Source organism: Pan troglodytes, chromosome X (assembly GCF_028858775.2).
Source record: "Pan troglodytes isolate AG18354 chromosome X, NHGRI_mPanTro3-v2.0_pri, whole genome shotgun sequence".
NCBI lineage: Eukaryota > Metazoa > Chordata > Mammalia > Primates > Hominidae > Pan > Pan troglodytes.
Genome location: NC_072421.2, coordinates 88,910,182 through 88,982,270, shown reverse-complemented (window position 1 = coordinate 88,982,270; position 72,089 = coordinate 88,910,182).

Sequence of the window (72,089 nt, the reverse complement as noted above, 5' to 3'; positions counted from 1 at the left end):
GTTGATTTATAAGCACTTAGGTTGCCTATAAATGTTGACTATTGTGAACAGTGCTGTAAAAACAAAAGAGTAGAAATATCTCTTTAATATACTAATTTTCTTTATTTTGGGTATATACATAGAATTGGGATTGCTAGATCCTATGGTAGCTATATTTTTAATTTTTTGAGGAATCTTCAAACCGTTTTATATAGTGGTTGTACTAATTTACATTCCCACCAACAATGTATGAGGGTTCCCTTTTCTCCACATCCTCACCAGGATACTTGTTATTGTGTGTCTTTTGGATAAAACCCACTTTAACTGGGGTAAAATGATATCTCATTGTAGTTTGTGATTTACATTTTTCTGATGATCAACGATGTTGAGCACCTTTTCATATACCTGTTTGTCATTGATATGTCTCCTTTTGAAGTATGTCTATTCAGATCGTCTATTTATTTTTTAATTAGATTATCAGATTTTTTTCTTATAGAGTCATTTCACCTACTTATATATTCTGGTTATAAGTCCCTTGTCATATGAGTAGTTTGCAAATATTTTCTCTTTCTATGGGTTGTCTCTTCACTTTGTTTATTGTTTCATTTGCTGTGCAGAAGCTCTTTAACTTGAGGTGATCTCATTTGTCTATTTTTGCTTTGGTTGCCTGTGCCTGTGGGTTATTGTTCCAGAAATCTTTGCCCAGTCTAATGTCCAGGAGAATTTCCCTAATATTTTATTTTAGTTGTTTTATAATTTGAGGTCTTAAGTTTATGTCTCAAATTCATTTAGATTTTATTTTTTGTATATGGTGAGAGATAGGGTTCTAGTTTCATTCTTCTGCATATGGATATCCAGTTTTCCTAGGACCACTTTTTGAAGAGACTGTCCTTTTCCCAATGAATGTTCTTGAAACTTTTGTTGAAAATGAGTTTACTGTAGATGGATGGATTTATTACTGGGTTCTCTGTTCTGTTCCACTGGTCTTTGTGTCTGTTATTATGCCAGATCCATGCCATTTGGTTTACTAAAGTTCTGTAGTATAATTTGAAGTCAGGTAATGTGATTCCTCCAGTTGTTCTTTTTGTTTAGGATAGTTTTGTCTATCCAGGGTCTTTTGTGGTTCCACATGAATTTTAGGATAGTTTTTCTATTTTTGTGAAGAATGTCATTAATATTTTTATAGAAATTGCATTGAATCTATAGATTGCTTTGGGTAGTAGGAAAATTTTAGCAATATTGATTCTTCCAGTCCATAAGCATGGAATATCCTTTTTTTGATATCCTTTTCAATTTCTTTCATCAATAATTTATAGTTTTCTTTGTAGAGATCTTTCACTTATTTGGTTAATTCCTAATTATTTTATTTATTTCTAGCCACTAGAAATGGGATTAATTTTGATTTTTTTTCAGATTGTGTGCTGTTGGCATATACAAATGCTACCAGATTTTCTATGTTGATATTTTATATTGCAACTTTACTGAATGTTATCAGTTCTAATAGTTTTTTTGGTGGAATCTTTAGTTTTTTTCCAAATTTAAGATCGTATCACCTGCAAACAAAGAAAATTTGGCTTCTTCCTTTCCAGTTTGGGCATCCTTTATTTCTTTCTCTTTTCTGATTGCTTTAGCTAGGACTTTCACTAATATATTGAGTAACAAAAGTGAAAGTGGGCATCCTTGTTGTGTTCTAGATCTTAGAGGAAAGGCTTTCAGTTTTTCCCCACTGAGTATGATACTAGCTGTAGGTCTGTCATATATGGCTTTTATTACATAAAGCCATGTTCTTTCTATCTCAAGTTTTTAAATGTTTTTATTATGAAGGGATGTTGAATTTTATCAAATGCATTTTCAGCATCAATTGAAATGATCATATGGTTTTTGTCCTTCCTTCTGTCCTTCTGTTGATAATGATGCACAATGTATCATATTAACTGATTAGTGTACTTTGAACCATCCTTGCGTCCCTGGGTTTAAGTTCCACTTGGTCATGTTGAATGATCTTTTTAATGTGTTATTGAATTTGGTTTGTCAGTTTTTTTGCTGAGAATTTTTTATTAATATTTATTGGAAATATTGGCCTGTAGTTTTCTTTTGTTCATGTGTCTTTGTCTGGTTTTGTAATCAGAGTAGTACTGGCCTTGCAGAATTAGTTTGGAAGTATTTTGTGCTAATATATTTTATGGAATATTTTCAGTTGGATTGGCACTACTTCTTTAAATGTTTGGCCAAATTCAGTAGTGAAGTCATTGAGTCCTCGGCCTTTTTTTTTTTTTTTTTTAGAAGACTTTTTATTATGGCTTCAACCTTATTACTTGTTATTAGTGTCTTCCTTATGTTTTGGATTTCTCCATGGTTCAGCGTTGGTAGACTGTATGTGTCTAGGAACTTGTACCTATCTTCTAAATTTTCTAGTTTGTTGGCATATAGTTGCTCATAGTAGCCTCTAGTGATCCTTTGAATATCTGTGGTATCAGTTTTCTTTTTTCTTCTCTAATTTTATTTGTATTTTCTCTCTGTGTTTCTTAGCCTGGTTAAAGGTTTGTCAATTATGTTTATCTTTTCAAAGAAAACCCCAACTTTTTGTTTCATTGGTCTTTTTTATTTTTTTTTTTCATTTCAATTGCATTTATTTCCACTCCAATCTGTATTATTTCTTTTCTTCTGCTCATTTTCAGTTTGGTTTGCTTTTGCTTCTCTAGGTATTTAAGATGCATTGTTAGGATGAATATTTGAAGTTTTTGTTTATTTTTTGATGTAGACACTGATAGTTGTGAACTTCCTACTTAGTACTGCTTTTGCTCTATACTATAGCTTTTGGATGTTATGTTTCTATTATCATTTGTTTCAAGAAATTTTGCAATTTTCTTCTTAATATCTTCATTGACCCTATCATCCAGAAGCATATTATCTAATTTCTGTGTGTTCATATAGTTTTAAAAATTCCCCTTATTATTGATTTCTAGTGTTATTACATTGTGCTCTGAGAAGATCTTTGATATTATTTCCATTTTCTGAATGTTTTAAGACTTCTTATGTGGCCTAACATATGGTCTAACCTTGAGCGTGGTCTGTTTGCTAAGAAAAAGAATGTGTATTCTGCAGCCATTGTTTGAAATGCTCTGTAAATATCTATTAGTGCCATTTGGTCTATAGTGTGAATTAGTCTGATGTTCCTTCGTTTGTTTTCTGTCTGGAAGATCTGTCCAACGCTGCAAATGTGGTGTTGAAGTCTCTAGCTATTATTATATTGGGGGCTATCTCTCTCTTTAGCTCTAATAATATTTGCTTTATATGTCAGGGTGCTCCAATGTTGGGTGCCAATATATTTAAAATTGTATCCTCATCCTGAATTAATGCCTTTATCATTATATAGCAGCCTTCTTTGTCTCTTTATTTAGTCTTAGTCTTGAAATATATTTTGTCTAATATAAATATAACTACTTCTGCTCCTTTTTAGTTTCCATTCACATGGAATATCTTTTTCCATACATTTATTTTGAGTCTATGCATGCATTTACAGGTGAAGTGTGTTTTTTGTTGGCAGCAGGTCTTTTTTTTTTTTTTTTTTTTGGCTATTCGGCCACTCAGTGTCTTTTGATTGGGAAGTTTAGTTCACTTACATTCCATGTTATTGATAAACAAGGACTTACTTTTACTATTTTGTTATTTGTTTTCTGGTGATTTTGTGGTCTTCACTTTCTTTTCTTTCCTTCCTGTCTCTTTTTAGTGAAGGTGATTTTCTCTGGTGATATGATTTAATTATTTGATTTTTATTTGTTGTGAATCCATTGTATGTTTTCGATTTGAAGGTATCATGAGACTTGCAAACACTATCTTATAACCCATTATTTTAAGTTGATAACAACCTAACACTGCATAAACAAAGAAACAAACAAGCAAAAATAAAACTAATAAACACCCTATGTCTTAATTTCATCCCCCCTTTTAACTTTTTGTTGTTTCCAATTATATTTTATTTTACTGTCTATGTCTTGAAATGTTATTGAAGTTATTATTTTTTATTGCTTCATCATTTAGCCTTTCTATTTAAGATAAGAGTGTTTTGCCCACCACAGCTACAGTGGTATAATATTCTGTGTTTTTCTGTGTACTTACTGTTACCAGTAAATTTTATACCTTCAGGTGATTAGTTATTGCTCATTAATGTTCTTTTCTTTCTGATTGAAGTACTTCCTTTGGTGTTTCTTGTAGAACGAGTCTGGTGTTGATGATATCCCTCAACTTTTGTTTGTCTGGGGGATATCTTTATATTTTATTAATGATACTTTTTAATAGATTTATTATTTATTTATTTCTGAGTCTTTATTTCTCCTTCATGTTTGAAGGACATTTTCACTGAATAGACTATTCTATGCTAAAGGTTTTTTTTGTTTGTTTGTTTTGTTTTCTTTAGCACTTTAAATACGTCGTACTACTCTCCCCTGGTCTGTAAGATTTCCACCGAAAAGTCTGCTGCCAGACATATGACAGCTACGTTGTGCTATTTATTTTTATTCTCTTTGTGACTTTAGGGCATTTCTTTATCTTTGTCCTTTGAGAGTTTTATTAAATGCCTTGAGGTAGTCTTCTGTGGGTTAAATCTGGTTGGTGTTCTATAATCATCTTGTACTTGGATGTTGATATCTTTCTCTAGGTTTGGAATGTTCTCTGCTATTATCTATTTGAATAAACTTTATACCCCCAAGCTCCTCTTGAAGGTCAGTAACTCATAGATTTTCCTTTTTGAAGCTGTTTTCTAGATCTTGTAGGTGTGCTTAATAGTTTTTTATAATTTTTTTTGTCTCCTGTATTAGGTCCTTCTTGCATTGTTATAAAGAAATATCTGAGACTGGGTAATTCATAAAGAAAAGAGGCTTAATTGGCTCATGGTTTTGCAGACTCTACAGAAAGCACAGTTCTAGCATTTGCTCAGCTTCTGAGGAGGCCTCAGGACTCTTACACTCTCAGTAGGAAGGTAAAGCAGGAGCAGGCACTTTATATGGCAAAATCAGGAGCAAGAGAGAGAGAGAGTGAGGTGGGAAGTGCCACACATGTTTCTATGACCATATCTCATGAGAACTCCTTACACAAAGACAGCACTAAGTCATAAGGGATTAGCCCCCATGATCCAAACACCTCTCACCAGCCCCTACCTCCAGCACTGGGAATTATAATTTAACATGAGATTTGGGTGGGAACAAATATCCAAACTATATTATTAGACCCCTGACTCCTCCCAAATCTCATTTCCTTCTCATATTGGAAAATACAAGCATGCCTTCCCAACTCTCCTCCAATGTCTTAACTCATTCCAACATTAACTCAAAAGTTCAAAGTCCCATTTGAGACAAGCCAAATCCCTTCCACGTTTTAGCCTATTTTTTTTAAAAAAAAAGTTAGTGACTTTCAAGATATGATGGGAATATACACATTGAGTAAACTTTGTCATTCCTAAAGGGAGAAATCAGCCAAAAGATAGGGGATACAGGCCCTATGCAAGTTCAAAGTCCAGCAGACAAGTTACCTTAAAGCGCTAAATTAATCTCTTTTGACTCCATGTCCCACATCCAAGGCTTGTTGCTTGCACCCTCTGAAGCAGCAACCTGAGCTGTACCCTGGCACTACTGAGCCACAGCTGGAGCCAGAGTATCTAGTATATGGGAAGCAATGTCTCAAGGCTGCACAAGGCCATGGAATCCTTGGTCAGGCCCCTAAAACCATTCTATCCTTCTAGGCCTCTGGGCCTGTGATGAAAGGGGCTCTCAAAAAGGTCTTTGAAGTGCCTTTGAGGTCTTTTTCTCATTGTCTTGGATATTAACACTTGGCTCTCTTTTAGTTGTGCAAATATTGCTAGTAAGTGGTTCCTCCACAGCCCACTTGAGTTTCTTTCCCAAGGAAGAATTCTCTTTCTATGCCACATGGCCAGCCTGCAAGTTTTTCAAACTTTTATGCTCTGCTTCCCTTTTAAATATATATTTCAACTTTAAATTATTTCTTTGCTCCTGCATTTGAGTTAGGTTGTTAGAAGCAGCCAATGGGGCATCTTGAATAGTCTGCTGCTTAGAAATTTCTTCCACCATACACCCTGGGTCATCAATCTCAAGTTCAAACTTCTACAGAACCCTAGGGTATGGACACAATTCAGCCAAGTTATTTGTTATGGCATGATACTCATGACCTTTTCTCCAGTTCTCAGCAAGTTCCTCATTTCCATCTGAGACCTCCTTAGCCAGGATTTTGCTGTGCATGTCATTAACAGCATCTTTGTCAAAAGCATTTATCCAGTCTCTAAGAAATTACAAAAATTCCCTCACCTTCTTCTTCTGAGCCTTTGAGAGTTTTCCAGTCTCTGCCCATTACCTAATTCCAAAGCTGCTTCCACATTTTCAGGTATCTTTGTAGCAACGCCTCACTCCTTAGAATGAACTTTCTGTATTAGGCCATTCTTGTTTTTCTATAAAGAAATACCTGAGACTGGATAATTTTTTTTAAAAGAGGTTTAATTGGCTCATGGTTCTGAAGGCTTTAAAGGAAGAATGGTGCTGGCATCTGTTTGACTCCTAGGTAGGACACAGAAGGTTTATAATCATTACTGAAAGTTACACAGGAGCAGTCACTTTACATTGTGAAATCAGGAATGAGAGAGAGAGTGGGGAGTGGGGAGGTGGCACACACTTTTAAATGAGAAGATCTCTTGAAAAGTCACCATCACAAAAACAGCACCAAGCCATGAGGGTTTCATGCCCATTATCCGAATACCTCCCACTGGGCCCCATCTCCAGCATTGGGAAATACAATTCAACATGAGTTTTGGAGTGCGACAAATATACAAACTATAACATCCCCTCTGACTGTGTATCTTTCAAATAGCCTACCAATAAGCTCACTAATTCTTTCTTCTGCTTGATTAATTCTGCTATTAAGACCCTGATGCATTCTTCAGTATGTCAATTGCATTATTTTTTTCTTTTTGGAGACAGAGTCTTGCTCTGTTGGCCAGGCTGGAGTGCAGTGGCATGATCTCAGCTCTGCCTCCCGGGCTCAAGCAATTCTCCTGCCTCAGCCTCCCAAGTAGCTGGGATTACAGGGGTGTGCCACCACGCCTGGCTAATTTTTGTATTTTTAGTAGAGACGAGGTTTCACCATGTTGGCCAGGCTGGTCTTGAACTCCTGACCTCAGGTAATCCACCCGCCTCAGCCTCCCAAAGTGCTGGGATTACAGGCGTGAGCCACCGTGCCCGGCCGTCAATTGCATTTTTGAACTCCAGAATTTCTGCTTGATTTTTTAAAAAATTATTTTAATCTCTTTGTTAAATTTACCTAAAATAATTTTGAATTCCTTCTCTGTGTTATCTTGAAATTCTTTGAGTTTCCTCAAAACAGCTATTTTGAATTACCTGTCTGAAAGATCACATATATCTATTTTTTTTTCAGTATTGGTCCTTGGTGTCTTACTTAGTTTACTTGGTGAGGTCGTGTTTTCCTGAATGGTCTTGATACTTGTGGATGTTCGTCTGTGTCTAGGTATTGAAGAGTTAGGTATTTATTGCAGTCTCTTCTCAGTCTGGGCTTGTTTGTACCCATTCTTCTTGGAAAGGCTTTCCAAATATTCAAAAGTACTTGGGTGTTGTGATCTAAGCTGTATCTGCACTAGGGGGAATCCTAAGCTTAGTAACACTGTGGTTCTTGCAGACTAGAGGTACCACCCTAATAGTCTTGGACAAGATCTGAGATAATTCTCTGGATTACCAGGCAGAGATTCTTGTTCTCTTACTTTCTCCCAAACAAATGGAATCTATCTTTGTTCTGAACTGCCTTGGAGCTGGGGATGGAATGACACAAGCACTCCTGTGTCCACCACAACTAGAACTGTGCTGGGTTAGACCTGGAACTGGCACAGCACTGAGTCTCATCCAAGGCCTATTGTAACCACTCTCTGACTACTGCCTGTGCTCAAGGTCCTGGGGCTCTACAATTATCATGTTTTGAAGCCAACCAGGATGGTGTCTTTCCCTTCTGGATGGCAAGTTCCCTCAGGCCCAGGGCAGATCCAGAGCTTCCATCAGGGAGTCTGAGACTGGAGACAAAAACCTTAGAAGTCTACCTTCTGTTCTGTTGTACTGTAGTCGTGCTGGCACTCAAACCACCAGATTCAATACTTTCAACTCTTCTTTTTCCAAAGGCAAAGGAGTCTCATCTTTGGCCACCACCCTATAGCCTAGGTGTGTAGTAGGCTACACCATTTGGGTTTATATAAGTACACTCTGTAGTATTTTTACAACAAAATCACCTAACAAGGCATTTTTTAGAATGTATTTTTATCATTAAATGATGCATGACTCTGTGTGTGTGTGGGGGGGGGCGTGTAGAGAAAGAGATAAAGAGAGGAAGATAGATTTATTAAAAGGAAATGATTTACATCATTATGCAAGCTGACAAGACCTATGATCTGCTGTTGGCATGCTGGAGACCCAGGAGAGTCAATGGTATAGTTCCAGTATGAAGGCTAACAGGCCCCAGACTCCAGACCCCAGAAGTTTCAACATTTCAGTGTGAGTCTAAAAGCAGGAAAAAAAATGATGTTTCAGGATAAAGACACTCAGGCAGGAATAATTATTTCTTTTCAGAGGAAAGTCACCTGTTTTATTCTATCCAGGCTTTCAACGGATAGAATGAAGCCCCTCAACATTAGGAAGGACAATCTTCTCTACTCAATCTGACAATTAAAATGTTAATCTTATCCCAAAACATTCTCACAGAAACACCCAGAATGTTAGGCCAAATACCTGAGCACCTGCTGTTCATGTTAAGTTGACACATAAAATTAACCATCACAAGTCCACACCTTGTCAACTTGGCATCCATATGCACCTCCTTAAACCAAACCTAATCTCTAAATGGTAACAGGATCATAATTACAGCTAACATGATGTAGTCATCTTGTGTACAACTGAAACTGAACTAACCACTTCCACAAAAAAAGGTAAAATACTGGAGTGATGGTCCTGCTTCTCCTTGATATCTCATAACCTAAATAGTATGATGCAAAATGAACAATGCTTTAAAACTATTTTATAAAGTCCATACATTATATGTTACATGATAGGGGGAAATGAGAGCAAAATATTATTTACTTAATATATATTAGACATATATATATTAATATATAATGTATAATTTTTATATATAAACATTTTTATGACAAAATAAAAAGGAAATTCTCATGAAAATTAGAGTCCTTATTTCTTTAACTGGTCACTTGTAATGCCGATATTCATCCCTATCTTCTTCCACTACCCGTTTTGTACTCCCTTTGCCTTAAGCAAGCACCTCAGCTCATCCTGGTTCTTAACCTGGTGGTCCAAACCTTCATTCCTGAAGAGTTTGAGTTCTTAATAATCCTGTCTGGATTGAGTTGTTGTGGTTTTACATTGAACTTAATTACAGGGCATGGTACTATTGAGATGTTCTGGGGGATCTCCTGTATTATTCTCTTCCTCACCTCCATTGTAAAGTAGTCTTTACAGTGACTATATACTCTTCCTCACGTCCATTGTAAAGTAGTCTAATTTCCCCCTTAGTAGTCAGGATCCAACCCCTAAGCAGCACAGTAACTCCCATATTTGCCTGTTGATTCAGAGGCCTGAGGAGCCCAAGGAGGCTGGTTGGCTGTCTTAGCTTAAGTTCAACAGAATCATTGTTATGTTTTCAGTGGAAGCATTCTCCTCTCTGGAACTAAGCCCTCTATGCCAGCAGAGCATAAAGTTAGGGGAACAGGAATTAAAAAAAAATTTGTACTGGGTCACTTAGGAGTAATAGTAAGTGGTGCCACACCTATTTTCTCTTTTTTTTTATTATAACTTTTAGTTTCAGGAGTACATGTGCAGTTTTGTTACATAGGTGTACTGTGTGTCATGGGGGTTTGGTGTACAAATTATTTTGGCACTCAGATAAGAAAAGTAACCAGTAGATATTTTTTTCTTATCCTCTCCCTTGTCCTACCTTCTTCCTCAAGTAGGCCCTGGTGTCTGTTGTTCCCCTCTCTGGGTTCATATGTTTTTGTTGTTTAGCTCCCATTATTAAGTTAGAACATGTAGTATTTCACTATCTCTTCCTGCACTAGTATGCTAATATTAATGACCTCCAACTCCATCTATGTGGCTGCAAATAATATGATCTTGTTCATTTTCATGGCCGTATAGTATTCCATGTTGTATATGTATCATTTTTTTTATTCAGTCTACCACTGATGCACATTTAAGTTGATTCCATGTCTTTGCTGTCACGAATAGTGCTGCAATGAACATTTGCATGCTTATGTCTTTATGCTAGAGTCATTTGTATTATTTTTGGTATATACTCAATAAGGAGATGACTGGGTCAAATGGTAATTTTGTTTCAAGTTTTTTGAGGAGTTACCACACTGCTTCGCACAATGACTGAGCTAACTTACACTCCCACCAGCAGTGTAAAGGTGTTTCATTTTCTCTGCAACCTTGCTAGTATTTATAATTTTTTGACTTTTTAATAACAGCCATTCTGACTGGTGTGAGATGGTAACTCATTGTGGTTTTCATTTATATTTCTCTAATGATTAGGGATGTTGAGAGTTTTTTTCATAAGCTTTTTGGCCACATGTATGTCTTTTTTTGTAAAGTGTCTGTTCATGTCCTTTGCCCGCTTCTTAATGGCTTTCTTTTTTGCTTATAAATTTGTTTATGTTCCTTAAAGATGCTAAATATTAGACCTTTGCTGGACCCATAGTTTGCAAATATTTTCTTCCATTCTGTAGGTTTTCTGATTACACCGTTGATAGTTTATTTTGCTTTGCAGAAGCACTTTAGTTTAATTATGTCCCACTAGTCAATTTTTGTTTTTGTTGCAATTGCTTTTGGAGTCTTTGTCCTTAAATCTGTGCCATGTTCTATGTCCAGAATGTTATTTCCTAGGTTATTTTTCCAGGGTTTTTGTGGTTTTAGGTTTTACACTTGTCTTTAATGTACCTTCAGTTGATTTTTGTACATGGTGTAAGGAAAGGGTCCAGTTTTAATCCTCTGCAGATGGCTAGCCAGGTATCTCAACACCATTTATTGAAGAGGTAGTCCTTTCTCACTTGTTCCTTTTTGTCATCCTTGTAATAGATCAGATGGTTTTAGGTGTGAAGCATAATTTCTGGGCTCTCTGTTCTGTTCCGTTGGTCTGTGTGTTTGTTTTTGCACCAGTACCATGCTGTTCTGGTTATTGTGGCCTTGTGATACAGTTAGAAGTCAGGTAATGTGATGCCTCCAGCTTTGTTCTTTTTTATTAGGATTGCCTTGGATATTCAATATTTTTTTTGAGTTCCACATGAATTTTAAAATAGATTTTCTAATTCTGTGAAGAATGCCATTGCTAGTTTGATAGGCATAGCACTGAATCTATGAATTGCTTTATGCGACATGGCTATTTTAATGATATTGATTCTTCTTGTCCATGAGCTTGGAATGTTTTTCCATTTGTCTGTGTCATCTCTGATTTATTTGAGTAGTGTTTTGTAATTCTCATTGTAGAGATCTTTCACTACCTTGGATAGCTGTATTCCTAGTTATTTTATTCTTTGTGTGGCAATTTTGAATGGAATTGCATTCTTGATTTGGCTCTCAGCTTAGATGTTCTTGGTGTATAGGAACGCCACTGAGTTTTGTACTTTGATTTTGTATCCTGAAGATTTGCTTGTTATTTATCAGATTAAGGAGCTTTGGGGCAGACTGTGGGGTTTTCTAGATATAATATCATGTCATCTGCAAACAAGGATAATTTGACTTCTTCTCTTCCTATGTTGATGTCTTTTATTAACTTATTTTCCCTGATTGCCCTAGACAGAACTTCCAGTACTATATTGACTAGTACTTGTTTTGTTTTGGTTTTCATGGGGAATGCTTTCAGCTTTTGCCCATTCAGTATGATCTTGACTCTGGGTTTGTCATAGATTGTTCTTACTGTTTTGAAGTATGTCCTTTCAATTCCTAGTTTATTGAGGTTTTTTGAATGAATAGTCTTTATAGTTTTTTGAAGAATATTTAGATATAGAATTGTATCAACCTATATCTTTTCTAGACAGAGAATTATGTCATCTGCAGAGATGAATGGTTTGACTTCTTCCTTTCTATTTGGATGCCCTTTATGTCTTTCTCTTGCCTGATTGCCCTGGCTAGCACTTCCGATTCTAAGCCGAATAGGAATGGTGAGGGAGGGCATCCTTGTCTTGTTCTGGTTTTCAAGGAGAATGCGTCCAGCTTTTAGCTATTCAGTGTAATGTTTCTGTGGCTTTGTCATAGGTGGCTCTTATTACTTAGAGATATGTTACTTTAATTCGTAGTTTGTTGAGAGTTGTTGATGTGAAAGGATGATGAATTGTATTGAAAGCTTTTTATGCATCTATTGAGATGATCATGTGGTTTTTTCCTTAGTTCAGTGTATGTGATGAATCACATTTATTGATTTTCAAAAGTTGAAACATTGCATTGCAAAAATACAGCCCACTTGTTCTTGTAGAGTAGCTTTTTTATATGCTGCTGGATTCAGTTTGTTAGTATTTTGTTGAGGATGTTTGCATCTTTGTTCATCAAGGATATTAACCTGAAATTATCTCTTTTCTTTGTCTCTGCCAGGTTTTGGTACCAGGATGATGCTGGCCTTATTGAATAAGTTGTGGAAGAGTCCCTCCTTATCAATTTTTCTGGAATAGTTTTACTAGGAATGGTTTTAGCTCTTCTTTATATATCTGATAGAATTCAGCTGTGAATCCATCTGGTCCTGGGCTTTTTTTGGTCGGTAGTCTTTTTATTACTGATTCAATTTTGGAACTCATTATTTGTCTGTTCAGGGATTCAATTTCTTCCTGATTTAGTCTTGGTAGATTTTATGTGTCTGAGAATTTATCCATGTCTTCTAGATTTTCTAGTTTGTATGCACAGATGCATAGATATATTCATAGTTGTCTCTGAGGGTTTTTTGTTGTTGTCGTTGTTTTACTGCAGAGTCAGTGGTAACATTTCCTTTGTCATTTCTAATTGTATTTATGTAGATCCTCTCTCTTTTTTATTCGGGTATTTAGTGGTCTATCTTTCTGTTTATTTTATTTTTTCAGAAAATACTCTCCTGGATTTTCTGACCTTTTCTATTGTTTTTCACATCTCAATTTTCTTCATATTAGCTCTGATTTGGTTATTTCTTTTCTTCTGCTATCTTTGGGGTTGGTTGCCTTGTTACTCTCATTCCTCTAGTTGTAGTGTTAGGTTGTTAATTTGAGATCTTTCTAACTTTTTGATGTGGACATTTAGTGTTACAAACTTCCTACTTAATGCTGCCTTAGCTATATTCCAGACATTTTGGTATCTGGTATTTTTGTTTTCATTCATTTCAAAGAAGTTCTTGATTTCTGCCTTAACTTAATTATTTACCCAAAAGTTATTCAAGAACACAGTGTTTAGTTTCCATTTAATTGTATGCTTTTGAGTGATTTTCTTGGTGCTTATTTCTATTTCTATTGCTTTGTCATCCAAGACTGTGGATTGTATGATTTCAGGTTTTTGAATTTGCTGAGGATTTATTTTATATTTGATTGTGTGGTCAATTTTAGATTATGTCATGTGGTGATGAGAAGAATGTGTATTCTATTGTTTTGGGGTGGAGATGTCTATTAGGTCCACTTGTTCAAGTGTTGAGTGCAGGTTCTTATTGTTTTTGTTAATTTTGTTTTCTGTCTTGAGGATTTGTCTAATATTGTCTGTCACGTGTTAAAGTCACTCACTGTTATTGTGTGGGAATCTAAATCTCTTTGTACATCTCTAAGAACTTGCTTGATGAATCTGGTTGCTCCTGTGTTGGGTGTATATATTTAGGATAGTTTGGTCTTCTTGTTGAATTGAACCGTTTATCATTATGTAATGCTCTTCTTTTTTCTTTTTGTTTTTTGTTGATTTAAAATTTGTTTTGTCTGAAATTCATACAGCAACCCCTGCTTTTTGTGTTTTCCATTTGCTTTAAATTTTTTTCCTTTCCTTTATTTTGAGCCTATGGGTGCCAGTGCATGTGTGATGGGTCTCTTAAAGACAACATACCCTTAGGTCCTGCTTCTTAATCCAGTTCTCCACTCTTTGCTGTTTAATTGGGCATTTAATTCATTGGTATTAAAAGTTAGTATTAATGTGTGCAGATTTGATCCTGCCATCATGTTGTTATGCAGACATGTTTCTGTGGTTGCTTTATAGTGTCACTGGTCCATGTAATTAAGTGTGTTTTTGTAGTGGATGGTAGTGGTATTTCCTTTCCATATTTAGTGCTGCTTTTAGGACCTCTTGCAATTCAGGTCTGGTAGTAACAAATCTTTTCACCATTTGCTGAAAAGGATCTTATTTCGATCTTATTTCTCCTTCACTTCTGTTGCTTAGTTTGGTTGGAAATGACATTCTTGGTTGGAAATTCTTTTCTTTAAGAATGCTGAATATAGGCCTAGAGTCTCTCTTGGCTTACAGAGTTACTACTGAATGGTCCATTGTTAGCCTGGTTAGGTTCCCTTTGTAGGTAATGTGTCCCTTCTCTCTAGTTGCCTTTAACATTTTTTCTTTCATTCCAACCTGAGAGAATCTGATGATTATGATTCTTGGAGATGGTATTCTTGTCTAGTATCTCACAGTGGTTCTCTACATTTCCTAAATTTGAATGTTGGCCTCTCTAGTGAGGTTGGAGAATAGTTCATGGATGATATCCTCAAATGTTTTCCAAATTGCTTGGTTTCACCTCATCTCTTTCAAGGAAACTAGTGAGTTGTAAATTTGGTCTCCTTGCATAATCCCATATTTCTTGGAGTTTTTCTTCATTCTTTATTTTTCTTTATTTATATCTTACTGAGTAACTTCAGAGAGCCAGTCTTGGAGCACTGACCTTCTTACCTTAGCCTGGTCTATTCAGCTGTTAATACTTGTGATTGCATTATGAAATTCTTGTTTTAAATTTATTTTTATTTTTATTTTGTGTGGGTACATTGATAGTAGGTGTATATATTTATGAGGTACATGAGATGTTTTGATATAAGCATGCAATGTGAAATAAGCACATCATGAAGAATAAGGTATCCATCATGTCAAGCATTTATCCATTGCATTGCAAACAAATCCCATTACACTCCTTATTAAAAAAAATACAGTTATTATTGATTATAGTCACCCTGCTGTGCTATCAAATAGTAGGCCTTACTCATTCTTTCAAACTTTATTTTTGTACCCATTAGCCATCTCCACCTCTCCTCAACCCTCCACTACCCTTCCCAGCATCTGGTAACCATCCCTCTATTCTCTATGTCCCTGAGTTCAATTGCTTTGATTTTTAGATTCCATAAATAAGTAAAAACATGTGATGTTTGTCTTTATGTGCTGGGCTTATTTCACTTAAGATAGTTATCTCCAGTTCCTCCCATGTTATTGCAAATGACTGCATCTCATTATTTTTTATGGCTGATTAGTACTCGATTGTATATATTACTACTTTTTTTAATCCATTCATCTGCTAATGGACTGTTAGGTTGCTTCCAAATTTTACCTGTTGTAAACAGTGCTGCAACAAATGTAGGAGTGCAGATATCTCTTTGATATACTTATTTCCTTTCTTTTGGTTATATATCCTGCAGCGGGATTGGTGGATCATATGATAGCTCCATTTATAGGTATTATTATAGGTATATTATGAAATTCTTGTAGTATGTTTTTCAGCTTTATCAGATCAGTTTAGTTTCTTTTTTTATAATGGCTATTTTGTCTATCGTATCATTTATCATTTTATTGTAATCGTAGATTCCTTGGATAGGGTGTCAACTTTCTCCTGAATCTCAGTGATTTTTGTTCCTATCCATATTCTGTATTCTAGTTCTTTTTTTTTTTTTTTTTTTTCAGCCATTTCAGCCCATTTAAGAACCCTTGCTAGGGAACTAGTGCACTAATTTAGTGGAAAGAAACCACTGTGGCTTTTTCAGTTGCCAGATTTCTTTTTCTGGTTCTTTGTCATCTATGTAGGCTGTTGTTCTTTTACCTTTGGTGTAATTTGAGTACAGCCAGTAGACTTATTTTCTGGATGTTTTCAGAGGGTGAAGGCTTTGTGTGGGGTCTTTAATTTTAGCTGAATTTTTGTCCTTGTTTCACAGGGCCTATATTAGGAAAGTGCTTTTGGTGCTGAAGTTTTGATCTGTGATCCAATAGTTGGTGCTTATGTGTAATGGCAAGTAGGTAGCTTCTTGCTCATCCACGGGGCTCCTCTGTGTTTCCTCATGATTTCAGTCATTCTCCCTCTCAGTGCTTTGAAAGTGTGGAATCTTCTCCCTCTTGAGTGCTGGCTGCAGATGTTGGCTTGGCACTCCAAGGCAGCACACCACAGGTCTGGAAGCAAGCTCAGGATTTATATTTCCTCTTCAGCATGGAGGCAGCAGGGGAAGGGAACTTAGCGATGGTTATGGCAGTGGGCCTTTCACTTGTCTCTGGAAGCTTCACATGACAAAGATGCAGGGCTGCTATCAATCAGTGCAATCAGCCTGGAATGGGGCAGCTGTTCTGTGAGCCCAAACCAGGGAGCCCTGACTGGTAATGAGCAGGGGTTTGGGTGGGTCACTGGGGAGACAGACTGGCCTCTTAAGACAACTGCAGCTTTCTGGAGGTGCTGTTAACCTATCCAGAGTCCTCGACCCTTCTCTATTCCGAGGGCAGCAAGGACAGTACACCTGCAGTGGCAGTGGGAAAGGGGCTTTCAGTTGCCTCTGGGGGCTACACCTCAGAGAAACTTGGAGTTGCTGCTACTGCAAATGTTCAGCCAAGGGTTGTGGTGGCCACACTGCTGGCCTGAGCTGATGGCTCTGCTTGTTGAGGAGCAGGGGTTCAGTGGCTTACAGGGAGGTGAAACTGAGTTCCTCTTTATATGGTGACTGGGTGTGTGGTGTGTGGGTGAGGTCTTCAGGATCTTTATTTCCTCACCTGACCAAGGGCAGCAGGGGCAGAATCACTGCTGTTGCAGTGGCAGAGGGGCTGTCAGTTACCTGTGGGAGCCCCTTCCCAGGGAAACTCAAAGCCACTACCAGTGGTTGTGCTCAGCCGTGGGTTAGATGGCTGATCTGTATTCCTGAGCCAGGGGCGCTGTCTGTTGATGAGTGGGAGATGGGGGCTCACAGAGAAGAGGGACTGGATTTGTTTCTGTGTGGTGGCTGTGGTGTGCTGGATGTGTCAAGTTAGTGACTAGTCCCTTTGTTCCTTCCACAGCCCTACGGCATCAGGGTGGCACTACTGCAGTTGCAATGGTGAAATGGTTGTGGGTAGTCTCTGAGATTTCCTCCTCACAGAACTGCAGAGCCACCTCCAAAGTAAGTGTTCAGGTAGGGGCAGGGTAGTCGTGTTCTTTATTATGTTAAACATACCTACCTTGCCTTTGGCAGTTTGGTGCTGCCACTTGCCTCCTGCCACACTGCTATCCAATTACTTCCACTGCATCTAAGTTTCCCAATTCAGTTACTGCATTATCCTCTGTAAGATCTGGCCTACAGAGAAGAGTGATCAAAATTCTTCAGGGATCCTGGGACTTCCTGTAATCGATTTATTTTTTCTCAGTTTTGGTGAAAGGTACATCTCCTGGACCGTCCCAGTGTGAATAATTAAGTCTTAGTATTAGAGTAGACAAATCTACTCTAATATTCCAGACTCTCTAAGCCTTTAAATACTTTTCTCTACATTGAGCCGAAGCAGGTGGACAATTTCCAATTCACTCACTTTGAGCCTCCTTTGGGTTCATATTTTGGGCAACCAACCAAACAAACGCAAATCATATCACAATGGAATTAAACTAGAAAAAGTAACTGAAAGATAGCTAGAAAATTTTTTAGAATTATAAATTAAACAATAAACTTCTAAATAGCAGATTGGTCAAAGAAGAAGTCTCAAGAGAAATTTTAAAAATATTTTGAACTGAATGAAAATGAAAACACAACTTATTAAAATATGTGAGATTCAGTGATAGCAATGATTAACACAAAACTTATAGCATTGAATTCGTATATTAGAAAAAAAGAAAAACCTAAAATGAATGGTATAAGCTTCCTTTTCAGGATACTGTAGAAAGAAAAACAACATAAACTGAAAGCAAAGAGAAGAAAAAAGTAAAATTTAGAGTAGAATTCAATGAAATTGAAATAAGAAAACAATAAAGAAAAATAATAAAATCAAAAGCTGGTTCTTTCAGAAGGTCAATAAAATTGATAAACCTCTAGCTAGGCTAATCAAGAAAAAATAGAGGAAATACAAATTGGTATTAACCTCTGAAATGATAAACGCTCCATCATTACTGACTCCAATGAACATTAAAAGGGCAATAAATGAATATTATTAATAACTGCACACTTAAAAATTTGATGATTTAGATTTAATTTTAAAAATTCCTTGAAAGTTACAATCTATACAGCTAGCACAAAAGGAAAAAGATAATCTATATATTCCTTTATTAAAGAAATTACATCACTAATTAATAACTCTCTAAAACAGAAAGCACCAGACCAGATGAGTTTACTGTAGAATTCTACCAACCATTTAAGGATGAAATTGTGCCAATTCCCTATAATCTTGTCCAGAAGATGGAAACTGAGGGAACACTTTCTAACTCATTGTGAGTTCAGAATAAAACCAGATAAAAGCATTACAAGAGAGAAAAACTACAGATCAGTGTCTCTCATGAACATAGATAGAGAAATCCTCAACATAATGTCGGGTAATCAAATTCAGCAATGAATAAAAATGTATACACTATGTCTATGTGGGATTTATTCTAGATATTTATGCTAGTTCAACATTTAAATATCAGTTATTTGTAGTCTTTCACATAAACATGCTAAAAATACATGATAATATCAATAGATGCAAAAAAAAGCATATGATAAAATCTAAAACCCATGAATGATAAAAACTCTTCAGAAATGAGGAATAAAGAGGAACTTCCCATATTAATAAAGGACATCTACACAAAGCCTACAGTGAACGTCACACTTTGTGATGATACTGTGAACAAAGCAAGTCTGTCTCCTGTCAGCATTCCTATTCACAATTATACTGGAAGTCCTAGCTAATGCAGTATATCAAAAAAAGAAAATACAAGGTATACAAATTGGGAAGAAAAATAAATCTGTATTTGTTTACAAATGACATTATTTTTAATATAGAAAGTTTCAAATAATTAGCAAAAGACTCTTGGAATTAGTAAAAGATTATTACAAGGATGCAGCACAGAAAGTTAATATACAAAATGCAATTGCTTTCTTATATTCCAGCAATAAATAATTTGAATGTAAAATTAAAAACAATAAAATTTACATCAGCACCTAAATATGAAGTAATTGGGGAAAATTTAATAAAATATGTACAAGATCTTTATGAGGATAACTAAAAAACTTATGAAAAAATATAAGAAAGATCTAAATGCATGGAGACCTTTTATTAACATTTGTAAATAAGAAGGCTCAATATTGTTAAGAATCTAGTTCTTCCTAACTTGATCTATAGATTCAATGCATTCCCAATCAAAATCCCAGCAAGTGTCTATGGAATGAGAAAATAATTAGAATAGCCAGCCCAATAATGAAGAAGAACAAAGTTGAAGGATTGACCGTACTTAACTTGATGACAAACTGTAAAGCTTCGATAATTAAAACAATGTCATATTGGAAAAATAGTAGATGAAGAGATTTAAAGGAACAGTATAAGGAACTAAGGAAGCAGACACACAAATCTAGTCCACTGATAATTCAACAAAGGGGCAAAGGCAATTCAGTGGTAGAAATATAGTATTTAACAGAAACATCTTGAAAAATTGGGCATCCACATGCCAAAAAATGAATCTAGACACCGATTTTATATCTTTTACAAAAGTTAATTCAAAAAAGATTATAAATCTGAATGTAAAATGCAAAACTATAAAACTTGTAGTAGATTGCAAGACAAAACATAGGTGACCTTAAATTTGTTGATGACTTTTTAGATAAAATACCAAAAGCATAGTTTTTGAAAGAAAAAATTGATAATTTGGACTTCATTAAAATTAAAAGCCTTTTTATCTGCTAAAGAAGTTGTTGAGAGATTACAGAGATAATCCCCAGATTTGGAGAAAATGTCTGCAAAACACATAACTGGTAAATGACTTGTATCCAAAATATATGAAGAACTTTTAGAAACTCAACATCAACAACAACAACAACAAAAAACAACCCAACTGAAAAATAGGCAAAAGAGCTAATCAGACCCTCACCAAAAATACACAGATGACAAATAAGCATATGAATGCTCAACATCACTTGTCATTAAAAAAATTGTAAATTAAAGCAATGAGATACCACCACATGGCTTTTAGAATGGCTAAAATCCAAAAACTTGACAATAACAAATGCTTACAAGGATGTGGACCAACAGAAAGTCTTGTTCATTGCCGAGGGGAATGCAAAATGCTGCAGTCACTTTAGAAGATAGTTTGGCAGTTTCATACAAAGGTAAATAATCCAGCAACTTCATTCCTATGTACTGACCCAATTTATTTGAAAGCTTATGTGCATACAAATACCTGAACACAAGAATTTATAGCAGCTTTATTTATAATTGCCAAAAACTGGGAGAAACCTAGATGCCTTTGAAAAGGTGAATGAATAAATAAACCTTGGTACATTGATACAATGGGATATTATCCAATAAATGAAAACGCTATTAAGCCTAAAAGACAAAGCAGAAACTTATATGGATGTTACAAATTTTGGCATTCTCCAACCAGTCTCCTCAATTTTGGAGGCAGTGGCTTGCTGTGATCCTGCCTCTCTGATGGATCTAAGATTTGTTGATTTTTCAGTTTGTCCATCTTTTTACATATTGTTAGAATGGAGTAATGACTTCCACATTTTTTTACGTCACACCCAAACCCAGAATTCCAACACTCATTTCCAATAAATAAAACATATTAGCAAAATGTAGTATGAGGAAAACCACCCAATTTGATAACAGAAATCCACACAAAACCTACACCTTAATTACTCCACCAGATATTTGGAATGGAAAAGAGATGGACACTATCTCCACCTCTATTCAATGTTGTACTGGAAAACTTAACTAGTAAAATATGGCAGGAAATGACAATGCAATAAGTACTAGAAATGAAGAAAGAAAATCTTTGTCTTTGCAAATGCATAGAAAGTATGTAACAAGCTACTACGAGAATATTACAATTAATTAAGGAAATATATATTGTATACAAAGTAAATAGAAAAGATGAATTTATTTACATAAAGCAAATAAAATAAAGTTTAAAAATCATAGCAATTACATCATTAAAAATATCAAATACTCTTATAAGTAAATCTAATGAAGTATATAACCTCCAAAATAAAAAAAACTGCAAAACATTTTTGTATGCAAATTGTGTCTCACTAAAGCTGTTAAAAAATAAATGCAGTGTAGCCAAGATTGTGGCCATAGATTTATGCTAGAATGTACACATTCAACTAAGAACAGAGGAAATTCCTTTTCCTTGCAACTATTTATCTGATGTCTTAGCTCAGAAGGCTACAACAGAATACCATAGACTGGGTGGCTTAAAACACAAACATTTATTTCTCACAGTTTTAATGTATGGGAAGTCCAAAATCAAGGCACTGGCAGATCTGGTGTGTGATGAGAGCATTCTTCCTGGCTTGCAGATAGTGGTCTCCTCATTGAGTTCTCACGTGGCCTAGAGAGAAATAATCTCTCTTGTCTTTCTTCTTATAAGGAAACTACACACATTCATTAGTGCTCCCTCCTCATGATCTAATTATTTCCAAAATGCCATCACATTGGAGGTTAGGATTTTGTTATGGGATGAATGTTTCTGTCTTCCCACCACCATCCCAAATTTATATTTTGAAATCCTAGTTTTTGATGTAATGGTATTAAGAGAGGAGGCATTTGGGAGATAATTATTTCATGAAGGTGGAGGCTTCAGAAATGGATTAGTGCATTTATAAAAGAACTACAGATCTAATCAGCCATCTTTACAGGAGCCAGGCACTAGCTATTCTTTGAGACCAGGGAGGAATTATTTCTTCAAGGTGATTCAGAGATCATTAGGGCTGGCACTCTCACTATAGGCCCAGAGTACATGGTGAGAGGGGGCATGGGAACAGCAGAGCTAGTTGCTCTCTGTTTCAAGTGGGCCAGCATGCCTCTTCCCAGTGCCTCAAGTATGGGACCCATCAGAGAACTGTAGTGTGGGCTGTATCCAGCGAGCTGTGGGGATGGGGACACTCAGAGCCTCTGTCTTCAAGTTGGGCATGGCCAATAAGAGACATTATCAATAGCTCAAAAAATTGGTAGAGTGCAATGTCAGGGTAGCAATTGCTTTGGATCCTTCCTTATCAGATTATATGTTGTCAGGAGCCCTGTAACATTATATAAGGGGCCACATCTTTTATTGGATGGCCCCATCCAACAACCAGAGTTTGAGTTGTCACCAAGTCTCTGTATCTAATCCCTCCTGTTACCCCTTCAAAATTAAAAGTGGTAATGTCTCTTTGCTGTTGTTAATATCAGTGCACTTTATCATACTGCATTGTTTTCACATTTTGGTAAATGGTAATTTTTATTAAACACTCTTTAACTACACTGATTTAGTGTTCCATCTGTTTTCTGTCAAGAATTACACGAATTTAGGGATTCATCTGCCTTTTATTCCCAAGACTGACTGATTCAGAGCTACACTGCATTTATTGTGTATTCCTAAACAAATAATATTTGTCCACATACAATAATAGAGAGGTGGCTTGAGATAAAAAATATTTGCAAATATTTAATATTCTTTGAGCATGATGAAATGCCAACATCATTAAAACAATAAATAAACCTTCTTTTACATAAAATAAAATGATTTAGCTCTTATTTCCTATTGAAACTGTCATTTTATAACAAATACACTTATGAGTATAGACAACATTGAAATGGATATTTGCTTTTCAATATAGATTGTTATGTTCATACATTGAAATACAATAAACCACTGTATGTTACCTCCTGTATATCTATAGTAAACAAGGAGAATAATAATATTTTGGGGTTCATTAGGGCATGCGTTCCTAAACTAGATTTCTTCATAACTGAAGTGTCTTAGTGAATGGAAAATAATTAATAATGATCCTTCTTCCCTAATTAAAAATAAATTGTGCTCTAAAACATTTCAAAATGTATCTGAGGAAATTAATACTATGATCTCTGACTTTAGAAATAAAAGAGAAATAAAATAAAAATAATTACTCTTTACCACTTGATAAATTATGTTTTTTAATTTTTGTTATCGCATCTTTATGAATATTTTACTCTCTGACAAAATTGCATAAGCATTTGATTATTTTTGTAGGTTTCTATATACTACCAATAGTCAAGATCAAAGAAGATGGTGAAAAGCAAGCAAAACTTGGAATAATCTTAACAAAATTAAGCTTGAATTTCTTGAATCGTTGCATTAATAAGCATTTGCATTTGTACAAAGCCAATTGAAAGTAATTTCCCCTAACTGTTGTAGTTGTTATTTAAAATATAGTTTAATTTTCTTTAGATAAACTTCTTGCTCACAAAGAGGATTTCTGAAAACATGGGTAGCATAGTGTTAAAATTATGAATAATCTGAGATTTTATTCTATTTGCAAGATGGCAAGTTAATCTGCCATGGTTTCATTGATGCTGGCAGAAGGCATGAGACTCTTCAAACAGAAACAAAGTATAGTTTACTGCTTGCAATAATGCAGTAGTCAAAATACTAGCAATTTTGCAAGTTTCCTGGGCCCCAGTTTACACAGGGCACTGAGAGGAGGGTAAGGTGATACCTGCATAAGCAATAGGTTCTATTACTGGAGAGGAACCTCAAGCACAGGGAATCCAAACCTTTATAATAGTAAGATCACCTGATCTTTTCCCTGGAGAAAGGATTTTTTTTTAACTTTTATTTTAGTTGCAGGTATACATGTGCAGGTTTGTTATACAGGTAAATTGCATGTTACGGGGCTTGGTCTATAGGTTATTTCATCACCTAGGTCATAAGCATATTACATGATAAGTCGTTTTTTTGTTTGTTTGTTTGTGTTTTTTTTTTGAGATGGAGTCTCGCACTGTTGCCCGTGCTGGAGTGCAGTGGTGCGATCTCGGCTCGCTGCAACCTCTGCCGCCCGGGTTCAAGCGATTCTCCTGCCTCAGCCTCCTGAGTAGCTGGGATTACAGGCACCCGCCACCACACCCAGCTAATTTTTTGTATTTTTAGTAGAGACAGCGTTTCACTATGTTGGCCAGGCTGGTCTCAAATTTCTGATCTTGTGATCCACCTGCTTCGGCCTCCCAAAGTGCTGAGATTACAGGTGTGAGCCACCGCGCCCAGCAGATAAGTCGTTTTTTGATCCTCTCCCTGCTCCCTCCCTCCACCCTCAAGTAGGCCCTGGTGTCTTTTGCTCACTTGTGTACATGTGTTCTCAGTGTTTAGCTCCTACTTATAAGTGAGAACATGCAGTATTTATTTTTCTGTTCCTGCGTTAGTTCATGTAGGATAATAGGAGAGAGGCCTTTTTATTATACTTAAAGAAACAAATGTGCCCTTGATTTCAGAAGATCTCAGGCTCATGTTTCCAGTAGCATGTTTTATGCCCCATTTGTCATGGAGCTAAGTCTGGATATGTAACTGGTTAAACCAGCTTTAAAACACGAACCCATGCACTCCTAAACAATGTAAACAAGTTGTTTCTGGCTATTGCCAAATGAGTTTCAAACTTTAAATGCCACATTACAAATTAATACCTTGCTTATATGGGCCCTATCTTAATAGAGAGCCATTCCAAGCTTCCTGTTATCCACTCTCTATGTGATATTGTACATGGGGCTCTAGCAATGAAATAAGAGTAAGAAAACAAGATGTAGGGGGAAGAGCTAGAATAAAAAATATAAAACTATCCTTGTCAGGAGCATTTATAGTGTGTAATGGGTACAAACATACAGTTAGATAGGGGCAATAAGATCTAGTGTGAGGGAGCACAATAGAGGAACATTAGTTAACAATAATTTATCATATATTTTAAAATAACTAAAAGAGTGGAACTGGAATGTACCTAACACAAAGAAGTGATAAATGCTTATGGTGATGGATATACCAATTACCATTATTTGACATTACACGTTGTATGCTTATATCAAAATACAGTATGTATCTCATAAATATGTACAACTATTATGTATCCATAATAATTAAAAATAAAAAATAAAGAATAAATCTAAAATAACATACAACAAATAATTAAGATTAATGTGTAAATTTAGCAAGGTACCCTATATTAGATCAATAGTTAAAAATGAATTGTATTTCTATATACAAACAAAAACAAAATTGAAAAATTAAGAATAATGATTTATAACCGCAAAACCCATAACATATAAAGAAAACCACAAAACACATGCAACCCTTTTATTCTGAAAATGACAAACATTAATGAGATAAATTAAAGAATACATATATAAATGGAAAGATTTACTATACTCATGGATTTAAGACAAAATATTTTCATTATGTCAACTCTCCCAAAATTGATCTGTAGATTAAATGGGAAGTATATTCAAAATCCTACATGATTATGTTACTAAAATTGAAGAGATAATTTCAAAATTGAAATGAAATTACTGAGGCCAAGATTAGACAAGGCAATCTCAAACAAGAAATAACAAAGTTGGAAAACTTATACTACAAGGTATCAAAATTTATTATAAAGCTACAGAAAATGCTGATTTTTTTTTTAAAAAATGTATATTTGCTGGCAGTTCATGGAAAAATTAAGCAGAAAATATAGAGAATTCCCATATCCCTTCTGATACCCATCCCCAAGACAGACTTCCTCATTATCAACATCTTACATCAGAGTGGTATATTTGTTACAATCAATAAACCTACACTGACACATCATTATCATCCAAAGTCCATAGTTGCTTATATTAGGGTTCAGCCCTAGTATTGTATATTTTATTGGTTTTTTGAAAGGAAAATAAATCTCCCCAAAATCACTAAGCCAAAGGGAAAAGTCAAGCTGTTAACTGCGTTAGGCAAACCTGCCTCCCATTCTATTCCTAAATAAGATGGCGTAAAGATTAAAAAAATCTACATACCTTCCTCGCAATTTGCCCATAGGAAATTCCTTGTGAACAACAGACACACAGAACTCAGTGTCATCCTTCTGCTCACATGAAACAACCACGTATCTGATTGTTTCCATTGCCCTATTGCTTCACTAAGCCAGACTAATGCATAAGTGACTATTCCTATAAATTGCACATTCAGTGAAAGGCTAATCAGAAACTCAAAAGAATGAAACCGTTTTTCTCTCATCCACCTATAACCTGGAAGCACCCTCCCCTTTTTGAGTTGTCTTGCCTTTCCAGACCAAATCAATGTACGTATTACATATACGGATTGACGTCTCATGTCTCCCTAAAATGTATAAAGCCAAGCTGTGCCTCTATCGCCTTGGGAACATGGCATCAGGACCTCCTGAGGCTGTGCCATGTGGGTATTCTTAACCTTGGCAAAATAAACTTTCTAAATCGAGACCTGTCTCAGATATTTGGGGTTCACTTTTAGTAACCATGAGTGGACGTTGAGTGGAGGTGGCCTTGACCTTTGACAAATCTATCAGGGCTTGCTACCAGCTTGAGCTATCTTTATGGCTCAAACCCAATAGGACAATTTTCTGAGGCCTGGGAGCTCCTCTCCCTCCAGATAATCCCTGATCTTCCAAAATTTGGTTGAGATCAAAAACTTTTTTGCTGTACAACTCTTTTTTCTGGAGTTTTACTTGCTTCCAACTAGGAAGGCAAGTTTTCCTGCTTCCATGACAATGGAAGGCAGTTAACACCTTTCTGTAGTTTGAGCTCACTTCCAACAGGGAAGGAAGGTGAGTTTGAGTTTTTTCCTGCTTCTAGAATGGTAGAAAGCAGTCTTCAGCCTGAGACCCACTCCTAGTTAAGTAGTTGAATTGTAGCTTCATATTGGCTAAAGTTACAATTCTTAGTCATCTTATTACAGTAGATAGCTACTCAGGTATGAAAAGGGCAGAGGAGAACTACCCACACACACACCAGGAGTGTTGGGAGACCATCAGGTTGACAGTCAGGTGGTTTTTAACTGTTTCTCTGAAGTAATAATTGGTCACAGCCAGTGCCAGGGAAAGGCAGTCTCCTAGTAGATAGAACACACCTGAAACTGATCAGAAACTTCCCAATAAGATCTCAGGAGTGCAGAGAAGTAATCTAAGATCTCAGAAGTATGGCAATGTATAAAACCCGAAGTCAAGAGGTCAGGCTGAGCACTTGGTTTCTCAAGTCAGCCGCTTGAAAGTTATACTATTCTTTTTTTCTTTCCTTTCCTTCCTTTAATAAACTTCTACTCCTGCTCTGAAACTTGCCTAGGTCTCTTCTGCCTTATGCCCCTCATTCATATTCTTTCTTCTGAGGAGGCAAGAATTGAGGTTGCAGCCGATCTATACAGATTCACCGCTGATAACATGGATTTCTTCCACCGGTAACAGTGTAGCTTAGTTTCTCCTTACCATTAGAGTGCTTGGTAATCATATTGTGGGGTTTTTTGTTGTTGGTTTTTCAGGTCTTTCTCCCATCAGATTTGACCAACTCTACCTGAATTGGTCAAATTGGAATGATAACTCAAAATTATGGGAAACAAGGCCTTTCTGAATTGGCTAAAATTCCTTCAGCTGCAAAAAGGAAAAAAGAAAACAAAAACAAAATAAGAAAACCATGTGTTTGGCTTCTGTGTTTGCTTCCCGTCTTTAAAAAAATGATCTTTCATTTACTTTTCTTCCACCCTATTCCTCCTTCACCATCTTCGGTACCAAGAAAAATCTAGAGAAGGTTTCTAATGACTAAAACCCCTTGAAGAGCTCAGAGCAAATAATGACACTCACTCCGTTTTGGGGGTTCTGTTTTCTTTATCTTTTTTTTTCTTTTATTATTATACTTTAAGTTTTAGGGTACATGTGCACATTGTGCAGGTTAGTTAAATATGTATACATGTGCCACGCTGGTGCGCTGCATCCACTAACTCGTCATCTAGCATTAGGTATATCTCCCAATGCTATCCCTCCCCCCTCCCCCCACCCCACAACAGTCCCCAGAGTGTGATGTTCCCCTTCCTGTGTCCATGTGATCTCACTGTTCAATTCTCACCTGTGAGTGAGAATATGCGGTGTTTGGTTTATTGTTCTTGCGATAGTTTACTGAGAATGATGATTTCCAATTTCATCCATGTCCCTACAAAGGACATGAACTCATCATTTTTTTATGGCTGCATAGTATTCCATGGTGTATATGTGCCACATTTTCTTAATCCAGTCTATCATTGTTGGACATTTGGGTTGGTTCCAAGTCTTTGCTATTGTGAATAGTGCTGCAGTAAACATACGTGTGCGTGTGTCTTTATAGCAGCATGATTTATAGTCCTTTGGGTATATACCCAGTAATGGGATGGCTGGGTCAAATGGTATTTCTAGTTCTAGATCCCTGAGGAATCGCCACACTGACTTCCACAATGGTTGAACTAGTTTACAGTCCCACCAACAGTGTAAAAGTGTTCCTATTTCTCCACATCCTCTCCAGCACCTGTTGTTTCCTGACTTTTTAATGATTGCCATTCTAACTGGTGTGAGATGGTATCTCATTGTGGTTTTGATTTGCATTTCTCTGATGGCCAGTGATGATGAGCATTTTTTCATGTGTTTTTTGGCTGCATAAATGTCTTCTTTTGAGAAGTGTCTTTTCATGTCCTTTGCCCACTTTTTGATGGGGTTGTTTGTTTTTTTCTTGTAAATTTGTTTGAGTTCATTGTAGATTCTGGATATTAGCCCTTTGTCAGATGAGTAGGTTGCAAACATTTTCTCCCATTTTGTAGGTTGCCTGTTCACTCTGATGGTAGTTTCTTTTGCTGTGCAGAAGCTTTTTAGTTTAATTAGATCCCATTTGTCAATTTTGGCTTTTGTTGCCATTGCTTTTGGTGTTTTAGACATGAAGTCCTTGCCCATGCCTATGTCCTGAATGGTATTGCCTAGGTTTTCTTCTAGGGTTTTTATGGTTTTAGGTCTAACATTTAAGTCTTTAATCCATCTTGAATTGATTTTTGTATAAGGTGTAAGGAAGGATCAACAAAATAGATAGACCACTAGCAAGACTAATAAAGAAAAAAAGAGAGAAGAATCAAATAGATGCAATAAAAAATGATAAAGGGGATATCACCACCAATCCCACAGAAATACAAACTACCATCAGAGAATACTACAAACACCTCTACGCAAATAAACTAGAAAATCTAGAACAAATGGATAAATTCCTCGACACATACGCTCTCCCAAGACTAAACCAGGAAGAAGTTGAATCTCTGAATAGACCAATAACAGGATCTGAAATTGTGGCAATAATCAATAGCTTACCAACCAAAAAGAGTCCAGGACCAGATGGATTCACAGCCGAATTCTACCAGAGGTACAAGGAGGAACTGGTACCATTCCTTCTGAAACTATTCCAATCAATAGAAAAAGGGAATCCTCCCTAACTCATTTTATGAGACCAGCATCATTCTGATACCAAAGCCTGGCAGAGACACAACCAAAAAAGAGAATTTTAGACCAATATCCTTGATGAACATTGATGCAAAAATACTCAATAAAATACTGGCAAAACGAATCCAGCAGCACATCAAAAAGCTTATCCACCATGATCAAGTGGGCTTCATCCCTGGGATGCAAGGCTGGTTCAATATACGCAAATCAATAAACATAATCCAGCATATAAACAGAGCCAAAGACAAAAATCACATGATTATCTGAATAGATGCAGAAAAGGCCTTTGACAAAATTCAACAGCCCTTCATGCTAAAAACTCTCAATAAATTAGGTATTGATGGGACGTATTTCAAAATAATAAGAGCTATGTATGACAAACCCACAGCCAATATCATACTAAATGGGCAAAACCTGGAAGCATTCCCTTTGAAAACTGGCACAAGACAGGGATGCCCTCTCTCACCACTCTTATTCAACATAGTGTTGGAAGTTCTGGCCAGGGCAATTAGGCAGGAGAAGGAAATAAAGGGTATTCAATTAGGAAAAGAGGAAGTCAAATTGTCCCTGTTTGCAGATGACATGATTGTATATCTAGAAAACCCCATTGTCTCAGCCCAAAATCTCCTTAAGCTGATAAGCAACTTCGGCAAAGTCTCAGGATACAAAATCAATGTACAAAAATCACAAGCATTCTTATACACCAACAACAGACAAACAGAGAGCCAAATCATGAGTGAACTCCCATTCACAATTGCTTCAAAGAGAATAAAATACCTAGGAATCCAACTTACAAGGGATGTGAAGGACCTCTTCAAGAACTACAAACCACTGCTCAATGAAATAAAAGAGGATACAAACAAATGGAAGAACATTCCATGCTCATGGGTAGGAAGAATCAATATCGTGAAAATGGCCATACTGCCCAAGGTAATTTATAGATTCAATGCCATCCCCATCAAGCTACCAATGCCTTTCTTCACAGAATTGGAAAAAACTACTTTAAAGTTCATATGGAACCAAAAAAGAGCCCACATCGCCAAGTCAATCCTAAGCCAAAAGAACAAAGCTGGAGGCATCACACTACCTGACTTCAAACTATACTACAAGGCTACAGTAACCGAAACAGCACGGTACTGGTACCAAAACAGAGATATAGATCAATGGAACAGAACAGAGCCCTCAGAAATAACGCCGCATATCTACAACTATCTGATCTTTGACAAACCTGAGAAAAACATGCAATGGGGAAAGGATTCCCTATTTAATAAATGGTGCTGGGAAAACTGGCTAGCCATATGTAGAAAGCTGAAACTGGATCTGTTTTCTTTATCTAAATTGACTACCCATAGGGACCAGCCGAAGGTCTTTTCTTTTGCCTTTGAGTAATTGTCCTAATAAAGAGATTTTACACTTCAGCAAAATAATTCCTATGTCATTATTAATAAGTTTGGGTTTGCTTAGAAAAAAAGATTTAAAAACTTAAAGGTTATTACATCTGTGTAACTTTGTGTATATGGTTTCAAAATTCTCATACCATTGATAAAGGGGTTTGCATCCTGAGTCTAAAAAGCACCCAAAGTCCTACTAAATCTTAAACACTGACAGCAGTTAAAACTTCATCTTAATACCTGGTAGAAAATGCCAATCAAGATAGACTGAATTCGTGAGACACAGGGCCAGAAATTAAAACTATTCAACTCAAGGCCCTGGAACTATTGCAGAAGTGGTGGGCACGTGAGATTCTAAGGGCCAGTTTTGAGAGATAAAGTATGTTTGGTTTCTCTACAAATTAATCATTAACCTCAAACGCACACTGACCCAAGACCAGTATATGGGCCCCATGTGTCAGATTAACACGGTTTTCTTATAGCATTAACCCACTCCTTAATGAAAGGTTATAAAGGTTACAAAAAGGCTTTTGGAAACTATATCTTATGGTCAAGATGATTAAAATTTTATAGATTGTTTATAAAATTTTGAAAAACAAATTTAAATGGCCTCATACTATCTTTATTAGGGCTTATTGTTGGGGAAATTAACTGTCTCTCAAAGAATAAAGGTTTTTGCCTTTTTTAAAAAAAAATCTTTGAGTTATCACTTTGGCTGAATTAATGACTTATTTTACAATGACCTGTGATCCTATTTTGTGACATCTTATGTTTTAAATTTTTATATTTGACAAACTTTCCAAAGTCAAATTCTAACTTTGGTCCTCATCATTTTTTTTATATTAGTTCCCTGAAGTTCAAAAGGGACATATTCAGCTTATTTGATATAATAAAATCATACAGGAAGTATTGTCAAATATGAAAAGTGTTTAACCTTCTTTGGATTGTATTTATATAAATGTGTTATTACTATGTGTTCCAGAATTATATGGAATTCCTGTGATTCTGATATGTCTTAGTGTATGTTATCAGTAGAAATTATGGTTATTATGTAAAATTGTTTTATGCCACAGAAGTAACCAACCTTCCTTGTCAATTGTGTCTTTAACTGTGACTGTTCTAAGTCTTATCATCCACAGTTGTTTTACTTTTATCCCTTTGAAAAGGTGGTTTTATAATCAGCATAGGACTCTGACAGGTGCTCTTGAATGCAGGTTTCTGATAACTTTGGAGATCTGCAGTTTCTGATAACACGAGAATAGAAGAAGAACTTCCAAGTCTCCCATGGAGATCTGTAATGTTCATGAATATCAGGCATAACAGGAGTTAACTGCATGGACTAAACTAATAGAAGACTGAAATAAATCCTTTTATGATGTTTTGCTTAAAATGTTGCTGATCTTTTGTCAGAGCCAAGAAAACTTTTCTTTTGAGCTATTTATAGCTTTTAACAATTGAGTAAAATACACTCCTATTAATAAAATATGGAGCATATTTACCTCTATCTGATTTCTCCAACATTTGGAAACTAGTGTGTGTTCTTAACTTATGGCAACAAAGTTATTTGCATAAGTGCAGTAAGAATCTGTTTTATAACAGGGCACAATTGGAGACACTGGTTATTTTATCAAGGTTTTGACTGGAATGGCATGCTTTCAGATACAGACTCCTTTAAGGAATCAAAGTTGACTTATAGAGCCAATAAAAGCCCATTGGGAAAACTGGCCCCATACCTTGTCTACACAGTTCCTGTACAGGTTCCTGACCGGTGGTAAGTAAAGAATGCCACTTTCTGACAGGCCCAGGAGCCCCAAGTTTTCTTGGGATACAAAGGTGAGCAATTTACCCAAATGTCTAATGACATATATTCACCATTATGATCTACAGAATTCTGTCAGTGCCCTAAAAACCCTCTGAGCTTCATTATTATCCCTCCCTCCCCGTAACTCTGGCAAACCACTGATCTTTTTACTGTCTTCACAGTTTTGCCTTTTTCAAAATGTCATTCGTCTGGAATAATGCAGTGTATAGACTTCACAATTGACTAGTTTTACTTAGCAATATTAATTTGTTTTCTCCCTGTTTTTTCATGGAGATAACTCATTTCTTTTTAGTACTGAATAATACTGCATTGTCTGAACATACCATAGTTTACCTATCCATTCACCTACTGAAAGACACCTTAGTTGCTTCCAAGTTTTGGCAATTATGAACAAACTGCTATAAACATTCATGTGCAGGTTCTTCTGTGGACATAAGTTTTCAACTCACTTGAGTCAATACCAAGGAGTCTGGTTGCTGGATGACATGGCAAGAGTATGTTTCGTTTTGAAAGAAACTGCCAAACAGTCGTCCAAAGTGGCTGCAATATTCTGCATTCCCATCAGTGATGAATGAGAGTTCTTGTTGCTCAACATCCCAGACAACATTTGGTGTTGGTGTTCTGGATTTTGGTTATTCTACAGGTGTATAGTGGTATATTATCGTAATTTTAACATGTCATTCCTTAATGACATATAATGTTGAACATCTTGGCATATGCTAATTTGACATCTGTATGTCGATTTTAGTGAGATCTCTGTTCAGATATTTTGCCCATCTTTTAAATCAAGTTGTTCTCTTTAAATAGTTGTTTTAAGTATTATTTGCATATTTTGGATGACATCTCCTTATCAGATATTTTTTTTGCAAATATTTTCTCTCAGTCTGATTTGTTTTCTCATTCTCCTGGTGATATATTTTTCAGAGCAGAAGTTTTAAATTTTTATGAAGTTCAACTTACCAGTTTTTTCATAGATTATGCCTTCATATCTAAAAATATTTGCAAATGCAAGGACATCTGGATTTTCTTCTATGCTATCTTCTGGGAATTTTATAATTTTATGTTTTAAATTTAGGTCTGTGATTGATTTTGAGTTAATTTTTATGAAGGGTGTAGTGTCTATGTGTTCATTTTTTTTTTGGATGTGGATATCCAGTTGATCCAACATGATTTATTGAAAACACTATCTTTTCTCTATTGCATTGCTTTTTCTCCTTTGTCAAAGATCAGTTGACAATTTCTGTGGGTTTCTTTCTGGGCTCTATTCTGTTTTATTAATCTGTCTCTTTTTTAACAATACCACACTGACTTAATTTGCATGTGGATGTTCAATAATTCCAGCACCATGTGTTTAAAACATTATCTTTGGTCTATTTTATTATTTTTCCTTCTTTGTCAAATATTAGTTGACTGTATTCAGGTTTATTAGTGGGCTAACTATTCTGCTCCATTGACTTGTTCATTTATTCTTTTGCCAATACCACGTTGTCTTGATTATTGTTGCTTTATAGTAAAGCTTGAAGTCAGTTAGTGTCACTACTCCAAATTTGTTCTTCTTCAGTATTTTATTGGCTATTCTATATCATTTGCCTCTACACACAAACCTTAGAATCAATTTATCAATATCTATAAAATAAGTGAAATAACTTCCTAATAATTTGTCTGAGATTGCATTGAATCTGTAGACAAAGTTGGCAAGAAGTGACAACTTGACAATATTGAGTCTTTCTATTCATGGACTGTCTCTCCATTTATTCAGTTTATGTTTTGTCTTCATTCATCAGAATGTCATCGTTTTCCTCATCCAGATGTTGGACATATGTTGTTAGGTTCATTTCTGGGGGATCTAATGTAAATGGTATTTTTGTTTTAATTTCAAATTCAAATTTTTCATTGCTGGTACATAGGACAAAATGCTTTGGTTTGGTGCAAGGTTTAAAAAGTAGACAGTTGGAACAGAATAGAATTCAGAAATTGACTCACTTGATTTATGATGAAGGTGATACTGAAGGGCCTTGGTAAAAGATGTTCCTTTTAATTAAATAGGGCTCAATCAGTTGAAATAAAAGGAATCTTGATCTTGGGGGACTTCACACCACACACAAGTATCAATTCCTGATGGATTGTTGATCTAAATTCAAAAGTATAACAGTAAAGTTTTTATATGAAATAATATTGGAATATCCTCATGAACTAGAGACTGGCAAATATATATTCAATGAGGCACATAAAGTTCTAACCATAAAGGAATAAAGATTTACTGGATTATGTTAAATTGAGAACTTGTTTATCAAAATTATTATTGTGAAAATAAGGGAAGGCATAGACAAAAGAAGATGTTTGCAATTAATATATTTGACAAATGCCCTATATCCACAACATATAAAGTGCTACAATTCATTTAATTTTAAATGAATACTCAATGAAATTAATGCTCAAATAAGAAAAGATACTCAAATAATAAAAGAGCAAAATACTCAAGAGGACAGGACAAAAGAGAATTTCTTATGATTAATAAACATATGAAACCATATTAACTGCATTAGTCCTTAGGGAAATGTAAAATAGAACTTCACACTCACTGGAACTCCCAAGATGGAAAAAAAAGACAATACCAATTGTTAGTGTTGATGGACATCAACTAGAACCATCACACATTGTTAATGGAGTATAAATTTATGTACTCAATTTGGAAGGCTATTTGGTAGTATCTAATAAAGCTAAATATATGCATATTCTACGAACCTGCAATTCTATTTATAGATATATACTAAAAAATGCATACTTATGTTTACAAAAAGATATTTACAGTAATGCTCATCGTAGCACTATTCTTACAGCCTAAAACTGAATACACGTCAAATTTCCATCAAGAGTAGAATAGGAAAAATATATTGTGGCTTATTAATCAAATGAAAATTGTACATAGAAACTTGAATGGACTATATCTATACACAATAATGATGGATCTCACAAATTTAATGTTGAGTTAAAGAGACCAGATTTTATGCACATACACATACATACACACACACGTACACACATATGTTATATGTGTGAATACATTTATATAAACTTCAAAACTGGCAAAATTATTGTATGTGGAGAGAAGTCACTATGTTTAGCCTTGCGTGGCAGGGAGAAAAGACAGCAATTTCAAGGGAGTATGAACAAAGCTCCTGGGTGCTGCTAATGTTCTGTTTTTGGTTTAGGTTGTGGTTACCCAGGAGTTTTCACTTTTTAGAATTCAATGAGTTATACAATTGTGGTTTGTCCACTTTTCTGAATGTATATTATATGTTAATATAATATACAGTGTCCAATTCTTATAGCTCTGTTTTTTTTCCTGAATAGTTAAATATGTCTTTTAACTAAATGTTGATTATAATTAACATTGTTGATAGCTTTAAAAGTTTACATTTTTTATAACACCTTTTCAAAAATGACTTATATGCTGTCTTTTGTGGATTAGCACAGCCTAACATTTTATTTTTGAATTCAACTTTTATTTTAGATACAGGGGGTATATGTGCAGATTTGTTAAATCAGTATAATTTCATCCAGGTAGTGAGCATAGTACCCAAAAGGTAGTTTTTCAACACAAGCTCCCTTTCCTCTCTCCCCTCTCTAGTAGTTTGCAGTGTCTGTTGTTCCCATGTTTATGTCCATGTGTGCTCAATGTTGAGCTCCCACTTATAAGTGAGAACATGTGGTATTTGGTTTTCTGTTCCTGCATTAATTCACTTAGGATTATGGACTCTGGCTCCATCTATGGTGCTGCAAAGGACATGATCTCATTCTTTTCTGATGGCCATGTAGTATTCCATGGTATATATGTACCAAATTTTCTTTATCCAGTCCACCGTTGATGGGCACCTAAGTTGATTCCATGTTTTTGCTATTCTAAATAGTGCAATGATGAACATACAAGTGAACATGTATTTTTTTGTTTTGGTACAATGATCTCTTTTCCCTAGGGTATGTAACCAGTCATGGGATTTCTGGGTTGAATGGTAGCTTTAAGTTTTTTGAGAAATATCCAAGCTGCTTTCCAGTGGTTGAACTCATTTACCTTCCCACCAACAGTGTATACGTGTTCCCTTTTCTCTGCAGCCTCACTAGCATCTGTCTTTTTTGACTTTTTAATAGTAACCATTCTAATCACAGATAGTATCTCGTTGTGGTTTTGATTTTCATTTTTTTGATGATTAGTGAGGCTAAGTAATTTTTAATGTGTTTCTTGGCCACTTATATGTCTTATTTGGAGAATTTTTGTCTTGGTTGAAATTACTTTTGGGGACTTAGCCAAAATTATTGTGAAGTCTAATGGTTAGAAGGGTATTTTCTAGTTTTTTTTCTGGGATTTTTATAGTTTGGGGTCTTACATTCAAATATTTAATCAATCTTGAGTTAATTTTTGTATATGGTGTAAGGCAGGGGTCCAGTGTCAATCTTCTGCATATGGCTAGCCAGTTATCCCAGCACCATTTATTGAATAGGGAGTCCTTTCCCCATTGCTTGTTTTAGCCAACTTTGTTAAAGATCAGATTATTATAAGCAGTATGGTTTCATTTCTTAGTTCTATATTCTGTTGAATTGATCTATGTGACTGTTTTTGTACCAGTACAATGCTGGTTTTGTTACTGTTGCCTTATTGTGTAGTTTGAAGTCAGGTAATGTGATATTCTGGACGCTCAGTCTCTTTTTCAGTTTCATATGAATTTTAGAAAAGTTTTTTTCTAATTATATGAAGAAACTTCTTGTAGAGACCTTTCTCCTCTTTTCTTAGCTTCATTCCTAGGTATTTCATTTTCCTTTGGCTATTGTAAATGGAATTGTGTTCTTGATTTGACTCTCAGCATGGACATTATTGGTGTATAGAAATGCTACTGTTTTTGTACATTTATTTTTGTATCCTGAAGCTTTCTTTAAATCATTTTTCAGTTCTAGTAACCTTTTGACAGAATCTTTAGGATTTTTTATGTATAGAATCCTATCGTCAGCAAAGGGAGATAGTTTGAATTCTTCTCTTCCTATTTGAATATCTTTTATTTCTTTCTCTTGCTTGATTGTGTTGGATAGTACCTCTGAGCCTGAAATTTATTTTATTTATTTATTTTATTTATTTATTTATTTTGAGTCAAGGTCCCACTCTTTTCTTCCAGGTGTGAGGGCCGTGCATGATCATAACACATTGAAGCCTTGACCTCTTGGGCTCAAGAAATCCTCTTGCCCCAGTCTCCCAAGTAGCTGTGACTACAGGCACATGCCACCATGTCTGGTTAATTTTTAAATTTTTTGTAGAGATGGGGTTTTGTTATGTTTCCCAGATTGGTCTCAATCTCTTGGGCTCAAGTAATCCTCGTGCCTTGGCCTCCCAAATTGCTGTGATTACAAGTTTGTGCCACTATACACAGCCCCAGCCTGACATTTTAATGGCAAATGTTAACAAATTATACAGCATTATCCTGATATCAGACTAAAATTTTAAACAGGTAACTATATATTATGACAATCTAAATACAGGCTGGGCACGGTGGCTCACGCCTATAAACCTAGCACTTTGGGAGGTTGAGGCAGATGGATCACTTGACGTCAGGAGTTCGTAACCAGCCTGGCCAACATGGTGACACCTCGTCTCTACTAAAAATACAAAAAATTAGCCAGGCATGGTGGCAAGTGCCTGTAATCCCAGTTACTCAGGAGGCTGAGGCAGGAGAATTGCTTGAATCCAGGAGGCTGAGGTTGCATTGAGCCGAGATCGTGCCACTGCACTCCAGCCTGGGTGACAGAGTGAGACTCCATCTCAAAAATAAATAAATACATAAATAAATAAACAGATAAATACGTGTGCATGTATATTGTATATGTACACTAAATGAATGGCATATTCAAAATTATTTTATAATGTGGAATATTCATATGTGGTTCTTAATTTCAGATAGTTTGGTACATAGGGAGATGCTTAGTTACTGTTTCAAAGCATGACATAATAATATTCCTTTGAAACCCTAATAAGCTTTCATTTTAATGATAGATACTGGTGCAATTTAAAAACTAAATTATGGGGTGGTAATAAGATAAATTCAGGGTTTCTTTTATGCATATTATTAGCAAAAGAGAATGTCTAATGTAAAACATATTGGTTTGGGTTCAGATGGGATTTAGTACATCTAATCACTACACTGATTTTACATAATTCAAACCCTTTTATCTTAGAAGTTTTATCTCCTTAAGATCTTTGCATGTGCTAAAGAGAAAGGAAAACCCACTGGCAAAATTTCACAAAAAGTAAAAATAGAAGTCAATGCAATGTCTTACTCTATTGCATATGCTAAGAAACCAGAATGCGTATGGTAGCATGGCTTAATGGAAATGCTCTACTCACAGTGCTACAGCACGCAAATGAATGATACCAAGTTGGACAAGCTAGCACAATTTAAAAACAACGTTGGGAAAAATATTTGAGATCAATGTTTAAAGAAAAATAATACTTTGGACAATCTAAACAGAGAAGTCAAAACAAACAAACATAAAAAGCTTCTAGTAGAAAAACAGCCTAAGCAAAATGTGCTAGGCAAAAGACCTTACAAATAATAGGTGATCGAGAAAAATTTAAAAAAGAAAACATTCTGAATTGAGAATGGAAGTATCCTATATATTCTAGAAAATAAAAGTTAATATAAACACCAAAATAATTGAGTAATGTTAAGCTTGTGGAAAACTGAATTTTGTTTTTTACTGTATGGAATTGAAGTTTTCAATAATTGTTACAAAACACATTCATGGATATCAGCAAGATGGCTGACTAGAGACACCTGGCATATTTCTCCCCCACAGGAAAAAAAAATCAAAGCAATAAATAAGCAGCTAACATTTGACTGGAGTGTTGAAGGGAGAGCACCAGAGTGCAGTGGGAAAGTGGAGACACTTCTGTGGTAACTGGAAGTCAAGGAGGACAGCATGGTGGCATCCAGCCTCTGCAGCCTTTTCTCCTTGACCAAGGTTGGATGTGAAGTTAGGAGGAACTTCCTGTTGTGAAGGAAATATCAGAAGATCCTGTATTAGTCAGCGTTCTCTAAAGGGACAGACTTATACGTATATGTATACATATATGTGAAGGGGAGTTTATTAGGAGAATTGACTCACAGGATCACAAGGTGAAGTTCCACAATAGGCCCTCTGCAAGCTGAGGAGCAAGAAAACCAGTCCCAGTCCTAAAACCTCAAAAGTATGGAAGCTGACAGTGCAGTCTTCAGTCTGTGTTCAAAGGCCTGAGAGCTTCTGGCAAATCACTGGTGTAAGTCCAAGGGTCCAAAAGCTGAAGAACTTGGAGCCTTATGTTCGAGTACAGGAAGCATCCAGCAAGGGAGAAAGATGAAGGCTGGACGACTCAGCAAGTCTCCTCATTCCATTTTCTTCTGCCTGCATTATTCTAGTCACACTGGCAGCTGATTAGATGGTCCCCACCTAGATTGAGGGTGGGTCTGCCTCTCCCAGTCCACTGACTCAAATGTTAATGTCCTTTGGCAGCACCCTCACAGACACATCCAGGAACAATCCTTTGCATCCTTCAATCTAATCAAGTTGACACTCAATATTAACGATCACAAGTTCACCCCTTGTCAACTTGAACCCAAACACCATCTCCTGAAATCATACATAATCTTCAAATAAAGACAATGATAAGGTCATAATTATGCCTAACACAATACAGCTATCCTTTCTGCAAACGGAAGCGCACTAATCCTTAACCTAAATGCTATTACATAAAGTTAACACTTAAATGCTGATAAGAAGTCAATAAATCTTATGTCACATAATAAAGGAAAAAGAAGGAAATAAGATGAAGATATAATATTTTCTTACAAGTGTAGAATACGGGATCTAATACAGGCTCTTACTAATAGAGGATCTTTTGATGATATTTTTGTAGTATAAGTGTATACATGCACAAATATGTTCTTAACAAAATAAGGAGGAAATACTCATGACATTTACAGTCCTTGTTTCTGCAACTGGTCACATGGTCATAACTGGTATTGTTGACTACCTTCTTCTACTGCCCATTCTGAATCCCCTTTGCCTTCAGTAAGCACCTCAGTTGGTCATGGTTTTTTTATCTGGTGGAGTGACCCAAACCTTCATTCCTGAAGGGTCTGGGCCATTTGTAGTCCTACCTAGATTGGGTTGTTTCAGTTTCCCATTGACCTTAATCACAGGGCATGGTTATACTAAGAGATGCCTTAAGGGATTTTCTCTATTCCACGCATAGTCTTCCATACCTCAATTGTGGAGTAGTAGACTGATTTCATTTTGATATTCTGGGTCAATCAACTAAGCCAACACTGTAACTCCCTTCTTGGCCTGTTGACTTAAAGGTAGGAGGAGCTCAAAGTGGCCAGGTGGTAATCTTAACATCCAGTTTAATGGAATCATTGTTGTGTGTCCTGGTGGCAGTATTCCTCCCTCTGGAACTGAGACCTCTAGGCCAGCAGAATGTAATGTCGCAGGAACAGGAAGCAGGAATTTTGCTAGTGGGTCACTAGGGGAGATGATGAGTGGTGCCACTTCCACCCCTTGATTCCTTGACCTGTGAATCTTGGCTATGGGAGGAAAGAGTACCATATATTGGACACTAGTTCAGAGAATACACAGCCTTCTGGAGAACTTTGCCCCAGCCCTGCAAGGTATTGTCACCTAGTTGGCATTGTAATTGTGACTTAAAAAGGCCATTTCACCATTCTATCAATCCAGCTGCTTCAGGATGATAGGGAACAAGGTAAAACCAGTGAATTCCATAAGCATGAGCCCACTGCTGCACTTCTTTAGCTGTAAAGTGAGTGCCTTGGTCAGAGGCAATGCTGTGTGGAATACCATGATGGTGGATAAGGCATTTCATGAGTTTATGGATGGCAGTCTTGGCAGAACCATTGCATGCAGGATATTCAAACCCATATCCAGAGTAAATGTCTATTTTGTTGAGGACAAACCACTACCCTTTCCATGATGGAAGAGGTTCAATATAATCAACCTGCCACCAAGTAGCTGGCTGGTCACCCTGAGGAATGGTACCATATTGAGGGCTCAGTGTTGGTCTCTGCTCCTGACAAATGGTACTCAGTGGTGGCTGTAGCCATGTCCACCTTGGTTAGTTGAAGTCCATGTTGCTGAGCCAATGTGTAACCTCCATTCCTGCCACCATGGCCACTGTGTTCAGGGGCCTATTGGGCAATGACAGAGGTGGCTAAGGAAAGAGGCTGAGTGGTGTCCAAGAATGATTCATTCTATCGACTTGATGATTAAAATTCTCTTCTGCTGAGGTCAACTTTTGTTGAGTACTCACATGGGATATAAATACCTTCACAGGTTTTGACTACTCATAAAGGTCCGTCTACATACCTCTTCCCCAAATTTCTTTGTTAACAAATTTTCAATAATGCTTTTATACAAATCCCTGATTATCCAGCCAAATCATTGGCTACAGCCCATGAGTCAGTATATAATCACACATCTGGTCATTTCTCCTTCCAAGCAACGTGCACCACCAGGGGCACTTCTTGAAGTTCTGCCCACTGGGATGATTTCCCTTTGCCACTGTCCAGGGGTGTCCTAGAAAGTGGCTATTGTGCTGCAGCTTTCCACTTTTGAAGTGGTGCCTGCATATCATGCAGAACCATCTGTAAACCAGGCCCTGGTCTTCTCTTTCTCTGTCAATTGATCATAGGGAACTTCCCATGAGATCATTGGTGCAGTCTGGGGGAGAGAAGACAGGGTGACAGGAATGGAGACCCATGGGCAGTTGAGCCACTTCCTCATGTAACTTGCTTGTGCCTTCAGGACCTGCTTAAGCCCAGTTATGTATATACCACTTCCATTTGATGATGAAATGCTGCTGTGCATGCCCCACTTTATGGCCAGATTGGTCAGAAAGAACACAGCTCATGATAGGCAGTTCAGGTTGCATGGTGACTTGATGACCCATAGTCAAAGTCTAGTTTCTACCAAATCCTTATGAGGATGCAGAGATAAAGAAACTCATATACACTGTTGGTGGGAATGTAAACTAGCACAGGACTATGGAGAAGAATATAGATATTCCTCAATAAACTATAAATATAACTGCATGTGATTTAGCAATCCCACTAATGAGCATTTATCCAAAAAATGAAATCATTATGCCTAAGAGACATCTGCACCCCTGTGTTTATTGCAGCATTAATAGCCAAGATATAGAATCAACCTAGGTTTCCAAAAACAAAATAATTTATAAATAAAATATGGTATGTATACTTTATAAATTATTAGCTGTAAAATAATAAAAGCCTATAATTTGTATCAACATTGATAGAACTGGAGGACATTATGTTAAGTGAAATAAGCCAGGAGCAGAAAGCACTGAATGTTCTCACTTATAAGTGGAACCTAAAAAAAAAGTTGATTTCATAGATAGAAAAGAGGATACTAGAGGCTGAGGAAGGTAAAAGAAGGGAGGGATAGAGAGAGATTTGTTAAAGGAAATAAAATTACATCTAGATAGGTGGAATAAGTGCTAGTTTTCTATACTGCCATAGGATGACTATAGATAACAATAATATATAGTTTCAAATAGCTAGAAAGAGTATATTAAATATTTCCCACACAAAGAAATGAGTAATGTTTGACCCGATGGATAGGCTAATCACCCTGATTGGATCACTATACATTATACATACTGAAACAACACTGTGTACCCCATAAATATGTGCAATTATTATTTGTCAATTAAGAAAATAAATTGTAAAAAACACATTGATGCTTTACTGCTGAAAAAACTATTTTAACCCTGTGTATAAATCCAATCTACCATGAAGAAGTTTGAACAATTTTCTCTCACTTTACATGAACTACACTTAATACAGAATATTAAATAATGATCATCATTAACTCATTTTCATTGGTATGGTACGTTGTGTCTAAAGCATACTGGAAATAAAACCCCATGGTAATTTTGCATAATTTTTCAAAATTTGGAAGTCTTATTATGAGCAACATTTTAAAATTGTATACCAGAACTTTTCTAATGTTAGTACCTTTGGCCAAAATTTAAGCTAGGAGAAAAAGGTCACACCCATCAGACTCAAAAGAGCAAAACTTAAAATAATACACAATTAAGCAGTGTAATTAACTCCTAAACTCATACAATAGCAAAGAAAGATGAGAGGTAAGCCAGCCAGAGGAGGCAGGAGTTACAATTTCTCAAAGTCCATCAAGAAAAGGTAAATGCTAACAATATAGAATGTAGTTGATAGAGTTTTCCTACATTGTATGATCTCTCAGGGAAATTGGATCCTTATTGTGGTCAGAGGAGAAAAGGCATTTCTTCTATCAGTATGCACAACAGCAGTTACATGAACTGCATATATCATGTTTTACCATACATTGTCTCAAAGAGATGGCCATTAGACCCTTTCTTCTATGGAATCAACTAGGTTATAGTTCTGATTTCTTTTCCTATACTGTTAGGCATTTAGGGCCTGGGCTGCTAATCATATCGAGGATGGCCAGATAAGTAGATGCTAGATTACTTAGGCAAAACGTATATACTAAACTTTTTAGAAGATCTAGCTGAAAACTAATTATTCCATTAAGGTGAAATATAGCATTTGCCCCTAAATTCAAATTTGCTGCACTCATAATAGATTTCATCACCCAGCTTCATACGTAAGGTCTGTAGATTTCTACTATCTAAGTAAGCAGTCAGGTTGCAAAGTACAGTTTCCTGCAAGACACCAGGCCTCAAAAAAGTTTGAACTCAAGCAATCTTTATCAAGATAATTTCACCTTCAATTCATTGAGAAAACTGATGTCATTTTGTGTGAGACTCACTGTCTCCCAATTATTTTCATCGACATCTCCTGTTCAATTCTTATCTTCAATTGAATAGAATTGGCTATGAGTCCAGGTAAAGGTCAATTCCATTATAACTTTTGATTGCTGCCTTTCTCATATTAGGAATCTCATCTAATAAATTATCTCTCTTTCTCTCTCATGGTTTTTTTTTTGTTTGTTTTTTTGCTTTTTTTTTTTTTGGTCTTCCCTTTCTCCTAAAACTATGCCCAAGTCTTACTCACTTTAAGCAACAGCAATAACAACAAATAGGCCTAATTTAAAATGTCCCATTCTGATCACTGTCATTTCTCTTTTGGTTTCTTAAAACATGCGTCTTAGTATTTTCTACATTCACATTCTTTCTTATCTTTCATGCAATTCTCAGTACACTACAGTCTGATTTCTGCCACAACCACTCCACTAAAACTCTATTTATGAGAATATGATCATTTACATGTTGTCAAGTCCATGAATATTCTATAAATTTGTGGTATTTTTTATTGTACTTCTCTTCCATATTTTATACTAAGTTTATTAATTATTCTTAAAACAAGTTTTTTATCACACTTCTTTCTTCTGTCTCTCTTTAGTTTTGAACATCTTTTTTTGATCTCCTTCATTGCCTTTTGAACTGCTTACATCTTAAAATTTAAGGTTTCACTAAAACTTTATACTTGTCCTACTATTCATCTGTCCCTATAGCCTCCTTGGAAATATATAGTCATTTTATTGTTTCAACCAAGACTTTTTTTGTCATGGATAACATATGTATATGTGTATGTTATACATATAATCATGTTGGTTTTCTTTTCTTTTTGAGACACAGTCTCGCTGTCGCCCAGGCTGGAGTGCAGTGGTGTGATCTTGGCTCACTGCAAGCTCTGCCTCCCGGGTTCATGCCATTCTCCTGCCTCAGCCTCCCGAGTAGCTGGACCACAGGCGCCTGCCACCACGCCCAGCTAATTTTTTGTATTTTTAGTAGAGACGGGGTTTCACCGTGTTAGCTAGGATGGTCTCAATCTCCTGACCTCGTGATCTGCCCGCCTCAGCCTCCCAAAGTGCTGGGATTACAGGCGTGAGCCACCGCGCCTGGCACATGTTGGTTTTCTTATTTACACTTACTTATATGTAACATTCCTCATTTAGCCAGAGTGGAAATCTCTTTCTCAAAATGATACCCACTTAATAGAATCCCAATCCTTCTTTTGTCAATATTTGGATTGTTAAAGAAGGAATGCAAAATGAAAAAGTCAATAGTCAGTCTTCTAGTTCCAAAATATCATTTTCTGAGTCCACATCAAGAAGATAGGCTCAAAAGTCAATGCTTTTAAAATACAAAAATGTAAATACCAAAAGTTTTCCTTTTCATTAAAAAATAATTTTACTGTAGAGTACAGGGTGGAAAAAGGATTCAATATATGATATAATTGAAATTCCCTTCAAAAAGAAAAAGGAAATAGGTAGGCTTCTCCAATATGGGAGGAGGTTTATTCAGATTCCTGCAACTGGGATGAACAAACTGAGAGGACCTCAAAACCCAGTTTCAAAACCTCCTTGGTCTTGGCCAGAGAGATTCAGTGTAGTACAAACACTCATAAATCACAGATATATTGAAGGATAATATAAGACTATCCAGGTTGTTATTGATGTTTGTTTTGTTGTTTTGGTTGTTCTCTTCCTATCAGTATTGCATATATCAGGAAGGGTAAAAGTGTTGCTGAAAAAAAGGGGTCCCAATTCAGACCCCAATAGAGGAATTCAAGGAAAGTGACAGAGTGCAGTAAGAAAGAGATATTTTATTGAAAGCTACTCAGTTACAGAGTAGGGATTCCTCATAAAGCAAGAGGAGAAATGTGCCAGCTTTGTTTTAAACATTTTTTATATAGGGGTCTTACCAATGCAAAAGCTAAGCTAAGTTATGTCTGTGTGTAAGTGAGCTGACAGTATGACAAAATTTAGTACTTTGCTGATTTAAAGAAAGTCTTCTTTGCCTTGTAGTGTATGAATACATCAAAGCATGACCATAACTATAGCATATGTTGTCATACAGTATCAGAACATCTAGACATTCTGCTTTTTTAGGAGTTCATCCTCACAGCCATTTCCAAACTACTTTGTTAGCTATCAGCATCTTATGACCCATGGGTCATGACTGGCAAGGAATGTACCTTGCTAGCTTTAAGATGGAGTTGATTTTTAAATGGTGTCACCCTGGCTCCCCGATGCTCCTGTTTTCCTAACATAATCCCTTCTCTACTTATGAGAGAACCCTTAATCTTAGGGAGAGATGAAGGGCCAAGGTCATTCTGTACCTTCTTTCTGCTGACAGTGTACGTTGATCTCTGTGATAGGATTCTCTCATAAGGGTTTGCAATTAACCTCGGGGAGCCAGGGGAAGTCCTTTCGCATGTGATGTCCTGATGATTCTATAGACATAGGCCCTGCCTAGTATTGGAGGATTAAAAAATCTCTGGTTGCCTGCTCTAAGCGGCCTAAAGGTGGGATAACTTTATTTTCTGTGTCCGATGAAGGGATGGATTGGAAGCCTTGTGCCAGCATTATCTTTATATATAATTGTTGTATTCTAGAAGACACAAACTTTACCAAGAGGTAAAGTAAGAGCCAAATATTAGTAATAACAAGATAGCTATTAATGGTCCTAGGAAGGGCAAAAGCCAAATGAGACTTGGGAGGGTGCTTTTAATGGTTGATAAGATAGAGTTGAGATTGGTGCCTTGGTTATGTATGTATACAACCAAGCAGTTTGTTCGTATATTTTCTGTATACTGTCTTCTATTTGACTTGAGGTGTTTATAGAAGTGCAGCAGGTTTTAAAGATCATAGTGCATGCTCCCCTTTTTCAACCAATAAGTAATCTAGTGCTAATTTATTATTCATTGCTGTATCTGCTAAGGAATGATGGGAAAGTTTTAATTTATCTAAAGTATCCCCATTTTATGAGACATTGTGTAGGATGAAGAAATAAAGTTTTGAAGAGTTGCCTCGTGATAGGCAAATTTTACCCATGGGGCCAATAAACCAATGGTAGCCTCAATCCCAGCCAATTTAAGGCTGATTGCCTACTTAACACCCAGATAAGTGATGTTATATAATTGTATATTAGAGGGCTTTGCTTGTTTTATTGTACATTAACCCCTGAACCAAGTGTTATCAATACACTGGTAACCATGGATTTAATAATCCCAAATGAGAAACAAGTTATAGGCTGATTGAATAGGTGACAACATTGCCATAGGTATCCATTGGGGGTGCAAACCTGTTTGGGATGAGAGTTGTCAAGACGGTTGAGTACCTGTAGGAGGGATTAAGGATGTTACTTATCTGTTTATTTGCAAAACAACAGATTTAGGTCTTCTAGGGGTTCACAAGTGTAGGTCGTGGTGTCTTTCTCAGGTACCTATGTGGACGCATAAGAAACAGGCTTAATCTTGGACAAGTATACTCAGCTAGTGGTTCCTCAAAGTTTAATAGCAATGGAGAGACTCTTCAATTTTGATTGATCTTCAGAGTATCCTTCTTTTCAAGATTTTTATAAGGCTAAGTCTTTTGGTTGAACAGAGGAGCTATGAATATTTATGGAATTGGTCCTTACACATATATATTGAACAAACATGCATGTAATATATGACTCTGTTTACCTTGGGGTGGAGACTTAATCTTGCCTGGCATGGTCTTATATCCTGTTTACAATTTGATATTTTGTTGAGATTGTCTGTTCTGTCAGTCTTATAATTTCTGTTTTAATGTTAATGCTGGTCAGTTGTCCTTGAATTCCAAGGTGGGGGAAAGGTATAGTGAGGCATGTCTGACATCCAGCTTCCTGTTATGGCCAGAACTAGTTTTTTAGGTGTTTGTTGGGGATTCCCTTTGGCCAAGAGGAGGGTCTATTCTGTTGGGGGGGAAGAATTAGGATTTTGGTTTTTTTTAAAATTTTTTTTATTTCAAAAGGTTTTTGGGGGAACAGGTGGTGTTCGGTGCCATTAATAATTTTTTATTGGTGATTTCTGAGATTTTGATGCACCCATTACCCAGGCAGTGTAAACTGTACCCAATGTGTAGTCTTTTATCCTTTGCCATTCCCTACCCATTCCCCTGAGTCCCCAAAGTCCAATGTATTATTCTTATGCCTTTGTGTCCTCATAGCTTAGCTCCCACATAATAATGAGAACATACAATGTTTGGTTTTCTATTCCTGAGTCACTTTACTTAGAATAATAGTCTCCAATTCCATCCAAGTTGCTGCAAATGTCATTATTTCATTCCTTTTTATGGCTGAGTAATATTCCATGGTATGTATGTACCATATTTTCTTTATCCACTAATTGATTTGTGGGCCTTTGGGCTGGTTCTGTATTTTTGCAATTGCAAATTGTGCCACTGTAAACATTTGTGTGTAATTATCTTTTTCGTATAATGACTTCTTTTCCTCTGTGTGGTTACCTAGTAGTGAAATTGCCATCTATGACAAGCCCACAGTCAACATACCATAAGGTATGTCCTTTCCATGCCAATTTTGCTGAGAGTTTTAATCATAAAGGGATGCTAGATTTTTTCAAATGCTTTTCTGTGTCTACTGAGATGATCATGTTATTTTTGTTTTTAATTCTGTTTATGTGGTGTATCACATTTATTGACTATGTATGTTAAACCATCCCTGCATTCCTGGTATGAAACCCACTTGATCATGGTGGATTATCTTTTTGATATGCTATTGGATTGAGTTTGGTAGTATTTTGTTGAGGAGATTTGAATCTATGTTCATCAGGGATATTGGTGTGTACTTTTCTTTTTTGGTTATGTCCTTCCCTGGTTTTGGTATTAGGGTAATACTGGCTTTATAGAATGATTTAGGGAGGATTCTTTCTTTATACTTTGGAATAGTGTCAATAAGATCAGTACCAATTCTTTTTCGAATGTTTGATAGAATTCAGCTGTGAATCACAGTGGTCCTGGACTTTGTTTGTTGGCAATTTGTAATTACTATTTAAATCGTACTGCTTGTTATTGGTCTGTTCAGACATTCTATATATTCCTGGTTTAATCTAGGAGGGTTTTATAGTTCCCAAAATGTATCTATCTCCTCTAGGTTTTCCAGTTTAAGCATGTAAAGGTGTTCACAGTAGCATTGATTTTTTTTTTTTTTTGTATTTCTGTGGTATTGATACAGGAGCTAGAAAGAAATTATTTAGGCAAATAGTGAAGGTAAGAGAGTCCTCAGTAAGGATTCCTTTTAATAAAAAGCAGCTCCCAAATTATTTCTTTTCTAACACAAAGCAGCCTAAAGCTCAAGCTTCAAGCATAGGTAAGCAAGTTAAAAGCTTGCATAGGTAAGTGCTGGCACCTGTGCCTATAGAAAAGGGATACCTGAAATGCAAGTGTATTCAACATGGGGGTTCTCCTCTTTTCTTTGTTGCCACATGTGCAGTAAAACAGCAGGCAACATGGCACCAGCCAGGTAGAGACCCCATCTGCATAATAAAAGATTACAGTCAGATGGCCAGCTCCTTTGCATGCTATGCAAATGGAACATTTGGTCCAACCAATCTCTTGTGCCCTATGTATATCAGGTACTGCCTCCACAAGCTCATTTATAAAACCCCATGCATTTCACCATGGAACCAGAAGACCCACTTGGAAGTCTCTCTCTCTCTCTGCAGGAGAGAGAGCTTTTCTCTTTTCTCTCATATATTAAAACTACTGTCTTAAACTCACTTCTTGTGTGTCCACGTCCTTGATTTTCTTGGCATGAGACAATGAACCTCGGATATTTACCTCAGACAATGAAGCCTCTTTAGTATCAGTTGTAATATCTCCCATTTTGTTTCTGATTGAGCTTATTTGGATCTTCTCTCTTCTTTTCTTCATTAAATTCATTAATGGTCTTTCAATTTTATATATATTTTCAAAAAAACAGATTTTTGTTTCATTTATCTTTTGTATTTTTTTTTTGTTTCAATTTAATTTAGTTTTGCTCTGACCTTTGTATTTCTTTCCTTCTGTTGGGTTTGTGTTTGGATTGTTTTTGTTTTCCCAATTTCATGAGGTGTGACCTTAGATTGTCTATTTGTGCTCTTTTAGACTTTCTGATGTAGGCATTTAATGCTATGAATTTTCCTCTTAACACTGCTTTTGCTGTATCCCAGAGGTTTTGATAGGTTGTATGACTATTATCATTAAGTTTGAAGAACTTCTAAATTTCTATCTTGATTTCATTGTTTACCCAGTGATCACTCAGGAGCAGGTTATTTAATTTCCATATATTGCCTGGTTTTGAGGGTTCCTTTTGGAGTTGATTTCCAATTTTATTTCACTGTGGTCTGAAAGAGTACTTGATATAATTTTGATTTTCTTAAATTTACTGAGACTTGTTTTGTGGTCTATCATATGGTCTATCTTGGAGAATGTTTCTCGTGGTGATGAAAAGAATGTATATTCTGCAGTTGTTGGGTAGGTGTTCTGTAAATATCTTTTAAGTCCATTTGTTGTAGGGTATATTTTAAGTCCATTGCTTCTTTGTTGATTCTCTGTCTTGACCTGTCTAGTGTTGTTAGTGGAGTATTAAAGCCCCCCACTATTACTGTGTTGTTTTCTATCTCATTTTTTAGGTCTTGTAGTAATTGTTTTATAAATTTTGGAGCTCCAGTGTTAGGTGCATATATATTTAGAACTGTGACATTTTCCTATTGGACTAGTTATTTTATCATTTTATAATGTGCCTCTTTGTCTTTTTTAACTGTTGTTACTTTAAAGTTTGTTTTTTTCTGATATAAGAATAGCTACTTGTACTTTCTTTTGGTGTCTATTTGTATGGAATATATTTTTTAACCCCTTTACCTTAAGTTTATGTGAGACCGTATGTGTTAGGTTAGTCTCTTAAAGACAGCCGAACCCTGGTTGGTGAGTTCTTATACATTCTGCCATTCTGTATATTTTACGTGGAGCATTCAGGCCATGTACATTCAATGTTAGTATTGATATTTGAGATACTATTCTATTCATCATGCTATTTTTTGCCTGTATACCTGTTTTATTTTTCATTGTGTTATTGTTATATAGGTCCTGTGAGATTTATGCTTTAAGGAGGTTCTATTCTGGTGTACTTCAAGTATTTGTTTAAAAATTTAGAGCTCCTTTTAGCTGTTCTTGTAGTGCTGACTAGGTAGTGGCAAATTCTCTCAGCATTTGTTTCTCTGGAAAAGACTGAATCTTTCCTTCATTTATGAAGCTTAGTTTTGCTGGATACAAAATTTTGGGCTGATAATTGTTTTGTTTCAGGAAGCTGTGAAGCCAGAAAATCTGAGACAGGTCTCAGTTAATTTAGAAAGTTTATTTTGCCAAGGTTGAGGATGCACCTGTGACACAGCCTCAGGAGGTTCTCACAACATGTGCGCAAGGCAGTTGAGGTACAGCTTGGTTTTATATATTTTAGGGAGACATGACACGTCAATTAATATATGTAGGCAGTACATTCGTTCTGTCCAGAAAGGTGGGGACAACCCAAAGCAAGCCCCCGCCCCTCCCCACCCCAGACATTCAGGTAACAGGTAGATAAGAGAAAAATGGTTCCATTCTTTTTTTTTTCTTTTTTATTATTATTATTATTATACTTTAAGTTTCAGGGTACATGTGCACAATGTGCAGGTTACACATCTATACATGTGCTATGCTGGTGTACTGTACCCATTAACTCATCATTTAGCATTAGGTATATCTCCTAATGCTATCTCTCCCCCCTCCCCCCACCCCACAACAGTCCGCAGAGTGTGATATTCCCCTTCCTGTGTTCATGTGTTCTCACTGTTCAATTCCCATCTATGAGTGAGAACATGCGGTGTTTGGTTTTTTGTCTTTGCGATAGTTTATTGAGAATGATGATTTCCAATTTCATCCATGTCTCTACAAAGGACATGAACTCATCATTTTTTATGGCTGCATAGTATTCTATGGTGTATATGTGCCACATTTTCTTAATCCAGTCTATCATTGTTGGACATTTGGGTTGGTTCCAAGTCTTTGCTATTGTGAATAGTGCCGCAATAAACATACGTGTGCATGTGTCTTTATAGCAGCATGATTTATAGTCCTTTGGGTATATACCCAGTAATGGGATGGCTGGGTCAAATGGTATTTCTAGTTCTAGATCCCTGAGGAATTGCGACACTGACTTCCACAATGGTTGAACTAGTTTACAGTCCCACCAACAGTGTAAAAGTGTTCCTATTTCTCCACATCCTCTCTAGCACCTGTTGTTTCCTGACTTTTTAATGATTGCCATTCTAACTGGTGTGAGATGGTATCTCATTGTGGTTTTGATTTGCATTTCTCTGATGGCCAGTGATGATGAGCATTTTACAGAGAACACCCCAAAGATACTCCTCGAGAAGAGAAACTCCAAGACACATAATTGTCAGATTCACCAAAGTTGAAATGAAGGAAAAAATGTTAAGGGCAGCCAGAGAGAAAGGTCGGGTTACCCACAAAGGGAAGCCCATCAGACTAACAGCGGATCTCTCGGCAGAAACTCTACAAGCCAGAAGAGAGTGGGGGCCAATATGCAACATTCTTAAAGAAAAGAATTTTCAACCCAGAATTTCATATCCAGCCAAACTAAGCTTCATAAGTGAAGGAGAAATAAAATACTTTACAGACAAGCAAATGCTGAGAGATTTTGTCACCACCAGGCCTGCCCTAAAAGAGCTCCTGAAGGAAGCACTAAACATGGAAAGGCACAACCGGTACCAGCTGCTGCAAAATCATGCCAAAATGTAAAGACCATCGAGACTAGGAAGAAACTGCATCAACTAACGAGCAAAATCACCAGCTAACATCAAAATGACAGGATCAAATTCACACATAACAATATTAACTTTAAATGTAAATGGACTAAATGTTCCAATCAAAAGACACAGACTGGCAAATTGGATAAAGATTCAAGACCCATCAGTGTGCTGTATTCAGGAAACCCATCTCACGTGCAGAGACACACATAGGCTCAAAATAAAAGGATGGAGGAAGATCTACCAAGCAAATGGAAAACAAAAAAAGGCAGGGGTTGCAATCCTAGTCTCTGATAAAACAGACTTTAAACCAGCAAAGATCAAAAGAGACAAAGAAGGCCATTACATAATGGTAAAGGGATCAATTCAACAAGAAGAGCTAACTATCCTAAATATATATGCACCCAATACAGGAGCACACAGATTCATAAAGCAAGTCCTGAGTGACCTACAAAGAGACTTAGACTCCCCCACAATAATAATGGGAGACTTTAACACCCCACTGTCAACATTAGACAGATCAACGAAACAGAAAGTTAACAAGGATACCCAGGAATTGAACTCAGCTCTGCACCAAGCAGACCTAATGGACATCTACAGAACTCTCCACCCCAAATCAACAGAATATACATCTTTTTCAGCACCACACCACACCTATTCCAAAATTGACCACATAGTTGGAAGTAAAGATCTCCTCAGCAAATGTAAAAGAACAGAAATTATAACAAACTGTCTCTCAGACCACAGTGCAATCAAACTAGAACTCAGGATTAAGAAACTCACTCAAAACCACTCAACTACATGGAAACTGAACAACCTGCTCCTGAATGACTACTGGGTACATAACGAAATGAAGGCAGAAATAAAGATGTTCTTTGAAACCAATGAGAACAAAGACACAACGTACCAGAATCTCTGGGACACATTCAAAGCAGTGTGTAGAGGGAAATTTATAGCACTAAATGCCCACAAGAGAAAGCAGGAAAGACCCAAAATTGGCACCCTAACATCACAATTAAAAGAACTAGAAAAGCAAGAGCAAACACATTCAAAAGCTAGCAGAAGGCAAGAAATAACTAAAATCAGAGCAGAACTGAAGGAAATAGAGACACAAAAAACCCTTCAAAAAATTAATGAATCTAGGAGCTGGTTTCTTGAAAGGATCAACAAAATTGATAGACTGCTAGCAAGACTAATAAAGAAAAAAAGAGAGAAGAATCAAATAGATGCAATAAAAAATGATAAAGGGGATATCACCACAGATGCTGCAGAAATACAAACTACCATCAGAGAATACTACGAACACCTCTACGCAAATAAACTAGAAAATCTAGAAGAAATGGATAAATTCCTCGACACATACACCCTCCCAAGACTAAACCAGGAAGAAGTTGAATCTCTGAATAGACCAATAACAGGATCTGAAATTGTGGCAATAATCAATAGCTTACCAACCAAAAAGAGTCCAGGACCAGATGGATTCACAGCCGAATTCTACCAGAGGTACAAGGAGGAACTGGTACCATTCCTTCTGAATCTATTCCAATCAATAGAAAAAGAGGGAATCCTACCTAACTCATTTTATGAGGCCAGCATCATCCTGATACCAAAGCCGGGCAGAGACACAACCAAAAAAGAGAATTTTAGACCAATATCCTTGATGAACATTGATGCAAAAATCCTCAATAAAATACTGGCAAAACGAATCCAGCAGCACATCAAAAAGCTTATCCACCATGATCAAGTGGGCTTCATCCGTGGGATGCAAGGCTGGTTCAGTATATGCAAATCAATAAATGTAATCCAGCATATAAACAGAACCAAAGACAAAAACCACATGATTATCTCAATAGATGCAGAAAAGGCCTTTGACAAAATTCAACAACCCTTCATGCTAAAAACTCTCAATAAATTAGGTATTGATGGGATGTATCTCAAAATAATAAGAGCTATCTATGACAAACCCACAGCCAATATCATACTGAATGGGCAAAAACTGGAAGCATTCCCTTTGAAAACGGGCACAAGACAGGGATGCCCTCTCTCACCACTCCTATTCAACGTAGTGATGGAAGTTCTGGCCAGGGCAATTAGGCAGGAGATGGAAATAAAGGGTATTCAGTTAGGAAAAGAGAAAGTCAAATTGTCCCTGTTTGCAGAGGACATGATTGTATATCTAGAAAACCCCATTGTCTCAGCCAAAAATCTCCTTAAGCTGATAAGCAACTTGAGCAAAGTCTCAGGATACAAAATCAATGTACAAAAATCACAAGCATTCTTATACACCAACAACAGACAAACAGAGAGCCAAATCATGAGTGAACTCCCATTCACAATTGCTTCAAAGAGAATAAAATACCTAGGAATCCAACTTACAAGGGATGTGAAGGACCTCTTCAAGGAGAACTACAAACCACTGCTCAATGAAATAAAAGAGGATACAAATGGAAGAACATTCCATGCTCATGGGTAGGAAGAATCAATATCGTGAAAATGGCCATACTGCCCAAGGTAATTTATAGATTCAATGCCATCCCCATCAAGCTACCAATGCCTTTCTTCACAGAATTGGAAAAAACTACTTTAAAGTTCATATGGAACCAAAAAAGAGCCCGCATCGCCAAGTCAATCCTAAGCCAAAAGAACAAAGCTGGAGGCATCATGCTACCTGACTTCAAACTATACTACAAGGCTACAGTAACCAAAACAGCATGGTACTGGTACCAAAACAGAGATATAGATCAATGGTTCCATTCTTTTGAGTTTCTGTTTCTGATGTCTTTCCAAAGGAGGTAATCAGAATATGCACCTATCTCTGTGAGCATAGGGATGATTTTGAATAGAATGAGAGGTGGATTTGCCCTGAGCAGTTTTCAGCCTGAAGGTTCCCAAGATATTTTCCTTTTACAAAGCCAAAAATAGGACCCCAGTCCCCTCTAGCTTATGGGGTTTCTGCTGAGATATCTGCTGTTAATCTGATAGGTTTTCCTTTTTAGGTTACGTAGTATTTTTGCCTCACAGCTCCTAAGATTATTTTATTTGTCTTGACTTATATAACTTGATGAATATGTGCCCAGGTGATGCTCTTTTTTTGATGAATTTCCCAGGTGTTCTTTGAACTTCTTGTATTTGGATGTATAGATCTCTAGCAAGGCCAGGGAAGTTTTCTTTGATTATTTTTCTCAAATATGTTTTCCAAACTTTTAGATTGCTCTTCTTCCTCGGGAACACCTATTATTCTTAGGTTTGGACATTTAACATAGTCTCAACCTTCTTGGAGGCTTTTTTTTTTATTCTTTTTTCTTTGTCTTTGATGGATTGCATTAATTCAAAAGTCTAGTCTTTGAACTCTTAAGTTCTGTCTTCTGTTTTTTCTGTTCTGTTGCTGAGACTTTCCAGTGCATTTTGCATTTCTCTAAGTGTGTCCTTGATTTCCAGAAGTTGTGATTGTTTTTTATTTATGCTATTTATTTCACTGAAGAATATTCCTTTCTTATGCTATATCATGTCTTTGATTTCTTTAAGTTGGATTTACCTTTCTCTGGGATCTGCTTGATTAGCTTAATAGTCGACCTTCTGAATTTTTTTTCTGGCAGTTCAGAGATTTCATCTTGGTTTAAATTCATTGCTGGTGAGCTGGTATGATCTTTTGGGGATGTTAAAGAACCTTGTTTTGTCATATTTTGTCCCATGAGATACTCCCTTGATGTGGTGTTCTCCCACTTCCCCTAGGAATGGGGCTTCCTTAGAGCCAAACTGTAGTGATTGTTTTTGCTCTTTTGGGTCTAGCCACACAGCAGAGCTACCGGGCTCTAGGTTGGTACTGGGAAGTGTCTGCATAGGGTCCTGTAATGTGATTCATCTTCAGGTCTTGCAGCAGTGGATACTGGCAACTTGCTCCAGTGGAGGTAGCAGGGGTGTGAAGTGGACTCTGTTAGGATCCTTGGTTGCGTTTTTGTTTACTGTTCTTTTTTGTGTGTTGGTTGGCCTCTAGCCAGGAGGTGGCACTTTCAAGAGCACATAAGCTGTGGTCCTATAGGCAGGATGCAAACTTGCGCTAGGGACACCTGGTTAAGTATTCAGGTTTCTCAGGCAGTAGGCAGGACCATAGAGCTCCCAAGAGATTATGACGTTTTTCTTTGGCTACCAGGGCAGGTAGAGAAAGACCACCAGGTGAAGACAGGGATAGGCATATCTGCGTTCAGCCTCTCTTTGGGCATGGCTTGCTGTGGCTGCTGTGTGAGATTGGGGTGTGATTCCCAGTTCAGTGGAGTTATATTCCCACATGGCTGCCTCTGCTGAGTCATACAGGCCACCAGGGAAGTGGGGGAAAGTTGGCAGTCACAGGCCTCACCCCACTCCCATGCAGCCCACAGTCATAAAGGCCAGTCTCACTCCCACTGTGCCTCCCAACAGCACTGACTCTATTTCCAGGCAGCCAGTGACCAAGGCTTAGTACCTGCCCCAGACCACAAGCCTCCCCATTACAAATGCAAGCAGACTCACAGTTTTTCAGCATCTAAGGGAGCCTGCAGCCATGATCCAGTTTCTTTAAAGGGTCTGTGGATTCTCCCAGCTTTCCTGGTATGTTCCTGCAGCAGTTCTTGGAGAAAAAGTTCACAGTGTGATTCTCCACACACTGCTCTGTCCATCCAAGTGGGAGCTGCAAGCTAGTCCTGCTGCCTCCTATCTGTCGTCTTAATCCTCACTCCTATGTGTTTTATTATTTTTATTCGTTTATATTTACTCCTTTTATCTCAAGATATATCAAAGGCAGTAGTCGTGGCCAAGCTATTAATTGTCTCATAATGTTCTCTATCATATGTCCTTTCTCTAACTCATAAACCGTATATCATGTGATCTCTCTGACTTCAGAGGGCCCTGAATACTCACGTCCCTTTTGTCTCAGGTATTTTTTCAATTTAGTTATTTAAATGAACTCCTTGGTTTTTAGCTTGGCAAATGGACAATACAAAAAAGATTGTATACCCCAGTCCCATTTATAGCTGGATATGCTCATGTAAATAGGTTATGAAAAATGGTATGTAGCAGAAATGGTGCTTGCAATGTGAATAAATGGGACATGCCCTTCTCCAGGTCTTAATACTACTAAATAAAATGCAGGAATAATAGCAAAGACCCTGTAAGTATTCTCTACTATTGTTGGAAAACAACAAAATAGAAGGTACCTGGTGATGCATCATATAAGCTCTCATTCAGCTATCATTAGGCTGTGTTTGAAAGAAAAAAAAAACCTTGAAAGTTGTTTTATTACTATTATTGGGTTTACTGCTTCATACATCTGTATTTAATTCAACTTAATTCTAATAAATGCAGCCCTTTATTTAAGAGCGAAATGGTTGTACTCTCATTATTCATTACTTACACACATAAAGCTTTACATCTCTGAAATTTTGCTTCTCCTGTTTCTTCCATTAAGAGCACTTTCTCCATCTTATTTATTTATGCATCAAACCTCAGTTCAAGTGTCATGTTTTGCTAACAATAAACCATTCTCTTAATTCTCACATTGGGATGAGGTGCTCTGTATGCTCCCATAATGCCCTGTGCATATTATATCATGGCAATCTCAACATTGTACTGAAAGTATTCATTTGTGTATCAGTTCCATCCATTAGATTGAAGGCTTCTTTCAAAAAGTGACTTTGGCATTTGTGTTTAATTCCAAATACCTAACACAGCACCTGGTATGTAGTAAAAATATTAATATTTCCAAAATAAACATATATGTCTGAGATTATAGCATTTATGTTGACTTCATTGCATTTTGAATATATCTGTTTTCTGCTGACTTGTATATGCAAATCAATTTTAAGAAGAAAATGCATATAAAATGTATTTTTAAAATTCCTAAACCATTTTCCAAAAGAAGTAATGAAAAAGTGACTTCTTTGTGGGAAAAAAAATCTGAATAATGTGATCATCACTTTATTTTCTACTTAATATAACGTTAAGTAATATTTGGTTTGGGATCACCCTGGTTTTCTGGCTATTTGCTGGTCAGTTTTGTTTCATTTAATGGTATCAACAACCTATTGTTTAATCTCATGCCTGGAAAAGAGATGGGATTCTCCTTGGATATTTTGCTACATATTTTTCATGAAACACCCATGTGTCAATCCCTAAAACACAGAGACTGTGTTCTACGCTGCATATAGATTCCCCTTTAACACCATAGCATTAAATACAGTGCTAAGAAAATAGTGTGCACTCACTTTTTTCTTATTTAAATGTTTTTTCTTACTTTGCTTCAGTTTCTTTATTTGCAAAATTGAAATAGTATTATATTTTAAGGTGATACCTAATAACAACATAATATCTAATAAGAGGACAATATCTAATAATCAGTTTGTACATGCTATTAGTATAAAAAATCCACTTATTAAGCACATAATACATATTAGCTATTATTATTGTTGTTGTCCTGTTGACAGCCAGAGAATGGTAGGGAATTCCTAAATCACTTTTACTTTTCTATAAATATCTTGGTCTTCTCCTGACTGGAACAGATACAGATGAAGGTCCTTTTAGCCATCACGGTCTATTAGTTTTGCCTCTCCTCCATTTTCAATGGCTTTTTCTCATTTTCTGTAAATGTAATTAGGTGTCTTCTACCCATTTCTAAAATAAAGAAAGAAACCATTCTCTGATTCTTTTTTTCTCTAAGTATCAATATATCCTCATCTCTTACTCCAGCTTCAGTGTTAGGACATTCTCCATCTTCTCTCTCTTTTTTTATTTAGATCATTCCCCAGTTTCTAGTTAACTTTATCCTAATAAATACTCATTGGGCATACATATGTGCTGGGTACTATGCTTGGAAATTAAAATACAGTGATGAATAAGATACACCCAGACTCTGCCTGCATAAAAATTCTTGTCTCTATTCTGCTGAAACTTCTCTTTATAAAAGTTATGAAAGATCTCCTAATTAAATAAGTTAATGACTTACTCTTTATGTTTTATATAATGTCTCTAGGGCATTTGTGATGAACATTCCTGAAATTGCTCTCACGCTCTCACTTGGCCTTCATGCCACCACTATCTCCGGGTCTTTTTCTACCTCTCAGGACCTCCAGATTAGTTTCCCTAGGTTTCTCTTTTTAATTATATTTTTAATATTCCCTAGAGTTTCATCTTTGGTTCTTTTTACTTGGGATTTCAAAGTAGCATTTTCAGTTGTTTACAAAGTATTCTGAACTATTAAATTCCAAAGATAACTCAAAGTCACCATATTAAAACTCACTCAGCATCTCCCTCTCTCTCTCTCTGTCTCTCTCTCTCTCTCTCTCTCTCTCAAATATGATCCTGTCTGACATTTGTTACTTCACTTAAAAGCATCACCACTGATTTTAATTGAATTGAATTTTAAAAGTAGATAACATTTTGGTTGATGAGAATTAGAGTAGCAACATATGTTAATGAAAGAAAGCCACTGAATCAGGAACCAGCTCAATGATTGTTTAATATGTTTCTTCTTTTGAGTAACAACTTTCCTCATCTTACAGAGATTTTCTGGGCTGTATTTAACTTTATTCCTCCTGTAAAGAAAAATGATACTTTTTTTTCTTCGTAAGGTGTATTAACCTGCTGTATTTCCTAGGCCATCCCATTTTGCATTTGATGTAATTTAATACTGAAAATATATTTTATTGGTGATAAGTTTGAGATAATCACTTTTATGCAATATTGAAAAGTACATAAAATACAATCATATCTCAGCATAATAAATTGGATCACAGAGAAATATAGTTTTATTAAGTAATATTTAGGGAGATAAGTTTAATAAAATAGCCACAATTCTCCAACAAAGTTAAAAGCATTGCCATTAAGGAACCTTTGAAATGTTAGCAAATAGATAAAAGAAATCTGAAGAATTAAATAAAATCATATAAAAGAAGTTTCCACTAAAACTTGAAAATAAGTATTTAAAGAGGACTTAAACATAGCACTTACACTTTTAGTTCAGTATAATATACTTGAAAAGAATTGGGAGTTCTCTTGTATGCAGGTATGTGTTAAAATGTTAGAATGATTGAGGAATCTACTTTTCTAGATTTAAGGGCTGTTATGGCCACACTGTTGCATAAACTGTGAAGCTAAAATATTTTGAGAATTACCTGAAATATTAGAATGTGAAGATTTTACAAATAACATATAACAGTGTGGAATAAAATAAACAAGAATGATTTTTAAAGAGAATCTTCAGGGACACAAATCTATGTAGTATGTATGCATTTACATCTATAAACTTTCAACCAGAAGAAAGCTTTGACTATAGCTACCTGATGCTAACACAATTCTCTAAAAGAAAATTCATCAATAAATGGAAGCAGTATTTGGAGTGGTATGAGCTACATGTAATACATGTTTAAGTAGCTTGGCCCTTTGTAGCACTAAACATATATGTGTTTTACAGCATAATTTAGAACTGGTATGGCTTTATATAACTCTTGGAAATTTTTGCCAAATCATTTTAACTTAGCCTGCATGTTTCTGAAAAAGGATACTGTTGACATTTGAGGCAGGGCAATGATTTGTTGTGTCATACTATTCCTCATATTGGATAATGTTTGCATCCTTGGCCCCAGGGTACTAAGTGCCAGGAACTGGTAATTGTAATGACATGAAATGCCTTCACACATTTCCAAATGCACTCTAAGAGAGGAGAACAACCCTAGGTTAATAACAGCTGACAATATGTTTTGAAGCTAACATATAAATTTCTTTGATTTCATAATTAGCTTATTTCACAACTGCCTCATTTTTTATGCATGCAATCATGAAGTATTCTGAGTTCCATTCTTTCCATGAGAGGTAGAATTAGGTTGAGTTTTCTTTACTATTTCATTTAATTAGATATAACACCCATGAATATAAATGTGCAAAACTAAAATGTGCAGTTCATAGATTTTTCACAAAGCAGAAGTTCATGAGACTACTACTCAGTTCAAGAAATAGGACAATGCCAGAAGCCTAAAGTTTTTTTTTGCCCCTTCCAAATCACTATGTTCACTTTATGCATAAAAGAAATTACAATGTTGACTTTAATGGTAATCTCATAATAATTTTTAATGTGATTTATCCCTAAACCTGCAATCGATTAAAAGTAGATTTGAGCTTTGCTTGTTAACTTGTTACATACAGATATGTGAATAAAATCACATACAAATAGTCTCCCAACTTAAAATGATTCAACTTATGATTTTTGGACCTTAAAATGGTGTGAAGCCATAGTACAGGTACCCATACAACCATTCTGTTTCACTTTCAGTAGATTATTCAATAAATTACATGAGACATTCAACACTTTACTACTGCCCAAGTGTAGACTAACAGAAATGTTCTGAGCATTTTTATGGTAGGCTAGGCTAAGCTATGATGTTCAGTAGGTTAGGTGTTTTAAATGCATTTTTGACTTAAAATACCCTCAACCTATTATGGGTTTATCAGGATGTAACCCCACTGTAAATCAAGGAACATCTGTATTACTTTTCCTACTGTGTCTGGATACTTTCACTCACACTTAGGTTTATGAGATCCATTCATATCAATATGTAGGTGTAATTGTGTTTTGTTCATGTTCATTGCTATGTGTCTTCCACTGTATGAATATAATAACACAATATATTTATCCATTATATTATTGATAGACATTTCAGTGCGTTCAAGTATTTTATATCATGAATAATGTTTCCACAAACATTTCTTCAAATTTACTCTGGTATAAATGTTCATGTACTTTTGTGGTAAGTGAATTGCTAGATATGAATGTATTCATTCGTTCAACTTAGAAGGATGATATAAAACACTTCTGCAAAGTGATTTAATAGCACCAGGGTTGAGAATGCCCTTTACATTTTCACCGTCATATAATATTTTCTATTCTCTTTTTTATTGATACATCATGATTTTACATATTTCTGGGTCACACATGATATTTTGATGTATGCATACAATGCGCAATGATCAAACCAGAGAAACTGTGATACCCATTATCTCAAATTTTACCATTTCTTTGAATTGGCAACATTCCAAATCTTCTCTTTTAGTGATTTTGCAATACACAATAAATTATTGTTAACTATAGTCACCCTACTGGCTATCAAATACTAGAACTTATTCCTTCAATCTAAATGTATTGTGTACCCATTAGCCAAATTTTCTTAACCAACTTTTCTGTGCCTTCCTCTTCCCAGCCTCTTGTAAGCACCATTCTACTTTCTACCTCTTTGCTGTTTTATTGGGTTATATATAACATTGTGGGTTCAATTTGCGTTTCTCTGAGCATTTTCATTTGTCCACTTTCCCTTTGGCTATGATTTTTTATGCAGTACCAGTTGAGGTCCCATAGCCATTTTTCTACTGGGCTTTTTGTGGTAGGTAGTTATAGATTCTATATTAAAGCATGTTGTACATTACATTTATTACAAATGTCTTCTCCAATTGTATGGCTTTACTTTTCACTTTCTTAATGATGTCTTCTATTGAACAGTTTTTATTTTAATGTTGTCAAATGTTCAACTTTTTGTTTATGGTTAATATACCTCATTTCCAGTTTATCTGAATAAAATTAAAATGTTCTTTTCCATATCTTCTTTTATGACTTTTGTTGTAAGCTTTTTTACCGTTAGATATTTTTTATTATACTTTAAGTTTTGGGATACATGTGCAGAACATGCAGGTTTGTTACATAAGTATACACATGCCATGGTGGTTTGCTGCACCCATCAACCCGTCATCTACATTAGGTATTTCTTCTAATGCTATCCCTCCCCTAGCCCCTCACCCCCCCGACAGGCCCCAGTGTGTACTGTTCCCCTACTTGTGTCCATGTGTTCTCATTGTTCAACTCCCACTTATGAGTGAGAACATGCAGTGTTTGGTTTTCTGTTCCTGTGTTAGTTTGCTGAGAACAATGGTTTCCAGCTTCATCTATGACCCTGCAAAGGACATGAACTCATCCTTTTATGGCTGCATAGTATTCCATGATGTATATGTGCCAGATTTGCTTTATCCAGTCTATCACTGATGGGCATTTGAGTTGGTTCCAAGTCTTTGCTATTGTGAATAGTGCTGCAATAAACATGTGTGTGCATCTGTCTTTATAGAAGAATGATTTATAATCCTTTGGGTATATACCCAGTAATGGGATTGCTGGGTCAAATGGTATTTCTGGTTATAGATCCTTGAGGAATTGCCACACTGTCTTATACAATGGTTGAACTAATTTACATTCCCACCAACAGTGTAAAAGTGTTCCCATTTCTCCACATCCTCTCCAGAATCTGTTGTTTCCTGACTTTTTTTTTTTTTTTTTTTTTTTTTTTTTTGAGACGGAGTCTCGCTCAGTCGCCCAGGCTGGAGTGCAGTGGCGCGATCTCGGCTCACTGCAAGCTCCGCCTCCCGGGTTCACGCCATTCTCCTGCCTCAGCCTCCCGAGTAGCTGGGACTACAGGCGCCCGCTACCACGCCCGGCTAATTTTTTGTATTTTTAGTAGAGACGGGGTTTCACCGTGTTAGCCAGGATGGTCTCGATCTCCTGACCTTGTGATCCGCCCGCCTCGGCCTCCCAAAGTGCTGGGATTACAGGCGTGAGCCACCGCGCCCGGCCCGACTTTTTTTCCTTTTCTTTTTTTTTTTTTTTTATTATACTTTAAGTTCTAGGGTACATGTGCACAATATGCAGGTTTGTTACTTATGTATACATGTGCCATGTTGGTGTGCTGCACCCATTAACTCGTCATTTACATTAGGTATATCTCCCAGTGCTATCCCTCCCCCCTCCCCCCACCCCATGACAGGCCCCGGTGTGTGATGTTCCCCTTCCTGTGTCCAAGTTTTCTCATTGTTCAATTCCCACCTATGAGTGAGAACACGCAGTGTTTGGTTTCCTGACTTTTTAACGATTGCCCTTCTAACTGGCATTAGATGGTATCTCATTGTGCTTTTGATTTGCATTTCTCTAATGACCTGTGATGATGAGCTTTTTTTCATATGTTTGTTGGCCACCTAAAAGTCTTCTTTTGAGAACTATCTGTTCATATCCTTCACCCACTTTTTGATGGGGTTGTTTTATTCTCGGAAATTTGTTTAAGTTCCTTGTAGCTTCTGGATATTAGCCCTTTGTCGGATGGATACATTGAAAAACATTTGTCCCATTCTGTAGGTTGTCTGTTCACTACGATGATAGTGTCTTTTGCTGTGAAGAAGCTCTTTAGTTTAATTAGATCCCATTTGTCAATTTTGGCTTTTGTTGCCATTTCTTTCAGTGTTTTAGTTATGAAGCCTTTGCCCATGCCTATGTCCTGAATGGTATTGCCTAGGTTTTCTTCTAGGTTTTTTATGGTTTTAGGTCTTACATTTAAGTCTTTAATCCATCTTGAGTTAATTTTTCTATAAGGTGTAAGGAAATGGTCCAGTTTCAGTTTTCTGCATATGGCTAGCCAGTTTTCCCAACACCATTTACTAAATAGGAAATCCTTTCCCCATTGCTTGCTTTTGTCAGGGTTGTCAAATATCAGATGGTTGTAGATGTGTGGCGTTATTTCTGAGGCCTCTGTTCTGTTCCATTGGTCTACATATCTGTTTTGGTACCAGTACCATGCTGTTTTGGTTACTGTAGCCTTGTATGTGGTTTGAAGTCAGGTAGCATGATGCCTCCAGCTTTGCTCTTTTTGCTTAGGATTGTCTTGGCTATACGGACTCTTTTTTGGTTCCATATGAAATTTAAAGTAGTTTTTCTAATTCTGAGAAGAAAGTCAATCATAGCTTGATGGGGATGGCTTTGAATCTATAAATTATTTGGGGCAGTATGGCCATTTTCACGTTTCTTCCTATCCATGAGCATGGAATGTTTTTCCATTCGTTTGTGTCCTCTCTTATTTCCTTGAGCAGTGGTTTGTAGTTGACCTTTAAGAGGTCCTTCACATCCCTTGTAAGTTGTATTCCTAGGTATTTTATTCTCTTTGTAGCAATTGTGAATGCGAGTTCACTCATGATTTGGCTGTTTGTCTGTTATTGGTGTATAAGAATGTTTGTGATTTTTGCAGATTGATTTTGTATCCTGAGACTTTGCTGAAGTTGCTTATCAGCTTAAGGAGGTTCTGCACTAAGACAATGGGGTTTTCTAAATATACAATCATATCATCTACAAACAGAGATGATTTGACTTTCTCTCTTCCTATTTGAATACCCTTCATTTCTTTCTCTTGCCTGATTGCCCTGGCCAGAACTTCTAATACTATGCTGAATAGGAGTGGTGAGAGAGGGCATCCTTCTCTTGTGCCGGTTTTCACAGGGAATGCTTCCAGCTTTTACCCATTCAGTATGATACTGGCTGTGGGTTTGTCATACATAGCTCTTATTATTTTGAGATACATTCCATCAATACCTAGCTTATTGAGAGTTTTTAGCCTGAAAGTTTGTTGAATTTTATCAAAGGCCTTTTCTGAATCTATTAAGATATTCATGTGGTTTTTGTCATTGCTTTTGTTTATGTGATGGATTATGTTTATTGATTTGTGTATGTTGAATCAGCCTTGCATCCCAGGGATAAAGATGACTTGATTGTGGTGCATAAGCTTTTTGATGTGCTGCTGGATTCAGTTTGAGAGTATTTTATTGAGGATCTTCGCACCAACGTTCATCAGGGATATTGGCCTGAAATTTTCTTTTTTTTGTGTGTCTCTGCCAGGTTTTGGTATTAGGATGATGCTGGCCTCATAAAATGAGTTAGGGAGGAGTCTCTCTTTTTCTGTTGTTTGGAATAGTTTCAGAAGGAATGGTACCAGCTCCTCTTTGTACCTCTGGTAGAATTCGGCTGTCAATCCGTCTGGTCGTGGCCTTTTTTTTTATTGGTAAGCTATTGATTACTGCCTCAATTTCAGAACTTGTTATTGATCTATTCAGGGATTCATTTGCTTTCTGGTTTAGTCTTGCAAGGGTGTATATGTCCAGGAATTTATCCATTTTTTCTAGATTTTTAGTTTATTTGCCTAGAGGTGTTTATAGCATTCTCTGATGGTAGTTTGTATTTTTGAGGGATCAGTGGTGATATCCCCTTTATCATTTTTTATTGTGTCTGTTTGATTCTACTCTCTTTTATTAGCCTGGCTAGCGTTCTATTTTCTTAAATTTTTCAAAAAACCAGCTCCTGCATTCCTTGATTTTTTGAAGGGTTTTTCGTGTCTCTGTCTCCTTCAGTTCTGCTCTGATCTTCATTATTTATGGTCTTCTGCTATCTTTTGAATTTGTTTGTTCTTGCTTCTCTAGTTATTTTAATTGTGATGTTAGGGTGTTGATTTTAGATCTTTCCTGCTTTCTCCTGTGGGCATTTAGTGCTATAAATTTCCCTCTAAACACTGCTTTAGCTGTGTCCCAGAGATTCTGGTACATTGTGTCTTTGTTCTCATTGGTTTCAAAGAGCTTATTTATTTCTCCCTTAATTTGTTTTATGTATCCAGTAGTCATTCAGGAGCAGGTTGTTCAGTTTCCATGTAGTTGTGTGGTTTTGAGTGTGTTTTTTAATCCTGAGCTCTAATTTGATTGCACTGTTGTCTGAGAAACTGTTTTTTATGATTTCTGTTCTTTTGCATTTGCTGAGGACTGTTTTACTTTCAATTATGTGGTCAATTTTAGAATAAGTGTGATGTGGTGCTGAGAAGAATGTATGTTCTGTTGATTTGGCATGGAAAATTGTGTAGATGTCTATTAGGTCTCCTTGGTAATGAGTGAAGACAAGATTAATGAAAAAAGAATGAAAAGGAACAAACAAAGCCTCCAGGAAATATGGGACTATGTGAAAAAGACCAAACCTACATTTGACTGGGGTAACTAAAAGTGACGGGGAGAATGGAAGCAATTGGAAAACACTCTTCAGGATATTATCCAGGAGAACTTCCCCAACCTAGCAAGACAGGCCAACATTCAAATTCAGGAAATACAAACAACACCACAAATATACTCCTTGAGAAGAGCAACCCCAAGACATATAATCATCAGATTCACCAAGGTTGAATTGAAGGAAAAAGTGTTAAAGGCAACCAGAGAAAAAGGTCTGGTTACCCACCAAGGGAAGCCTATCAGACTAACAGTGGATCTCTCTGCAGAAATCCTACAAGCAGAAGAGAGTGGGGGCCAATAATCAACGTTCTTAAAAAAAAGAATTTTCGAACCAGAATTTTATATCCAGCCAAACTAAGCTTCATAAGCAAAGGAGAAATAAAATCCTTTACAGACAAGCAAATGCTGAGAGATTTTGTTACCACCAGGCCTGCCTTACAAGAGCTCCTGAAGGAAGCATTAAATATGGAAAGGAAAAAACGGTACCAGCCACTGAAAAAGCATACCAAATTGTAAAGACTATTGACACTATGAAGAAACTGCATCAACTAACGGGCAAAATAACCAGGTAGCATCATAATGACAGGATCAAAGTCACCCATAACAATATTAACCTTAAATGTAAACGTGCTAAATGCCCCAATTAAAAGACACTCACTAGCAAATTGGATGAAGAGTCAAGACCCATCAGTCTGCTGTATTCAGGAGACCCATCTCACGTGCAAAGATACACATAGGCTCAAAATAAAGGGATGGGGGAATATTTACCAAGCAAATGGAAAGCAAAAAAAAAGCAGGAGTTAAAATCCTAGTATCTGATAAAACAGACTTTAAACCAACAAAGATCAAAAAAGACAAAGAAGGGCATTACATAATGGTAAAGGGATCAATGCAACAAGAAGAGCTCACTATCCTAAATACATATGCACCCAATACAGGAGCACCCAGATTCAAAAAGCAAGTTCTTAGAGACCTACAAAGAGACTTGGACTCCCACACAATACTAGTGGGAGACTTTAACACCCCACTGTCAATATTAGGTCAATGAGACAGAAAATTAACAAGGATATTCAGGACTGACCATTAGTCTTATAATCCACCTCAAATTAATTTTGGGGTGTTACATGAGGTTGGGGGTGACAGGTTTTTGTGTTTTTTATTTCAAATGTGGATATACATTTGTTCTAGGGCCCACTTATTTTAAAGACCATTATTTCCATTCTCTCTGCAGAGCAGACTTTATTACAAATCAAATATTAATATGTGCTTGAGTCAGTTCCTGGACTTTCTATTCTGTATTAATGATCTGTTTTTTTATCCTTTTGTGAATACTATACTGCTTTTCTGGGCGTAGTTTTCAAATAATTCTTGATACCTTTAAAAGCTCACCTTTCTATCTTGTTCTTTTTAAGAAACGTTGTGGCTATACTTGCTCTTTGAATTTTCATATAAAATTTAGAATAAGCTTGTTGAGTTTTAAAAGTGTAATCTGATTAGATCTTAATTGAAATTTTATTGAATATATAAATTGGTTTTGGGAAGAATTAATTTCATGGCATTGACTCATCCAATTTAATACATAAAATTTTCCTCTATTGATTTAAGTTTTTTAAAGTTCTTTAATCAATGATTTATGATATTCTGGGTAGAAATATTTTACACATTTTATTAAATACATTTCTAGTACTTGATATTATAATACTATTTTTATGATATCTTAGTTGTAAATTTCCCTTTCAAAATGCTATTTTGCTAATATATGAAAATGTAATTGACCTTGTATCCATCAATCTTACTAAATTCAATTACTAATCTAATAATATATCTGTAGATACTTTTTGTTTATCTACATATATAATTTCTCATCTTCAATAAGGACATCATCTATTATCTAATAAGGGTTGTTTTTCAATCCTTATATCCTGTGATTTGTTTCTTCATTTATTTCACTAACCAGGATATCCAGTATAATGGTAAATAGTGATGATGATATTGGGCATCATTTTATTTCTATTTATATATTTATATATTTATTTATTTATTTATTTATTTATTTTAGACAGAGTCTCACTCTGTCATCCAGGCTGGAGTGCAGTGGCATGATCTCAGCTCACTGCAACTTCTGCTTCCCAAGTTCAAGCAATTCTCCTGCCTCAGCCTGCTGAGTAGCTGGGATTACAGGCACCTGCCACCACGCCCAGCTAATTTTTGTATTTTTAGTAGAGATGGGGTTTCACCATGTTGGTCAGGCTGGTCTTGAACTCCTGACCTCGTGATCTGCCCACCTCAGCCTCCCAAAGTGCCGGGATTACAAGCATGAGCCACTGCACCCAGCCTGGGCATCATTTTCTTATTCCTAAACTTGAAAGGAAATTTTTCTGTATTTTACCATTAAATACAATAGTTGTTGTAGATTTTTGCAAATACTTTTGTAAAAAATTTAATCCCTCCATTTCTAGTTTTACCAATGGATAGTCCTCCATTTCTAGTTTGCAAAAATCCCTCTATTTGTATTTTGCTATTTTTTACCAATGGATAAATGTTAAGTTTTACCAAATTTATTTTGCATCTTTTGAAATGATCATATTATTTTCCTCCTTTGTTACTGTGGTTAATAATATTTTTTTCCTAATATAAAATCAACCTTGCATTTTTTGAATAAACCCACTTATTATCTCATTTACTCAGTTAAAATCTCGCACTACGATTTTGGATTTGACCATTCCTCCTCATAGTTCTTTCCATTTTTGCTTCATATATTTTAAAGCAATAATAGCCCATACTAACTTAGAATATTTCTTTTTGGTTAATTTAACCTTTCTTTATGAATTATTGCACTTTATTTTTCCTGCTTTATTTTGTTTGGTGCTTATGTGGTGTATATTTTCTATTATTTTTTCAGACTTTTGTTTTATTTATGTTTTAGATACGATGCTGGTAAAAAAAAAAAAAAAAAGCATGACACTGTATTTGGTTTCACACCCAGTCTGATCATCTTTGTTAACTAGGGACATTTAATCCACTTGTATTTAATGAAATTACTGTAATATTTTGGTTTAAAACTACCCACTTTTATTGGTTCTTTATGTGTGTCATCTTCTATATTTTTATCTTTTGCCACATTTCAAAGAGTATGTTTTTATCATTTCATTTTCCCTCCATTAGCTTGGAAGTTATGCAGTTTTTAAAAATTCTTTGAGTGGTTAACCTAGATATACAAATCTTTATTATAACAATGTATAATATTAGTTGGTACAATAACACTGCTTCTCTACAACTCCTTAGAACATTTTAGCACCATTCTCTCAATTAAGATGTCACTTTTATTTTATGTTTTATTTACCTCCTTATTTTAAATTAAATAAGACATTATTGTTATTGTTTTCTACAGCGTTTTGATTACTATTGATACCTAAGAAACTGCCTAAAAACTTACTGACTTTTAAAAAAGTCATTTTATTGTACTCACAAATTCTGTGAGTCAGAAATTCAGGAATTCAGACAAAGGATAGCAGCTCTGGTTTGTCTAATTCACAATGTCTGGAACCTCAGAAATACATGATGGCTGGGGATGACTCAATGGCTGGAGAATAGCAAATATGTGGAAACTGCTTTACTAATACCTGATGCTTGGTTTGGAAAGACTAAAACACTAAAACTGATCAACAGAGCAACAATACATAGTCTCTTGATGTGAA